We start from the raw sequence: 72,089 nt of genomic DNA, 5'->3' as shown, positions 1-72,089 counted from the left end.
TATGTATGTTTATGATGCAATAATATTTTGTGATCAATTTTTGCTTTTCTGAGCACCTTTTTTCTGCAGGACTCCAAGAAATTATCCATATGGTCTTTTAAGTTTTATAATTATGTATTTTAACAACTTTATAGTGAACTATAAACAGAAGTACCAAAAATGGAGGAAATGTGGCCCTCCTCACCATCGTATCTAAAGCTAGTATCAGGATACCATGGTCTCTCCTTTCTTCAATATTGTATAGGTATAAATTTGTCATAATTGTAGTCAATGCAACCACATATTACTTTTTATTTTAGTTTTAAGCTTTTTAATTAGTATACTTTTATAATATGGTGGGCTTTCTTTGTGATGTTTCCATACATGCACTGAGTGCCTTTGAACAAATTCACTCGTCCTTTATTCCCCTCCCTCTCCTCCTTCCTCTGCTCTTTCCAAGAGTGTTTAGTGGATTTGATTGCATCTGTATGCAATGTCCTTCCATCCTCCTTACCCTTTAGTATTGCCTCCTTTCCCCTTCCTACTCCTTCTGGGTCCTTCCTAAACAATCACAAGCCATACTTTTTACTATAATCATCATCATTATTCAACATTTTAGGTCTGTATTCTACAAAGGAGCAAGAATGCTCACCATTTGGGTTTTTGAGTTTGGTTTACCTCACCATCCAATTTCCATCCAATTTCCTGCAAATGAGATGGCATTTACATATTATATTTTTAAAAAATCCATCCATCTGTTGTTAGACCCCTTGGTTGATTCCACAGTTCACCTACTATGAACAGAGCTGCAGTGCCCCTAGGTATGCAAGTACCTTTCTTGTCCCATTGTACTTGCAATATTTATTTCAGTTACTATATAATCTAGATGTCCTTTGTGTCCCTTAAAACACTAGATTGTTAACAAAATTGCTACCAATTGATCATTCAGTCTTTCACTGAAAGCAAACAAGTCTTAACAGGAATATGATCATGGACTCCCAATATTTTGCTCATTTGGTCCTTCATGGAGCAGAATGGAGAAGAAAGATGAAGCATCCTGAGTCACTGGTATCATCTTCTTGCTGTCACACTGCCTACCTCCTAGCCCCTATATATTCAACTCACCACAGTCAATATTCTGCTCCTTCCAGGTAAAAGCAATCCTCACTGCATACCATGAACATCTATGCATCTGTATCTCCCTCCCGCCTTTGTTCCCATCTCTGAGAAAGAGGAACACCACTCTTGCTTCTGCCAGGCAGTCTAACTCCATTCGGTCTCCTGATTCCTCTGAGACCATGTTCTAAAATTGTGTCCTCTCTTACCTACCTCCTGGATCTTTCCCTCCCATTCTAGATTTTTTTTTTTTGTAATTCTAGATGAAACTATTGAGATCTCTCTGACCTAAAAAGACCTTTTCCTTCAAAATACCTTCTAAAATGTTCAATTTATCCCTTAGGTTAATGCTCCCTTCCTCTGCTTCCTTTCCCCATCAGACTTCCTGACAAAATTTTTGTCTACGCCTACTCACTCCACAGGCTCTGCCAAGCTAGCTTTCACCCCCATAACTGCGGAATCAGCCATAGGTTCAGGAATGACCTCGTAATCAGCAAGTCGCCTGGCCTGAACCCTCCTCCAGCTCGTTACTTCTAGTCACCTTTTTCTTTCTTCTCTTAAACTTTTCTGAAAATGATAAATACATTACAGAAATTTTAGAGACAAATGGTTCAAAACGATAGGGGGGAAATGAGCATTTACCACAACAATCTATTTTTGTTCTTTCCATTAACCCTGCTGAAAGGTAGTAGCGACATTTTTTAAGAATATGCTGCCTCAAAGAAAGCAATGTACCCAAAGGATATAGGGAATAAGAGGGGGGAAAAAAGCACTTGTAACAACCACAGAGAGTTCTCAGCCTCCCATCCCTGAGAGTGCAACTGACCCTACAGCTGGTCTCTGAAATCCAGCCAAAATCCACAGCTGAGTTTAAGCCTAGGTCATGCTTCCATAGGAGCTGCTCCTGACCAACTCCTGAGTATGGCAGTAAAACACAAGCAGGCCCATCCCTAGGGCACACAGAGTTCCTCCACCAGCCAGATTTGGCTCAAGGACTCCTGACAGCCTTGTTGAATTCTCCTTAGACTGCACTGTGGTCTGGGACCTTACCACCAAGGTCTTTCCTTCTCTCCATCATTCTCCTCTCAATCTGAAGTGCTCCCAGCTCTCTCTCTCCACTTTTTCTCACACAGGCGGTTCCCTAACCAAATCCTTGCATGTTTAGGCTAATATACAACAACAGGTGTCTATTTTCACAAATACTTGGAGGATATCAAGCAGATGGAGGAGCAAATGCTGACATAGAGGTGTGACCGGACAGCCCTACAGATAGAGATGCTGATAAGCACTGAGTTTATTGGGCTTGGAGACCCAAATTATTATAGAAGGTAGGGTTACAGCCTGAAGCTGGAAACAAACTTTACTAGTTGAAAACTTGTATACAGAGAGGTTAGGCCACTATATCTAATAGCTACTCTGGAAAAAAGTTCAGTTCTGGAATCATCAGATTAAGGGATATGTGCATACTCTCGGCTCTAGATGGAAATGACTATATTGCTTTCCAAAAGATTTAAATCATTTTAAATGTATAAATGCATTTGTTTTATAATAGTTTCTCTACTACTTGGCGTTTTCTTTCAGTGATTTTTCTTCTCACTAAGGAGTCAAATCTAACATCTTTTAAACTGAGTGCCTTTCATTTCAAAGTAGAATAAACGTGGCCTTTGGTTTCCCCTATCATTTTTGCTATTATTTCTCAAGGGGGAGGTGGGGTCTGTGCCCTAGATTATATCCTCCACCCCACCCTTTTTTGGTCTCTCTGATATTGTTCTTCCTGCCTTCCTCTTGGGCTCCTCCCATCCTCTTCCTCCTCCCCAGGCTGCTATTCCACGCCCCCTTTTTTCATCCATGAGTTTCACCAACTACTCTGGAGAAGTGTTTTACAGAAGATAAAATTGGACCGCTCTCCCTACTCTCTATAAAAGTCACTTAAGCACTTAAGATGTGCATTTCCTGTGCTGATAGCAAAGGTACAACATCGATTCTCCCACCTTGGGCATCTCAAGTCTACCTATTCTTAAGGAACTTTCCAGAAATTATTTTTAAGAGTTTGACAACTGCTGATACAGAATTCTCAAACTCCTTTCTTCCACTTCGGTGTTTCTTTTGCTCAGATGAATGCAGTGCAGCTGCCTCCTTGCTCTCTTGAAGTAATGTCATGTCAGTCCCGTACTTCCAGACAGCATTCCTGATCCTCTGACCCTCTCGGGAACTCTCAGTTCTGTGGAAAAGCAACTTCCGCTAAATTCCCCTGGGCTAAACACAGGGGCATCCTTCTTGCAATCTGTCAGCTCCAGGCCCAGCACAGTTACTCTCTGAAGTAGTTCCCCTTTTGATAAAGGCCTTGTGAGCCCTAGGGTAATGGCTTGCCTCTCTGTGTTTGTATACATGCCACATGATATCCAGACAGCATAATTCAATGTGACAGATGTTATCAGTAGCAGGCAGAGGGACAGTGCACCTCTAATACAGCTGGCACCAAGCAAAGAGGAGAGGGGAATGAGAGAAGAAGGCTACAAGTAACCAGGAGAAACACAGGCCTTTGTAATCTCCCTACTGTATTTGTTCTGAATTCTTCTGAGGGCTAGTCATGGGTACAATCTGTTCCTGATACAGCTGTGAAGGAAGAGACTTACATCAGAGGTACTTCCAGGGGAGACCCATCCTTCCTCCCTGAGGACCCATTTCTAAACTCTACATGCCCAGGTCCTACCACCACAGAACTTCAAAATGTACTCTGTCAATAGATACAGATAAAATTGGCTCAAAATGTTCCTGTGCTGTGCTGTATTTTCAAAAAAAGAGCCTGAAGGAATATATTACTAATGGTGGCATTTCTATATTGAGGGATAGAGGGAAGAAGGATATAAAGAACCTCCCTTTCACCAAAAAGTACATATATTAGCCTGTTTTCAGGATGTTAGAGCATCCAGCTTCTGATCCTGTAGATGAGTTCTTTGTCATAAAAATCCATGCCAGGCCCTGGTGGCTCACACCTGTAATCCTAGCTACTCAGAAGGCTGAGATCTGAGAATCGTGGTTCAAAGCCAGCCCATGAGACTCTTATCTCCAATAAATCACTCAGAAAACCAGAAGTGGTAGAGCGCTAGCCTTCAGCTGAAGAGCTGAGGGATAGCACCCAGGCCCAGAGTTCAAACCCCATGACCAAAAAACAACAACAACAACAACAACAAATCCATGCCCATGTGCCTGAAAATGTATGAATAAACCCATTTTCTCAAAGTGTATTCCCAAATCAATATTCTCACGGTGTCTCAAAGAAATTCCAGTCCTTTGCATATACTGCAGTTCTTAGAGATTTGGGAGGTATATTAAAAGTTCTGAGAAATTTTCTAGTTACAAAACAAAACAAAAAAAAAACATTATTTCACTGTTGAAACTCAATTTCCCCCAAACTTCTCTGGCTTTGACACCTTCTCCCTAAATACCGTCAATCAGCACAATAGGAAACCAGTATCCTATGGTACATACTTTGATTAATTCTACATCAAGGTTTTAAAAATAAAATCCTATTTCCCTGTTGATTTGTATCATTATTTCAGGAAGTTTTCTGTCTTTTGTTGCATTTGCACTATCTAATACTTTAGAATTTGAATTTTCATTTCTACATCACAGTTTACTAGGATGTGAAGAATGTTTGATGAATTATTTAGCAAATTGCAGCTCCCATAGAAAAAGAAATGACATAGTTCTAGATACTATTGTTTTGAGAACTCCCTACACCCTTCCTCATTAATCTAGTCACTCACTTAACCTTTTATTTCCAGAAGCACAATGGGCAGTGCTACTAAAGTAGTGGAGGAAGGGGTACAGGGGTTGGTGTGATGAGTCACATCACAAAGATAAGAAAGGCACAAGTGGTTCACACCTGTAATCCTAGCCACTCAGGAGGCTGAAATCTGAGGATCACAGTTCAAAGCCAGAACTAACAGGAAAGTCTATTAGACTCTTAGCTCCAATTAACCACCAAAAAGTGTGATGTGAAACTATAGTTCATGTTGTGAGTGCCAGCCTTAAGCATAAAATCTAAGGGACCAGCGCCCAGGCCCTAAGTTCAAACTGCAGTGCTGAAGCAAAAATAAATAAATAAATACAAATAAAGCCTTGGTTCCTTACTAGCTAATAAAGGATGGTAGTGAGTCAAACGCAGAGAATGGAGATGAGGAATTTTGATTGCAAGTAACAGACTGAGCTCCAACTAGCTTCAGAAAAAGGGGGGATGATGCATTGGAAGTCTAAGGATGCCCATGACCTCTGTCAGGAGTCAGAGGATGTTACCAAGACTCTGCTTCACCCTCTCATCACTATTTTCCACCCCAGGATTTTGGTCACTACCAGTGAAGTCAGGCTTTCTTTCTGTGAACCCAGAAGTATGGAAGTCCCCAATCCAGTCATATCGTTCCAGCAACATGATCAAAAAGGCATGATCTCTTCGTCAGCCTTGTCTCTGTCCGTCCGAGAAAAACATTCTCAGGTCCTAGACCAGACATCACATCCACATCTCCAACCCATCCAGGGGCCTAGTGTTTGAGCCTGAAGCTTCAATTCCTCTCCTGCCAAAAGATTTCCAAGGTGACAACTGGACATACCTCTGGCTTCACTCTATGGAGATCGTGAGATCGAGATGAAATCTCTAAGCCAGCAACAGAAAGATTATATGGAAGTTCAGGGAATTTGATAAAAATAAACGAAAAGTGTAACTATCAGGGTCATTTTTGGTTGTTACTTTTATTAGGTTTGTTTTTTATTGTTGTGTTGTTCCAGGTAGTAAACAGCTCAGAAGTGTAACTATTTTTCTTTCCCTCACACATTTTTATTTCCTCACCCCTACTATTCTTCTATGGGAACAGTATAACCATGCTTTTAAGAAGAAAGAAATATCAGTTATAGTATTAACTGGGTAAGTATTTAAAATTTTGTCTATTATACTTGGAGTTTTGTTAAATGATAACTTTGCTAACTTCCACCAACTCTAATGTTAATCTGACATCTAATGCCATTGGGTTTTGACCTATTGATGAATACAAAAAATAATTTCATGACTTTATGACGTTCCCAAAATAAGTAAAATTAGAATAAACTGATTGCAACTGAAAAGCAACATGTTAATAATCTTAACCATTCAAATATAACATACTCTATTTGTATGCATATGCTTATTAAACAATGGGTTTCTTTAACAATGCATGAAAATTCTTAGGTTTCATTCAAAATTCCAAATAAAGATTCTTGAGCTTCTTAAGCTGTTGAGTCTTCGTTGTCCCACAAAAGACTGACAGGGTCCGAGGATAGGTAAGTGCAGAGCTCCCCTGCTCCCCAGCCTCCCTCAGCCCAGGAGATAATCAGACCCAGCGGGGAGTCAAGTCAAGCAGGAAGAAAACTCATTTATTAACACGGAGCAGTCCTTTTTAAAGCAAAAAAGGAACGGGTGGCATGGCAGGGGAGGAAGAGGAACCAATCACTGTCAAGGTCACACCCTATCATGCACCTAAGCTTCCATGGGCTGGTTACACTGGTTACACACTGAAAGTAAGGCAAATTGGGCTCTGCCCACTCTACTCCCTCTCAGCGCCATCTTTGCTGCCCATGTGCCCTGCACTAAGCAAATTCAATTGTAGAATTTCCATTTTAGTGATTCTCAAATTGTGCTCTGGGAAGAGGATAGATCAGAATTATATGGAAAGACGGTTAAGATGCATATTTCTGAGTTATTATCTCTTGGAGAAAGTCCAATGAAGTTTTGTAAAAATACTTCAGCATCCTAAAATATGAGAAACTTTGTTCTAAAACTTGGTGAGGGGAAGCCAGGCATGGGTGGATCACAGGATTATACCTATAATCCTAGCTATTCTGGAGGCTGAAATCTGAGAATCGAGGTTCAAAGCCAGCCTAGGCAGAAAAGTCTATGAGCCTCTTACCTCCATTTAGCCAGCAAAAAGGCCAGGAATCAGGGGTGTGGCTCAAGTGGTAGCATCCTTGAGTGAAAAAGCCAAGTGAGAGTCTGAGACCCCAGTACTAGCATAGGCGGGAAAAACCCTGGAGGGAGAGTCCATTGGGATTTCTTGTATAGAGTGTCAGATATTTTTAGTTCTCTAAGGAATAAAACTTCTAGTGAATTTCATAAATTTTATTTTGTCAGTAAAATGTAATTATCAAATGTGTGTGTCATGCTGTTTTGAAGTTATGTGACAAATGTAGCTTTAAATATAGTGATATAGGGCCAAAGTTCCTTGGATTTAAAAATACTCCCTATTAAGTAGGTCACATGTTAATGAGTAGGGAAGATACATTCCCTTGTAACCAATTTTTATGATTAAAACAAACAAGTCAATGTGAATTGAATCGAGGTACATTGCCAGAATTGACTGGTGATAATTAAGATCCAAGTAAAATTAATCATAGCAAAATTTTATGAAAATTCATTATGATTGTGAGCTTTCTTCCACATGAACAATCTCACCTCATATAAGTAAGCTCTTATTTCCAAGAAAAGCTATGTCAATAATATCCTTTAATTCCTCTCCCCTTCCCACAGCAATACTGTCAAAGCTGTTCATAAAGTCTATGTTTTTTAGTGATAGAAGAACCTTAATAATCATGAACCTCAACCCATCCTCCTATGGATGAAGAAGCCAAAAAAAGTCACATGACTGGATGACAGAATCAGAAGAAAATTCCAAGTGTCCTGATTGCCTAGTCCTTCCACTAAAGTACACAATAAAATAAACAATCATTCCACTGGTGTACACAAAAAAGCAAACAATTTGTGTAAAGCCAAGTGCTACCTCAGCTTCTCAACCAAAATCTGGCAAAGCTAAGAAGAGGTGAGACAACTGGCAAAGCTAAAAAGTAGTGAGAAAACATGACCCCCAAAGTGCTCATGGCTAATTACTTAGACAAGTTAGTGGTTGAGAATAAACCAAGAAATGTCGTTAAGGTCTTCCCATAAAATTTACTGAGTCTGAATCTCATTTATTCACTCTATTATTTAGCAGACATATATAAGGAGGACCCACAAGAAAAACTGGAATCTATGACTCAGAATACTTAAATCAATTGATAGGGTAAAACAAAATTATACCAGTAAGTCCCATGTGTTATATTGCAGGCTACTGAATCAGGTGCTATGGTCATGACTACTAAGCTAGTTGAATCAGAACCAGAAGAGATTCACAGTAGAAATTTCACTGGACTAGATCTTGAAGCACACCCAGGAGTTTACCTAATGGAATACTGGAAGGGAAAGATCACTCCAAGCATTAGCACTAGCATATGCAGAAGTATGGAAGTGTAAGGAGTCAATCAGCTTAGGGGCTGGACAGAGAAATTCAGAGAAGACCTTACTACACAGAAAAAGCAGTGGTTTTGTACCATGAAGTATGTTGTGGGAAAAGTCTAACCATTTCTTAAAAATAACAACAATATACCATCTTCTGGCAAGAAACCACAGACCAGTGACTGAAGGAATCTAACCTTAAGAGTTGGCTTTTGAAGGCTTGGAAAAAATGATATTAAGTAAAGTAAGCCAGGCTCAAAGAAACATAGGTCCCATGGTTTCCCTTATTTGCAATATCTAGTATATGTCTGAGTCAAGCAGAAAAGGTCAGATAAGGTGATGTTAGGGAAATGAACCCTAGGATATGTATTCAAATGTTTTTTTTTTCTTTCATGCGATTGTTTCTAACACATTTATATGATTATTTCTTTGTTGCTTTGTATGTCCCTCCCCCACAGTATAACCCCTGCTTTCACTGTATTTGATGTTGGTATAATTTGTGGAGGGGAAGGGAAAAAACAAATCGTTTAAATAGGGATACAGGTGGACCCATTGCAACAATGAGACGTACAAGTTGTTATGTGGAAAACGAACTTTACAACTTTGGTGGGGAGGAGGGGGGACGGGGAGGATTGGGTGTGGGGGTGGGGGGAGAATGGGAAGGGATGGGAAGGGGAAACAAAGGAAGAGGCTACAATGCTTGATAAGAAATGTACTCATTATCTTGCCCATGTAATTGTAACCCCTCTGTACAGTATTTTCACAATAAAAAAAAAAGTGGAGGAAGAGGAGGACAAGGAAGAAGAAGAGAGGGAGGGAGGGACAGATAGATGGACAGGGACGGGGAGACACTTGTTTGATAAAAGGTAGTCTTTAATAATTAACATATCTTTTGTCTCATATTTAAGTTTATCTATTTTGGGGAGGATAAGTGGGAGCACAGAAATGGTGGGACGGGGCTGGGATGTAGCTCAGTGGCAAAGTGCTTGCCTAGCGATGCAACATCCAGTTCGATCCCCAGTACCAAAAAAGAAAAGAAAAAAAAAAAGAAATGGGGTGAACAAATGCAGCAGTGATATTCACTAGACACTATGTTGAAAATGAGCTATATACCTTGTAGGAGAGGGAGATCAGGAGGGAAAAACAGAGAAAACAAGGGAAGAAATGATACTGTCCTAAAAGAAATGTACTCATTACCTGACCTATGTTACTGTACTCCCTAGTGTCTATAACCTTTACAATAAAAATGAATAAATAAAAAATATTTCCTATAAAAAAAGAGTTGGCTTTTGAAAGAAATCTGTTCTCTTCTTCTTGTCTTGTCCATATCTTTCTGTAAAACTGCTTGGATTTCCAGAGTCCAGACAGAATCCTTGGAAGAAACAACGGCTTACTGGTCAGATTAGAGGGGAAATGATTCATCCCCATAAAATACAATCTGGTCTCTTTTTTTTTTCTTTTTTTTAATTGTGAAAATACTGTACAGAGGGGTTACAATTATATGGGCAAGATAATAAGTACATTTCTTATCAAGCATTGTAGCCTCCTCCTTTGTTTCCCCTTCCCATCCTCCTCCTGCCCCCCTACCTTCCTCCCCCCTCCCACTACCAAAGTTGTAAAGTTCTTTTTCAACATATGACTTGTATGTCTCATTGTTGCTATGGGTCCACCTGTATCCCTATTTAAACGATTTGGGTTTTTTCCTTCCCCTCCACAAATTATAACAACATCAAATACAGTGAAAGCAGGGGTTATACTGTGGGGGAGGGACATACAAAGCAACAAAGAAATAATCATATAAATGTGTTAGAAACAATCGCATGAAAGAAAAAAACATTTGAATACATATCTTAGGGTTCATTTCCCTAACATCACCTTATCTGACCTTTTCTGCTTGACTCAGACATATACTAGATATTGCAAATAAGGGAAACCATGGGACCTATGTTTCTTTGGGGATGGCTTACTTCATTTAATATCATTTTTTCCAAGTCTTTCCATTTCCTAACAAATGGGGCAATGTCATTCTTTCTGATGGAGGCATAGAATTCCATTGTGTATATATACCACATTTTCTTGATCCATTCATCTACTGAGGGGCATCTGGGTTGGTTCATATCTTAGCTATAGTAAAGAATGCTGCAATAAACATAGTTGTGCTGGTAGCTTTAGTGTGGTCTTGTTTGTGAACACTGGGTAAATGCCCAAAAGTGGGTTTGCTGGGTCATAAGGGAGCTCTATGTGGAGTCTTTTAAGGAACTTCCATACTACTTTCCAAAGTGGTTGATCAAGTTTACACTCCCACCAACAATGCAGTAAGGTTCCCTTCTGTCCACATCCCCTCCAGAATCTGTTGTTATTAGAGTTCTTGATTATAGCCATTCTAACTGGGGTGAGGTGGTATCTCAGTGTTGTTTTGATTTGCATTTCTTTTATGGCTAGAGAGGTTGAGCATTTCTTCATGTGTCTATTGGCCATCCTTCTTTCCTCTTCAGAGAAGTTTCTCTTTAAGTCTTTAGCCCACTTATTTATTGGGCAGTTGTTTCTTTGGAGATTTGTTGTTGGGGAATTTAATTTTTTGAGTTCCACGTATATTTTAGATATGAGACACTTGTCTGTTGTATGGCTAATGAAGATCTTCTCCCAATCCGTGGGCTTTCTATTGATCTTGCTAGCTGTGTCCTTTGCCATGCAGAAGCTCTGCAGCTTCATGCAATCCCATTTGTCCAACCTTTCTTTGATTTGTTGTGTTTCTGGGTCTCTATTAAGAAAATTTTGGCCTGCGCCAAGGAGACCTAGGGTTTCTCCTATTCCATCCTGAAATGTTTTCAGAGTGTCTGCTTTGACTCCAAGGTCTTTGATCCAATTTGAGTTGATTCTGGTGCAGGGTGATATATAAGGATCTAGCTTTAGTTTTCTACAAGTAGTTAACCATTTTGCCAGCACCATTTACTGAAGAGGCTGTCTTTCTTCCATTCTATTGTTTTAGCTCCCTTATTGAAGATTAGATGGCTATAGGTCTGTAGGTTCATTTCTGGGTTTTCACTTCTATTCCATTGGTCTTGACATCTGTTCTTGTGCCAGTACCAAGCTGTTTTGATTATTATGGCTTTGTAGTAGAATTTGAAATTTGGTATTGATATTCCTCCAGCACTGTTCTTTCTGTTGAGGTTCGTTTTTGCTTTTCGGGGTCTTTTATTGTTCCATATGAATTCAATCTGGTCTCCTTTATAAATCTCTTGCTATGGAGATCACATAGCAGTATTTTTGTCTTGCTGAGAGATGGGTAGGTGATAGACAAAATTTCACACCAGGTCCCTCTACTTAGAATCTGGGTAATTTCAGGGAAATTGTGTACCTCTCAGAGCACGGTTTCCCTTGCTGTAAGTGCCCTGCTGGCTTGAAATGAAGCACCTGTTATGAGGGTCTAACCAAATGGAATCTTCCACTGGAGAAGCTGCTATGCTTAATGTAACAGTTTCATTCATTCATTCAACAAATCTTTGCTGAGTGCCTGCCATGTAAAAACCAGGAGGAATACATACAAAAATCGACCTGAATTGGATTTCGCTCTCCAGGAATTCATAGTATGTAGTGGAGATGCAGGACCGACCCAAATGCCTTTGTTATAAAGAGGAGCACAGTTGCTACCAAGAGATATCACGGGGGCGGAGGGGGTGGGGGGGGAGGGCGGGGATGGGACGTGGGGAGGGGAGAGATAACTGGCAGCAAAGAGTGAAGCCAAAAGAGAGGAGAAGCTTCTGAGCTGGCACTCCGCCCCCGTCTTGTGTGGGCATGGCACGGAGACATGAGCCCCTCTCACTGGGAAGAGGCACGGATAACACAACCCCCCACTCCAGATGTGAGAAGGAGCAATCCGCAACTCCCCAACGCATTCCACTCCCTAAAACGTGGGCCCTCTGCAGGTGCTGAGGACAGGACAGGTCAGGGAAAATAGGGAAAGGACAGGGGTAGCTGGCCACTGTCCCAGGTCGAGGAGGAGGGGCGGGACGGCCGGGGACGCCTGGTGGGAGGGCAAGCCCAGGGGGCGGGCAGAGGGTACCGGGGTACTCCAGCTCTCTGGCCCAGCCTCAGGAGCCCGCACTGGGACTTGGACGCCATGGGGCGGCGCTGGGCGTTGGGGATGCTGCTGGTGTTCGGGATACTGCTGCTGCGGCCACGGCTGTCTGGATCGCTGCGCGGGGCGCTCTGCCCAGAGCCCTGCAAATGTGCGCCCCAGGGCGCCCTGCACTGCCCGGGCCCGCGCCTGGGCCTCACCCGACTGTGAGTACAGAGGCAGCCTGCCACCTCGGCCCCTCCCACGGGAACACCGCTCTGGCTCCCGACTTTGCCACTCTCCTTTCTCCTGTCCCCTTTACTGGAAGCTGGAGACAGACGCTGTGCCCCCAACAAACTTCCCCATCCTTGAACGCAAATGAGACAGATCCAGAGTGAGGGCTCTTTGGCATCCTGAGCCTCCAGAGTAACCCAGATCTCCACCCACCCCCACCCCCAGCCCCTGCGCCAGTTTCCCCATCACTAAGCCCCAGGTTGGGTGGGGGGCTCAGAGCTACTCCCAAAGCCCCAGGAGAAGGCCTAGGACTCTACTGCTGCTAGAAGGGAACGTGGCTATGATGTTCTTCAGCCAAACTGGGTCGGCGGAGGGAGAAGCCTCACTTGATCTTTGAGTCTTGGCCAGCCAGCCCAGCGCAGGTTGCTGAGGCTGTGGCGCCTTGGGGTCCTCTCAGAATGGAACGTGGTGATCTGGTAGTGTTCGGGAAGAGAGATGCTAGCAGGTTCACCTCTGGAAACCTGGGCGCACCTGTCTCTAGGTAAGCCTGCCTGCGTGGAGGTGAACAAACCCAGCCCTGAGCTCCACTTCCACCTCAGCCATCTTAGCTAATTCATAAAAGGAGAGATTCTGAGAATGTATACATCCAACAAGTGGATGGAGAGAGCAGTTGCCCCAACTCATAGGGTAAAGATAAGGCCTTTACTACCGGAGTGTCGCCAAGTCTCATTTGTTACACCTGTTGCATGACTCTGTTTACATTGAATGGCCAGATGGATGGAAATCGCCTGGGGCTTGGGGGAGGGGGAGGAAGATGGGGAGAACACGGGGTGGGGGGAATGCTAATGGGTGTGGGTTTGGGGTGCTACAAAAATGTCTACCATCAGACTGCGGTAATGGTTGCACTAAACCTACGTTTGTTTTGTTTGGGGGTGTTTTTTTTATGCCATGGTATACTTTAAGTGGGTGAATTTTATGTTACATGTTTTGCATCTTGATACAACTATTGAAAGAGGAAAGGAAAGCTGGGGGAAAAAGCACCACGCTGCTGGAGGTCCCTGTCCTGTTCTAACTGCTAGGGATATGGCATTCTGTGCGGAGAACCTCCCCCCACCCACACCCCACACCCCACCCTCCGCCCCTTCACATCCCTTTGGGCCCTCCGCAGCCCGTCAGGGGCCTGCCTATTGGAGGAGTTCGTCTTCCCGGTGGAAGTTAATGGCCCTCTGGGAATAATTGTGGTTGAGAGAAACAGTTTAAGGGTTGAGGGGTTTATATTAATTAGTTTCCATTAATTATCTTGTCAGCTTGGTTCCCCGAAGGTGAGGACCATGCTGCTGGAATTTATTTCAATCAATCAGCAAATCCATGGAACCTGACTTCTGAGTTCCTGCCCTTGTCCTTTGGTGACAAACACTCCCGAGTTGCTCTTGTGAATGAATGATTATACCACTAACAGCCTTTCTCACTTGCCGAGTTCTTACACAGATTAGAAGAAAGTGCGATCCAAACAAATAAAATAACTCGCTCAAGGTCCCTTGCAACATTACAAAGATAGCACTTTATCTTCTTTTTTTTTGTTTTGTATTTGCTTGTCTTTGTAAGAAAATTACGTCTTCTTTAATTAAAAGAATGTAAATACTCCCCAATTCCCCAAATTTGGTAGTGGGTAGAGAGCCCTCTGTTGCTGGGAATGGGTAAGGAATGGGTGAGTCTTAGCTTTTCCCGGAGATGTTTTTTTTTGGTTTTTTTTTCCAATGGCTCCTGACACCACACCTACACCAGGGTCAGGAGGAAACCTCATTCCTCAGGAAACAAACCAGAATACTTTATCTCATCATTCCCTACTACAGTTTTCAGAAGTCTGGAACGCCTCAAAAGATTTTTCAGTGCTAAGGCTAAGGGCGGAAATGGGGATAAGCATAAGCGAACATAGATAGCAAATCTGGATCTCAAAAGGGCAATGGTTCTCCAGGCTCTGAAATCCTTTACCATCCATGGGAGAGTCTAAAATCCTTGACTTCCTCCTCCATAGACCTATCTTAGCAACTACAATGGAGTGTGTCCTCTCCTAAACGTTTGCCCTACATCAAACATGGTAACCCTCACAGGGTGGCACTTCCTGAGGACTAGAAAGTTGGGAGGTAACTGAGACTTTCAGTGAGAACTGTGAGATTAAACCCTCTATGGGCCAAAACAGGGTCACATCACATATCCACATCTAATATCCACATAACAAGAGAGAGGCCTATGAAACCATTAGGAGGACTGTGATTTAAGACAATGCTTCTCAAACTGCAATTGTGGACCAGCAACAGAGGCAGGCAACAACACCCAGGAAATAGAAGATGTAGACTCTCAAACCATGCCCAACATACTAAACAAAACCTCTGGGGGTGTCCCCCAGCAGTCTGCATTGTAACAACTCTCTCAAGAGATCTTGGTAAGTACTATTTGAAAATAAAGCATTATTCTCCATAGAGGTACAGACTTCCTTGAGCCATGTGCCTCCTCTACCCCACCTCAATCCCATATATACAAAGCCCATTTATTGTGAAATAAAGAGGAATAAAATTAAATGATAAACCCCAAATTCAGAGATAGATGACAAATAAGCAGGATAGAGGAAAGAGTTTTTTCTTCAAAGGGGAAAAGAAGAAAGAACATGTATATAATGGGTGAGATAATGGATGAGGGAAGATGAATACTGGTTACAGGAGAGAAGCAAAATCAAGGGAAGAATTAATTTTAGCATAGAGGTACTCTAGGTCCCAAATAAGGAAGGTAGATGGCTAAAGAATAATTCAATATGGCAGCAAAGGGCAGAAGTACACAGGTTCATGCTGATATCTGTTCTTGGTGACAAGTAAATGAAACAGGAAACCATCATTACAAGATAGCAAGATACTATGAATAACAAGGTATCAAGAGTTCACAGAAAGATGAGAGATGGAATTTTAAGGTTAGGCAACCAGAAGAGAGGGGTATACTACTTATCTCCTGGATTTGGCTCTGTAGAGAAAAGAGGAGCACTGTAGGATCTGGGATTTGGAGGAGGCTGAGTGCCACACAGCACATCTTAAAATTCGTCAGCATCCCTCAATTTCTGCTGTAATCTTTTCAGGCCCTGCTGTCTCTACTTCCTAAAGTAGAGACATTGTGTTGTTTCAATAGAAGCAGGGAAAAGGTACATGGGTTATAATTGCTTATCACTGACAAGGCCACCACTTACAAAATTTTGAATATGGCAATGTTCAAAATGTTCTTATCATTCCACCCTTCCCACATTTCATTTAAAAAAATGTAAGTATTTAAAATAAATGATACAAGAAATAGCCTCCAACATTTTCACTCATTTTAATTGGGGCAAAAATAACTGAAAAAAAACATTTATTTAACATTTTTTCTTTTCCTTCTTTTTTATATTAGTTCCAGGCAACTAGAAGGAGGGGAGGGGGGAGAATCTTACCTTGCACACAGTTATATAAAGATCTTTGTCTCTATGACAACAGAAAGGTTGATCTGCTTGATATGGAAGCATTTTCTGAAAAATCTGTTAGAAGGAAAATGCTAATAATAAGTGCGGCAATTTATTTTTTGCATGTTGTGCCTGCTAAATAGAGATTAAACTCTTAGACTTTATTGTAAAATACTATCTGAGACTCTGGAAGGATATAATGTACATAGCTACCGGTCCAGTGTCCCAGGAAGAGTCTAGTCTCCTGACACCTTTCCTGAGTATATCATCCTGTTCCATCTTCAGTGAAAATCAGAACCCAGAACTGTGCTCAATCTTGTAGAGATATAAAACTAGTAGTAAGGCTGCTTCCTCTCCTGGAGGAGCTCATGGTCTAGGTAGAAGCACACCCGGGAGACTGCTATAGGTAAATAGAGAGAGACCATATGGCTCTGTGGAGTTCAAAGAAAGAGTTAGCCCCCAAGAGAAGGCTGCATGGGCAGAGGGTGAAGAAGTTGGACCTTGAAAGAAAAAAAAAACAAAACAGGTGAGTCCAGATAGAAGAGCCATAGGTTAAAGTAGCCTCAAAAAACAAAGGAGAAGATAGAAGTCTCCCCTCTACATGCTTCTCTAGAGGGTTGTACAAACAAAGAGAAATTCAGCCGGGCACCAGTGGCTCACACCTGTAATCCTAGCTTCTCAGGAGGCTGAGATCTGAGGATCGCAATTCAAAACCAGCCTGGGAAAGGAAAATCTGTGAGTCTCTTATCTCCAAGTAACCACCAAAAGCCAGAAGTGGCGCCTTAGCTTCCGTGGTAGAGCATCAGCTCTTAGGGGCAGTGCTCAGAGCTCAGTCTGACCCAAAATAATAATTTAACCATTTGTTCAATATGTGCCTTTTCTGCTAGGGTAAGTTTTTGGATTTTTAGCACCTTAACACTTGAGGCTAGATAACTGTTTGGGGGACAGTTTTACCTATGATAGGCTATTTAGTAACATCCATTGGCCCCCAACCACTCAATGCTAATAGCACTATTCTCTCAAATGGTGACCAAAAATATCTCTAAATAATTGCCAGATAACATCTGGGTTGGGAATTGTTGTTTTTTTTTTTTTTTTTTGCTGTACTGTGAAGAAAAAAACCAATAACACTCAGAAATGTCTTATTTAACTTAAGATTCCCAGAATTTTGTTATGTATAGTGATTAAACTGTTCATTGAACTACACAATAATTACACTGATTAGGCAGCCAAATAAGAACAATAGACCAGTTCAAAAAAAAGAAAACCTGTCTGCCAGTCAGTATGTATCACATTTAAGTGTCAATTTTGAAATCTCTACCTTAGATGATGGGAAGGTAGGAAGGTGCTCTAGGTAGTAAAGGGAACTCTGTGTTTTGTGTTAGGTCAGCATCTAGGTCCCAGAATCTGCAGGCTGCTAGTCTATGACTTGAAAAGGAATTCGTAGGCATATTAGCTTCAGAAAAACACACCTACAGCTTACTCATACAAATATAAACTGTCTAGATTATTATTTTTTTTTTTTTTGTCAGTTGTGGGGCTTGAACTCTGGGCCTGGGCGCTGTCCCTCAGCTCTTCAGCTCAAGGCGAGCGCTCTACCACTTGAGCCACTTCCAGTTTTCTGATGGTTTATTGGAGATAGGAGTCTCACGATCTCTCCTGCCCGGGCTGGCTTTGAACCGCGATCCTCAGATCTCAGCCTCCTGAGTAGCTAGGATTACAGGCGTGAGCCACCAGCGCCCGGCTCTAGATTATTTTAATTCAATGTTTATTTCATATTCAGTAGAAAGGAAAACAAAGTAACCAGAAACAAACAAGCAACAAACAAAAACACCAGAGTAGCTGAGACAGATGGGTTTCAGTGCCAGAAATACCTGACATTCCCCATTCAGGGATCACCAGTAAGGCACCCCAGGAAATATATCTACAAGATAGAGACTGAACCTTCCAAGTTCTAACAAAGACAGCTAGGCCCTACCTTCAGCCACCCTACAGTCAGAACATCCAAAAAGTCATAATAATCACAAATTTCACAAAGTATATTTTCCACTTTCCTTTACCTCTCAAGAAAAAAAAGGCCCAAGATAGAGTTGGATCTTGAAGGTCAGTTCTATCTAGCCTTCCCTCCCAGCCATGCTTTAAAAGGCCATTCTTAAACTGACTATGCTGATGAACAGATTGCTTCTAGGAAACTTTAGAAGGATCCGATTTTATGTAAAGGGTAAACAAAGGAGGAGGCTGCAATGCTTGATAAGAAATGTACGCATTATCCTGCCCATGTAATTGTAACCCCTCTGTACAGTATGTTCACCAAAAAAAATTAAATTAAATTTAAAAAAAGAAGGATCTGATTTTACTACTTAAAAACAAAAAAAATCACACTTTGTAGAAAAGTGAAAGATAGCCCCTAGTAAGACATTGAAAAACAACTGAGCCCTTCAGAGCTCAATGGAAGTACACAGCCAATAAGGTTCTGAGAGAAATCCTCTTCTCCCTTTGAGAGTACTTTGTCTTGTTTGCTTCTTTCCATCCAAACTGGCCAGTTCAAGACTCAGTGCTGCTCCTTTTCCCCACATCTTTTTGCTGCCCAAGCCCTTCAATTTGCCTTTGTTTCTTGTAATGAAACAACAAAAGTCTCTTTCCAAAATTTGATCTCCTAAAGTGGTGACACAGGTAAACCATGAGTCGCGGTGCTAAAGATAGGCCCTGTTGCTCACTTGCCGACAGGAAGAAGCTAGCTCCATTGGACCTAACAGCTCTGCTACTGAAGTTCCCCCTGGGTGTGAGAAAAAAATGCAGATTTTACTAGAGATTTAAGCAAATTTCTCACTCAGACATTTTTTTTAAGAGGAGAATTTTTTTAAAATTCTATCCACCAAGCAGGTGGTCTATCTGCCTTGAAGGGCAACTTCTAGCAGCTTCTCTACAACGATTCTCATTTACTCTCAGCTCCCACCCCACTGGGAGATGACATCGCTCTCAGGTTGCAGGTCACTCACAGCTGCCCCATTGGGCTCTATAATACCATCCATCCGAGCCAAACTCACAGTAATCCAATCTAGAACTGGAACTCAACTTGCAGCCATGGCATTTGTCCTTGACTTGAATGCAGTGTGGTGATTCCTGGATTCCAAACTCCTCATAACCAGAAGCAGACAGCATCTCTGAGCCCACAGAGATCAAAGACTGTGTGTGACATGGTCACAGGGACACACAAAAACTGGTGTGACCGGGGAGGATCCAAAACAGCCCTACATTATCTGAAGTGATCAGCAGAACAAACATGGGCTAACCAGGTCCTAACACCATGCCCTTTTGACTGCAGGTGTGAGTGAGTACTGTCTGGAAGTGGGGTGGGATGATTCCTATCTCTGAGAGGGGATGGCTTTAGTGAGGACAAACAAGACAACCGAGGTGCAAAGTATCAGGAAATCAAGGTTTCACACATGGGCAAAGTACTATTCTGGCAATCTAATGATTCCAAGAAGACCAAAAACTCACAGTCCATACATGAGGTTGGATAATTAATATCTATCATCTGAGAGAGAAGCCTAGTAGATCAGATTTGTTCCTCAGAGGTGTTAATTAGAGAAAATGACTCACTATATCTCTCAATCTGAAAGGTGACTAAGACAGAATCTCAAAATATCACAGCTCATTATTTCCTCAAGTCTGAGATTCTGGCTTTTTCAGTCCAGATTTAGCCATCTCTGAAACATCTCTCTTCATATTGATGGAATGTGTTTAGCTGTATCTGCCCAGTGAAGCATCCAAGAGTCTTTTCCTTTGGAGAGAGACCACCAACTAGTGTGTGCCCTTTAAAATGAGCTAGTTCAAGCCAGGTATCAGGGTCTCAAGCCTGTAATCTTTGCTACTCAGAAGGCTGAGATCTGAGGATCACAGTTCAAAGCCAGAAGTAGAGGTGTGGCGCAAGTGTTCCAGTGCCAACCTTGAGCAAAAAAGCTAAGGGACAGTGCCCAGCACCTGAGTTCAATCACCAGTACTTGCATCAAACAAGGTGAAAGGCAGTTCCAAAGACTTCTCCTCCCTTTCCCTTAAATTCCCAACAAAGAGAATCTGATTAGTCAAAGCACATACTTGTCACTCCTCTTCCACCCAGAGCAAACCTGCTCAGTCAATGAGACTTTTCCACCATCATGCACCCAGAAATAGCATGCTTGTAGAGAAGGGGGCATTCTTGAGCTAAGCAATCACACAAATCTAGCCGGGCAAGGGACTTTGTAAAGAATAAAGGTGCATATGCCAGTAGTTTCAAGTACTTCAAACTGATCCTCAGATTAATTAAAAATATGCAGTATATCAACTGCAAGTGATCATTTACATGCTCCCTCAAAAACAAAAGAACTTTTTAAGTGTCAGGTCTTGTAATGGAAGAACTTCCTGAAGCATAACTGCAGTGTCACTGCCCTGACAACATAATATTCTCTGCTTCTGAAAAATATTTTTGAGAAATCATTACAGATGACACAGACATTCCCCAGGGAGAATTCAACATGTAGTTTTATTTACCAGAGTTATTCTTGTCATGTTATATTATTGCTAGGAGAATTCTAGTTCAGGGGGTAGAATGGGTTATTTTGCTTTGTGTCTTTAGAAACTTTAAATGGATTTTGAGAAAGGGCTTAGAGTGTTTGCCATTTTGCTCTGAGGCTCTATATTTTTAATTGAGTGGTTGCACAAATGATTTGGGAAAACTGTTATCCAGGACTCTTCTTAACATCTTAGTTCATAGGATAATTCGTAAACTTTTCACAGTAGCTTGTTGGATGCTCTGGAAGAAGGTTTTCGAGGAGTCATCAGACTGCACTTTCCAATGGGGGAGTTCCAAACAACTGATTTTTTTTAATTAATGAGCAAATGTTAACCCTATAGAGTGGCCCTCTAGAGTCAAAGCATTTAATGAAAAGTTTTGCTGTTGTTGTTGCTGTTTTCATTTCCCTAAATGGCTATCAGGTAATACCTAGGACGTCTAAGCCCTAAAAAAGACACTAAGACAAGCATCCATAGCACACACCCATAATCCCAACTACTCATAATACAGAGATCAGGAAGATTATGGCTACAAGCCTATCTTAAGACCCATCTCAATAGAAAAACTTGGCTGTTCTGGAGTGTGCCTATGAGTGTATCCAAGCTATAGGAGCATAAATAAACAGGAGAATCATGGTCCAGGCCAACCCTAGGAAAAAGCAAGAACCTATCTGAAAAACAAAAACACAAACAGAGCAAAATGAGCTAGAGAAGTAAGTTCAAATGGTAGAGTATCTGCCAAGCAAGGATGAAACCTTGTGCTATGACTCACAAATAAAATAAATCCCATATATAATCAGTGAAGAATCTACAGAATCAATAGTGAGGGACAAGCATAGATATTACACAGACTTAAGGATGTAACTCATGATAAAGGGAAGAGTCACTTCCAAGGTGACTTACCCAATCTCACCTCCTACCAAAGAAGGAGAGCTGTCATGAGCCTATGTTGCTTATACACAATGAAATTTTATGCTTCCATCAGAAAGAATGACATCACCTCATTCGTAAGGAAATGGAAATAATTGGAAAAAGTCCTATTAAGTGAAGCAAGCCAGACCCAAAGAAACATAGGCTCCATGGTTTCCCTCATTTGTAGTAATTCACTTATGTCTAGGATAGGCTTAGCAGAGGATCACAATAGCTCAATAGCTATGTATAGATGACCATATAAAATGATGCTAATTGAAATGAACTCCAAGATAGGGAAATAAGAGACTTTTTTGTTGTTGAAGTTGTTGTTTTAATGTACTGTATGAAGTTCTTTCTTTATTTCCCTTTGGTTTATCCCCTGTAGCCACTGTTTTTGATTCTGGTACCCTGTGTCTTGTCTGTACATTTATCTGATTTGGGGAAAGGAAGGGGAAGAACAAAATGGTGAAACAAGAACGAGAGTGACCCAATGTAGCAGTGATACTCACAAGATACTAGGTTGGAAATGAACTTTACAATTTGGAGTTAGGGGGAGTCAGGGAGGAGGATAGTAGGAGAAAAATGAGGGAGGGGTAACAATGTTCAACAATGTTCTTATGTACCTGCAACCCCTCTGTATATCACCTTTGCAACAAAATTAAATTAGATTAAAAAACATCTTTGACACAGAGAGCAGCTGTGAATTAACAGCACTCACTGAGTTCCTGTCTTGTGCTAGATGTTATATTAGTGTTATATAAGCATTTTTATCTAATCTCAGAACTCTTCAGACTTTTCAATTACACATATTTCTTTGCCAGGCAGTGTGGCTGTAGAGTCTGCACTCAGCACACTACACTGCTCAACAGAGGAAGCACAAGCTGTCATATCCGGGGTAGAATCTGGACCAAGGGTCGAATCTGATCAGATCTGCAGAAAGGTGGAGATGGGCCAGTCAGTGGGAACAGTGTGAATGAAGCAGGAAATGTGAAGCAAGTTCAAGAAGCATCAATAGTTTGACCATGGGAAGCCCTACCCCGTTAAAAGGAAAAAAAAAGAAGACATGAGTCACAGAAGTTAACACTTCTAGTAACCACATTTTTAAAAAAAAGGTTTATGCCGGGCGCCAGTGGCTCACACCTGTAATCCTAGTTACCCAGGAGACTGAGATCTGAGGATCACGGTTCAAAGCCAACCCAGGCAGGAAAGTCCGTGAGACTCTTATCTCCAATAAGCCACCAGAAAACCAGAAGTGGTGCAGTGGTTCAAGCGGTAGAGAGCTTGCCTTGAGCTGAAGAGCGCAGGGACAGAGTCCAGACCCAGAGTTCAAGCCCCATGACCGACCAAAAACAAAAAAGGTTTATAAGGTGAAATTAATTTTTTTAATATTGTATTTAATCTAATATGTGTGATGTCACTTCAACCTAAAATCTATACAAAAAAAGGTTAATGAGAGATTCCACAACCATTTTCTTACCAAATCTTCAAGGTTTAGTATATATTTATAGTTTCAGCTTTACCAGCTTATCTCACTTCAGACTGATCATAGTTCAACTGCCCAGTGAGTGGCCACACATGACTAGTAGCTACCATATTGGATGTTAAAGTCTAGTAGAGGAGGCTGGCGCCAGTGGCTCATACCTGTAATCCTAGCTACTCAGTGGGGCTGAGATCTGAAGATCCTGGTTCAAAGCCAGCCTGGGCAGGAAAATCCTTGAGACTCTTATCTCCAATTAACTACCAGAAAACTGAAAGTGGCTCAAAGTGATAGAGCACTAGCATTGAGCAAAAAAGCCCAGGGACAGTATCTAGGCCCTGAGCTCAAGCCCCACAACCAAAAAAAAAAGAAAAAGAAAAGAAAAGTCTAGTGTAGAAAGGGAAGAGTAGGTTGGTGGGAGTGTAAACTTGTTCACCACTTTGGAAAGTGGTATGGAGGTTCCTCAAAAGACTTCACATAAGAAGTGGCGCTGTGGCTCAAGTGGTAGAAAGCACTTCCCTAGAGCTGAAGAGCTGAGGGACAGCACCCACACCCAGAGTTCAAGCCCCACGACCGACCAAAAAGAAAAGACTCCACATAAAGCTCCCCTATGACCCAGCAATCCCACTTTTGGGCATTTACCCAAATGTTCACAAACAAGACCATACTAAAGCTACCAGCACAGCTATGTTTATTGCAGCATTATTTACCATAGCTAAGATATGGAACCAACCCAGATGCCCCTCAGTAGATGAATGGATCAAGAAAATGTGGTAAATATACACAATGGAATTCTATGCCTCCATCAGAAAGAATGACATTGCCCCATTTGTTAGGAAATGGAAAGACTTGGAAAAAATTATATGAAGTGAAGTAAGCCAGGCTCAAAGAAACAGAGGTCCCATGGTTTCCCTTGTTTGCAATGACTAGTATATGTCTGGGACAAGCAGAAAAGGTCAAAAGCTATGTACATATGACCAGATAAGATGATGTTAAGCAAAATGAACCCCAAGATAGGGACACAAGTGGTTTTTTCTTTCTTGCTATTGTTTCTAACGTATTTATAATGTACCATGTGATTTTTTTTTGTTGATTTGTATGTTCCTCCCCCACGTATGACCCCTGTTTTTTACTGTATTTGATGTCGGTCTAATTTGGGGAGGGGAAGGGAGAAAACAAAATGTTTAAATAGGGATACAGGTTGACCCATTGTAACAATGAGACGTATAAGACACTATGTTGAAAAATGAACTTTACAATTTAAGCATGGGGGTGGGAGGGTGGGGGAGGTGGGTAATTGTGGAGGTGGGAGAAAAAAGATGATAGGGGAAAAACAAAGGAGGAGGCAAGAATGCTTGATAGGAAATGTACTCATTACCTTGCTCATGTATCTGTAACCCCTCTGTACAGTATTTTTACAATAAAAAAAACTTATTTAAAAAAGAAAGAAATGGAAGAGTAGGTGAATACAACAAGCAAATAAAGACTGAGAGTTGAATGCAAGGGACATTTGTAGAGACAGAGATAAGCCAAGGTCAGGCACAGGAGGAAGGTGAGTGCTAGAATGGCACAGTGGGAGTTGTCAGGAAGAGGCATTTAGTTTGGACAGGACAAAGCCAGAATGGCATGAAGAGACACCAGTTAGGGTACCCTAGTTGAGGCAGAGAAAAGAATAGCCAACAGTGGGGTTGGCTGAAGAATAAAGGGACTGGAAATAAGAGACAGTGTAATCATGTAAGTACTTAGTAAACTCTCAATAGGATAGGAGGGAAAACATAGCAAAATCTGTAGGCACAGAAGAAAATAGAGAAAGATCAAAATCACTGTGCTAGGCTCCAAAGCTTCATGGAAGATCAGGAATTTGAACTGTGTCTCAAAGGTGAAGACTAAGCACATGCCCTCAATAAACCGCTGACTCCACTGAGAAGTCTAGAGTCTCACAGGAAGCACAATGGGTCATCTAGGAGGATGAATCAACAAGTCTCAATTCAATAATACTGTTATGGAGAACACCACACTAGATGAGGAAAGAAGTGACTTATGTTCTAGTCCAAATCTGCCCTTGAACTGCTACATGGTTTCAGGAAAGTCCTTTCACCTTCATCTGTAAAGTGAGGGGTTGTATCAAAAGATCTGTAAGCATTCTCTTCACTCTAATTCATGGACCTAATAAAATAAGTGTTTCTGATAGTCACCAAACAATAAAGTCACTTGGATGTATTTTTAAGAAATATTGTAAGCTTCTCTGATATAAAGTGTGATCTCTTGGGTATCCATCTATACTAACTTCATATTTCAGTTAAAATCACATCACCAGCTCCGTCTAGGTAAAAGACATGAGGCCAAGAAAAGGAAAACAGACTCTCTAATGAAGCTACCAAGTAGATTGAGGCCCTGGAAAAGCTTGAAGTTTAAAATCAAGCAGGCAAGCCAATGTTTGTTTGTTTTCATTCTAAGATGAAAACAAGTTTATTATGATTACTGAGCAATTTGAGAAGAACATAGAAATTCTTAAATCTGTTAAATGTAGAACATAAATAATTAAATAAACCCCTCCCATTTCCGCATGTTTATTAGGCACAAAAGCTTTGCCCTGCTAGGATTTCTCTTTACAGTCCTCTGATTTTATATCATTTTAAAAGTCAGGGTTGTGCTGGTTAATTTGAATTGTCAGAGTGATTGGATTGAGAGATTCCTAGGCTTAGTAAAGCTTGCGTGTGAGGTGTCTGTGATTGTATTTCCAGAGGTGACTGGGGATCCTGAAGGCTCTGATCTGATGAACGGATTAATTCCTAGGTGCATGGTGACATTATGGGAAGGTGATGGAGGGTAGTATGTGGAGAAACACTAGTTAAAGGAAGTAGGTCACTGGAGTTGTGTCTTTAGGAGCTAAAACTTGCCTTGTCTACTCCTTGTTTTCCCATTTCCCTGTTTTCCTGACTATCATGATATGTATTCTTTGCTACATCATGTCCTCCCTGCCATAATGGAATGACACCTCTGGAATCGTGTGCTAAAATAAATCCTTCCTCTGTTAAGTTGTTTGTGTCAGGTATTTTGGTCAAGAAGATGAAGAGCTAACTAATACAGGGTGTACTTCTAACAGTAAACTAATAGCCTGTGGAGAATAGATGGATGTTTGTAGCTTTCTTAAATCAATAATATGGATGGCATTCTTAAACAATTAGAAGGTAGTGAGTAAAAATATTTCACCTCTGCCATTTGTTGGGCAGAAGGAAAGGCAAACGCTTCAGAAAGGTGACCAAATATCACACCCAGGCTTTGGAGACTTCTGATCAATGCTGAATTTCTTCCCTGGCTCTCCTTTCCTTCTGATACTGCTCAGACTATGGGCCTTAGAAAGTGACCCTGCCCAGAGAATCAGCTTTCATTCTAAAAAAAAAAAATACTAGGGAAAGTGAAAGCCCTATAGTTACCACTTGCTTTATGAAATACCAGTCTTTCAAATAAAGAATATTAATAGAATCCTATTTTCCATTCATCTAAAGGATTTGTTATTTAAAGGAATCATGCAGTGAATCCTTCTGCAGGACAAAGAATCTTTTAATAATGCAAATGTCTCTCAGTTGATAAAGTTTTATAAGCAAGAATTTCCAAATCTATCTGTTTCCTTGAAGGGGAATATTAGAGCCCTCCTAGAGATCTCTAGCTAGAGCCAGTGAACTGGACAAACTGGCTCCTTCCAAGGTTGTATACAGTATTAAACTCAAAAGAAAAAGGGAGCGGAGGGGGGGGATGGGGGTGAGGGAGGGGGACCCAAGCCCCATCTGTGAGGATTCAAGAGACATTAGAAATGACTAGGGAAGGCATGATAAGCTGATGTTAGTTTCTTCAAGGTAATTGGATTTATCTGAATGATACAGATTTTCCCATGGCTGGACTCTGACAGAAGGAACAGTAGGAGCTTGGCATTCAGGTTGATTTTAAAAAGGATGGAGAACAGAATTCTGGTAGCTAACTTCTATAATCCTAGCAACTCAGGAGATCTGAGGCTAACTGTTCGTAGACAGCCCAGGCAAGAAAGTCTGTGAGACTCACATCTCCAATAAACTACTGGGGAAAAAAAGAAAAAGAAAAAAGCAGAGCTGTGGCTCAAGTGGTACAGAACTAGCTTTGAGCAGAAGAGCACAGACACAGTGTCCAAACCCTGAGTTCATCCAAAAAAGAAAGCAAGAGAGAGAGGAAAGGTGGTAATGAGGGAGGGAAGAAAAAGAAGAGAAAAAGAAATGGAATCAACAGGAAGAAACATTGATAAGAAAGAGCTCTAAAGGTAGGGCAGTCCTTCCAAGAAGTCCTATTGTGAGACAAGAGATTGTTCCTTTATTCTGTACATTGTCCAGTCAGTGGATAGGGGTGACTCTGGACAGAAGACATGGTCTTTAGTGAGGTAGAAATCTTTGGATGAGAGTGTAGTTCAATTGAGAGATTCCGACACACTCTCTCCTAGAAAGTAGGAAAGTGAACTGATCCAAAGGACAATTTTGGCAGTGCACAAGAGCATGGACTCAAGGAACTAATCTACTGCACGAGACAGCCTTGGCACAGATCTTTCATCTGTGCCAAAGGTCCTAGTCTGAAGGGAGAGATACTAGGTTGATCCTAACGCAACAGCAGTCAGGAACTGACCTGGGACAGCACTGGGACAGCAGAGATGTGGGGATCACAATGGAGCATTTGGAAAGCAGGGAGGACAGGACCCAGCTGGAATCCTACTCTTAGATGGACTCTAGAACTACCAGGTGAGCTACAGGTTAAGGATTCAGGGTGAAACAACCCCTAAAGTGGGGTGGGGAAGGCAGTGCAGAGGCACTACTGGTCTCTAAAGATGGGGTTGGATCCAGTTTAGGCAATGTACAGGGCTTCACCAGACTCATGAGCAATCACAACCTCCCTAGACTAGTATGGATGGCTTCATTCCAACTCTAAGAACAGAGGCTGCATGTACTTCACCTTTAAGCTATGCATGAAGGGGTGGGAGAGTTACAAGCTAGATTCATGAGTAGATGAAGTTTATAAAACTCAGGTGGCCTTTGTCATCTGATCTAAATACTTATTTCAGAACTGGGAAGATGGCTCAGTGGTAGAGTGCTTGCCTTGCATGCATGAGGCCCTGGGTTCGATTCCTTAGCACCACATAAGCAGAAAAAGTTGGAAGTGGCACTGTGGCTCAAGTGGTAGAGTGCTAGCCTTGAACTGAAGAGCTGAAGGACAGTGCCCAGGTCCAGAGTTCAGGCACCATGACTGACCCCTGCCCCCCCAAAAATACTTATTTCAACCTCTATGGCAAAGATTGTGGGCAAGTGGGGTTTGCCCACAATCCAGGTGCTACCCATGCTGCATCACTGATTTATTGTTGTAAAAGGACTGTCCGAGTGGGATAAAGGTAAGTCATGAATGATGCCACAGTCATGTCCTTCCACAGCTGTCTTCACTCACTTTGCAAGGGAGAATTTCCCACCCTGCAAGTTCAAACTCAAGTTGGATCAGGACATTGGCTCTTTACCACTCATCCTTGATGCTTTTCTTTCTTTCCTGTAGCCTGTGTGGTAGCCCTAGAATCCATCTAGGCATGGAGCCATTCTAATTCCTGCCTTTCTTCCTTCCATCCATGTATTTCTGCTTCTTAGAGACAGATGCATCATCTGGATGCTCACCTCCTTGTTTGAAGCATAAAGGAAAGTGCCCTTCCTTCATTTTATTGTTTTTTGCTTTATGCGTAACTGTCTATCTCTTTTGGACTCTGAACAGCAGAAACATCGAACTGTTTTTTGTTTTTGGTTTTTTTGGGGGTCCGGTCATGGGGCCTGAACTCTGGGCCTAGGCGCTGTCCCGCAGCTCTTCAGCTCAAGGCTAGCGCTCTACCACTTGAGCCACAGTGCCACTTCCAGCTTTTTTCTTTTTGCTTATGTGGTGCTGAGGAATCGAACCCAGGGCCTCAGGCATGCAAGGCAAGCACCCTACCACTGAGCCTCCTTCCCAGCCCATAAACTGTTTTTTCTTTGGGCCTCTTTTCCCCCTTTTCTCCCTGACTTCTGCTCTGTGTCAAATGATGCTGACTAGAACTTTTGACAAGAGTGGAAACTCTTTAAAATACAACAAGGAAAAGGAGAGAAAGGCAGGGAGTCAGTTGGCCCAGCAAATGAAACTTGTCCTTCTGTTTCTAAGAGTTAAGTGGATGATAGTTTTTCATTCAAGAAGCATAGTCATCAGCCCACACACAGTCCTCTAGTTTTGCTTTTTAAATCTCCTTCTCCTACTTCTCTTCTTTCTATTCTCCATAGATAACCATCCTAATGTATGTTTATGCATCTGATTTTTAATATCTGTTTTGTGCATACATTTTAGTTTTACAAACAGTGCTTTATATAGCTCCACTCCCTCCTTGTCTCTTTTAGTTCCTTCATTGTCTCTTTTAGCCCCATCATTCTAGAGTCCACCCATGCTTTTTTGTGTGCCTTTAGAGTCTAGCTTCTGATTTGAGTGGTTACCTGCTCAGTTAGGTGTATACTGCTACATTTTCCTTGCTTCCTCACCAAGTCAATGGTCTCCAACTCCCTGATGCCACAAGGCTATGAAGAAGTCTTGTATAGCTCACCCTTACCTATGGGTGTAAGAATTTTGCTGGAATGGATATACACAGAGATGGATTTGTAGGACTATTTATACCACCATTTATATTTGCTAAATGTTTCTGATGTCATGGGAAGAAAAATAAGGACATCCACAGAGAAGGGAGCACGTTCATATGAACGTACACTCAAATCCCAACCAGGTATGGTGGTACACACCTGTAATCCCAGTACATAACAAATCCCAACCAGGTATGGTGGTACACACCTGTAATCCCAGTACATAACAAATCCCAACCAGGTATGGTGGTACACACCTGTAATCCCAGTACATAACAAATCCCAACCAGGTATGGTGGTATATACCTGTAATCCCAGTTTCTTGGGAGATGAAGGTAGAAGGATATTGGTCTGAGAACCTGCACAGGCAATATCAGGAAACACTATGAAAAACAAACGAAAAGCCCAAGAACTAGGGGCTTAGTTCAAGTGACAGATCACTTGCCTAACAAATGAGAGGCCATAAATTCAATCCCTTGTATCTGAAAATGACAAAATAAAAATTTAAAATAAAACAAGTCACAGGTAGATAAGGAAAACCACTCCTAATGCCCTACAGCACAGTAGGTTAACTATGTTTGACAACGGTTAATTGCCTATTTCAAAATAGCTAACAGAGAAGATTTTGAATGTTTACAGCACAAAGAAAATGATACATGTCTGATGTGGTAGATATGTCAATTACCCCAAGCTGATCATTGAGATATCACTCTGCACCCCATAAATGTATATAACTGCTATGTGTTGATAAAAAAAACCTATTAAGACAAACAAAATATATTAAGAAGAAGAAGAACAACAAAAACAAATCCATGGGTCACACCACGAGCAGACAAATTTATACACAGAAAACAAATACTTGAATGCTTAGGAACGGATGCCAACTGACGACAAATGAGAAATGAAAATACATCTTGGAATAAAATTGTAAGTCACTGGGGAAAGTAGTTGTGATTGGTTTGGATGTGCAGATCCACATTCTCCATGGAGCTTCCTGGATCTACCTTTGCTGTAAAAATATAATAAATAAAAGGCACAATACACCTGCCTCCCCTCACTCCTCTGGTCCCAGGAGTCTTGCTTGACCCAGGTCCACAAAGTTGCAGGCTGTTCCTTCCGCGTCTCTTTTATGGTGGGGATTCTATTTTCATTCTCATCTCAGCTGCCTCTCCAGGTCTGTATTCCCGTATTGACATCAACTGCAAAATTTCATCTTGCGCCAGGGCTGTTCTGGAGTCACTGGGGACAGCCGGTGCATGATCTACAACTTCTCTCACTTCTGTCCAACCTTTGCTCCTCATCCTTCATCTCCACCCCCCACCCCACATCCATCAAGAGCTCAGGCAACCTCCCTGGTCAAATCTAAACCAAACTACTCCTCTGGGAGCCACAGCAGGCTCCTATTTGGAAGAGGAGGCTGCCTGCTGCAAGGTCCCTGCTTCTGGGCTCCATTTGCATGAGTAAACAGCTCTGAAGGGTTTGGTTTGAAGCTTTTATGTAAACACTCTCCGAAATATGTTCTGCACTGCATTACCCCTAGCAATAAAGATTCTGGAATCAGAATTTGGCTGTCACTTTTATTGATGTTGCATGGGGTACAGTAGAATACAGCTTTCTCTTCTGGAAATTTATTGGCTTGGCAGTGCAGCGAGTAATAAAACTGTGTTTTTAATCAGTAAGCCAAGCGGACATGATTCCAGAAGAAATATAGTAAGCAAACATGCCATTGCAAGAAGATTTCTCCCTCCACTATCCCTGTTCTTCTCAGAACCCCAGTTAAATAATTTGGGGTGTTGAACAGTGTGCTTGGTGGGACTGTTCTCTGGTATAGATACACAGTTTGGAATACAAAATTCTAGGCTGTGTCATCTGTGGGAAACTGTGGAACAAAAGCTTTTTTCTGAAATTTCTTTTCTTCCTTCCTTCCTTCTTCCCTTCTTCCTTCCTTCTTTCCTCCTCCTGCCTTCATTTATGTATGTAAGTAGTTATTTATTTTGTCAAAGACCCAAACTTGAAGGTAATGTCTGATGCATTATACTCAGTGGTAGGCCCCCTTACCACCTGAACCACGCCTCCAACCCCACTTGCTTTCTTTTGATCAAGGCTGGCACTCTACCACCTCAGGGACAGCTTCACTTATAGTTCTAAGGTTTGTTTTTGTTTATTGATGGTTAATTGGAGATAAGAATCACACAGACTTTCCTGCCCCCAGGCTAGCTTCAAACTCTGTTCCTCAGATCTCAGCCCCTTGAGTCACTAGGATAACAGGCATAAGGTACCAGCACTTGGCTTGAAATAAACTTTCACAAACACCTATACGTTAGTTTCAAGGGAAGAGCTACTGGTAAGTGAGAGGAACAAAAGAGTGAGACATGCTTCCTTCCCAGAGAAGCAGAGCCACCACACCTTCCCTCCACCATTCTTTATTCAAGCCAGGGTTACTCCGTGGAAAGGGCATTCGGAGTCAGTCTGCTAGGTTGTTATGAGTGACTTAATCCTCTGGTGACATAATTTCTTCTGCTATCAAAAGGGAATAAACGCTTCACAACATCATGATGTAGATAAAATAAGGTTGTAAGCAAGTGTCCATATCTCACACAGTAGCTGGCACTCGTAGCAACTCCATTGAACTGACATCTCCATTGAACTCTACTCATCAACAAGGAAGCATTCTTTCCTTGTAATTTCACTCACCCCTGCTTCAGCAAGATGTGATCTCTTGCCTCTCTCTTCATGTTCCTCCCCTCTCCTATTCTCTTGGTTACTATCAGTCATTAAGCCCAAATCTCCAACCACTGCCGAAGTTTAATCAATAGCTGATTGTTCACCCCTACCTTGCAGAAGCTTTCTCCTGAGTTACCTCAACCTTGGGTTCCTTTAAGACTCACATATTATCTTCTCACCGGCTTTGGTATGGCTGTCACTCTTTTCCCAACTATGACATCTTAAACAGCTTTTATCTCCATTTTTAAGAATACTTAGGTTGTTAATGGAGCTGTGCACATTTGAAGGAAGTGCTCTCATAGACATTCTCCCAAATGACTTGAGATGTCCAAGTGAGTTGGGTAACATTGCATAGGCTGCCTGAGGAAGGCACTGTGGGTCAAGGTGGGAACATGTCTCAGTGCATCCTCCCTTCCCTTCCCTGCATGTCTCCCCTCTTGTTCAGCAATAACTCTTCTGTGGATGCTAAGCCGTGCCCTTAACATTAGCTATCATATTTACTCCCTACCACAATTCTGTGAAATAGGAATTATTATTCTAATATTATTGATGAAGGAACTGAAGCAGACTACTTAAGTAGCATGCTGGGGTTACACAGCCAGGGAGTGGGGCAGTGGGGATATGATCCCAACATTGATGATGTTAACCACCAAAAGACACATTCTTTTATAAAGACCAAGAATAAGTCATAGTGTATATCTTAATTGATACAAATTAGAATTCTCAACCTGAATTGCTGTTAACTCTATAGCCAGACAGACAGACACATACACATATTATCATAAATGTACAAGGCACAATGTCTTAAACTTTTAACTCTTTTTGTTGTTGTTGTTGGTTGTGGCGTTTGAACTCTGGGCCTGGGCGCTGTCCCTCAGCTCTTCAGCTCAAGGCTAGTGCTCTACCACTTGAGCCACAGTGCCACTTCTGGCTTTTTTTGCTTCTGTGGTGCTGAGGAATTGAACCCAGGGCCTCATGCATGTGAGGCAAGCACCCTACCACTGAGCCAACTTCCCAGCCCCACCTTGAACTCTTTTTAACAGTTTAAGGATTTTCTTTTTTCTTTTGTAGATCGCTCACCTATCTCCCTGTCAAAGTAATTCCATCTCAAGCTTTCAGAGGACTTAATGAGGTCATAAAAATGTAAGTAAGATACTGCATATCAAAAGACATTCATAATTGAAATAATGAATTTTTCTAAGAGAAAACACAGTTGAAAGGGGATAATTTTTCTAGGAAAGAAATTGTATTTAGGAAACCCAAGTATTTTTATCTTTGTAATACAAAATAATATCTAGCTGCCTTTGAAGAAATGGCATGATTTTCAAGAGTCATTAAAACCCAGATAATTAACCTTGCTTCAAAGAACTGAATGCATTTTGATAAGTGACGATACACTTTTTAAGTAGAAAAGAGATAGATTCCGATCATGAAAATTCCCCTTTGGGTAAAGCAGCTATTATTCCCTTGTGTCACAATTTTGGATGGTTCCCACATAGTAGAAAATGCACTGGAAGTTTACAGTGCATCAGAAGATAATCCTTGTGTCTAAAATGTAATAAATAGATGACAAAAAACACAGTGTTTATAGATGCATTGATGGAAGGCCTTTACCCAAACTGTAAAGCAGCCAGATAATGCAGTGTGATCTCAGATTTGTCAGGTGTAATTTCAATCATTTGGTTTCAGCTTCTAGAGCTCCAAACCCCATATGTGGAGAGAACTTACTCGGGGAAGAACATGCTCCAGCATCCTCCTGAATGTGAGCCTGAGTCAAAGGATCTCAGGAACCACTGCTTTTCCTCAAAGGTGCCTCTAATCTTCACAATCCACAGAACTTGCAACCTAGATTTGTGTCCCACTATCTTAGCTCCTTGGGGCACCTCTGCCCAAACTTAGGGCATTAGCAAATGATAAAACTATTTTAAATAACCCCTCCAGTGTGTATCATAGGGAATTCACTACAGAGTACAGGTATGTCAGTTTGCTGGAGCCTAAACCACACTCTTCTGCTCTCAAGTTAAAATGTTGAGTTTTGACGACTATTAGTACATTTATACCTCCTACTAAGAAAAGCATCCAAAGTTAAACAAGCAAGCCATTAGGAATAAGATGAATCTGCTCTGGAGCAATTCTGCCCAAGGTTCTGCCTTTTTGTGGGCTAAAGCTCTCACCATCAGAAGCTTCGGTGAATAGTTACCTTAGAAACACACAGGATGTACAACTGTAAAGTCAAGACTCTATTCTCAGCTGGTAGGAAGAGGTGGGCTTTTAGAGCAACAGTGATATTACCAGCATACTTGGGGATTGTATTGGACAAAACTAATCCCTTTACTTTTTAAATAATCTGTTCAATCACCAGTCTCTTGATTCATTTATTCATTCACTCCCTTAACTATGTCAGGTGACAGGAAGCCACGAAAGATTCAGAAGGAATAGAACGTATTCCTTGTTGGAAGTAGAGTTGTGGCTCAAATGATAGAGTACCAGCCTTCTGTGAAAAAGCTAAGCAAGAGTGCCCAGGCCCAGAGTTCAAGCCCCAGTACCAACACACACACACACACACACACACACACACACACACACACACACACACACACACACACACACACACACACACACACACACACACACACACACACACACACACACACACACACACACACACACACACACTTTGTTCTTTAATCTGTTCACAGAGTGAGATAGATTGTCAAGGAAAAGGATTATTATTACTATTACTATGTGTAATCACCTTGAAGTGGCCTCGGAAGACAGTTTTGGAAAACCCTTAAGAATTAGGAAACAAGGAGTCATATAGATGGGGAAAATCTGATCAAAGTACATTATATGCATGTTATAAATGTCACAATAAAATCAATCTGTATAATTAATCTATGCTAATAATTTTTTAAAGTATGAAAAATTAGTTCAACCCAGAATACAGCCTCACAAGAGTGATATATCGGGACCCCAGAGATTCCCAACCCCAGTCTTGAACTTTCATACAAATACTACTTGCTTCTCCAGAGCTATAAAACAGGGAGACTGACCACATTTTCTCAAAGGGCCTATCACTACAAAGAATATGTGATTCTAAGTCATAGATAAACAAGTGAAACTGCCTGTCACATAAATAGGGTTACCAAAACTTGCATCTCAACTGCATCTGGGTTGTAGACACCCATCAGTGCTCCTAAAGGGAGATGTTAGTGCTTTGTGATATAAAAACAACTTGCACGTTTCTGTGTGTGGTTTTTTTTTCAGAGACACACAATGCAGTCCCTTGTTGTTGGGTCTCATGCATAACTCGTTATCATGCAGACCTGGTCACGTCTTTCATGTTTCTTCTCTTATTTTCCCTAGTGAAGTCTCTCAGAGTGATTCCCTGGAAAGGATCGAAGCTAATGCCTTTGACAGCCTCCTCAATTTGTCTGAAATGTAAGCATCAGCTAACAGTTAGTTTATTGATATACACGATTACCCTCCCTGGCTAGAGCCCACTCAGTATTTGTATTCAACCATCCACTGCTAGGAATCCAAGAAGAAAAGACTACAGCAATTACTAGGTCTGGGCAGGCACTAATTTCTCTCACTGCAGTGGCCTCCAGGTTGCCATGGTGACAACCGCTTCTCCCCAGGAGCTGTATAAACTCCGAAACATCACAACACAATGTTGGAAATTAAAATTGACATTGTGAAGTCCTGCCAAGTAGATCTTGCCTTATGCAAGGGAGTTTATGGAATATGTGGAACATTTGGAAAATTTGGAAAGAAGCTTATAGATCATGGATTTGTTTGTTGGAAGCTGTTCTAGCATATCCATACTTTCAAGTAAATGTTCCTTGAATACCTATCATAAAAATGCCCTGTGTTGAACTCATTGTGCCTTGTTAGTTTAGTGACTGTCCTGTTTTAGAATGAACTCTTAAATGTAAGCCTTTCTAAATTATCCCCACCAATACTACCACCAATTCACAAAGGTGATTCGAGAAGACTAGCTCTATTCAGCATTTAGCCCAAAGGTTACTGAATTGCCTGATGACATATAGCAAGTTAGTGCTAGACCCAGACTAGAAACCAGGTCACATGATTGGTTGCCCCTTACTGGGTCTCTTACCACTACCCTGAGTGTTTGGAAGCATAGTCAAAACCCCCGAGGGGGGACATCAAGCGTAAGGGAGGGCAGCAATCAGTACCACGTGTTTTTTTAATTCTTGTGCTTGACATTTCATATAGGTTGTATCATTAATCCTTACAACTATCCTGCAGAGTGGGATAATTGCCCTTTTCATCCAAAGCAAGGAATGGGAGAGGTGTGTGACTTGACCAGTGTGACTCTTTAAACAATGACAGGGCAGGGATTCAACTCCTCGCCCATCTTTTTCTTCAAGGCTTGTGCATTTTCCACAAGGCATCCCTCTATAAATGGTCCAATGAGTAATTGTGTAAAGGGAATAATTTATCGATAAGTATGTAACTGTCCACCATGCATCACACATAATGCAGAGGAGCTAAAGTACAAACATTCACTGGGCCATGACAGGGTTGCCAGGGTGGTGAGACTTTTACAGAAAAATCTGAAGCCATGGGGTCTTTAAGCCTAAGAGGTTCAATCTGGACATGCTGTGAGGCAGAATTACTTAGAGCTCATTGCAGTTACAGATAACAGTGTTACTACCCCAGACCTAAAAATGTGCACTTTTAACAGATTTCCCAGGTAATGCTGAAGCACAGCTTCCATTAAGAATCACCACAGATAGCTAATGATAAATAAAATTCTATATGATGCAAAGTCACAATTATCAACAGAAGGAAAAATAAAGTACTCCAAAGGGAAGTTTATGTATTTTCAAAGATGCCTCCTAAGCCTTGAACACTAGATCCCTTTGCTTTGTTCAGTTGCCCCGAATTTAGAATAGTGCTTGACACATATAGGTGCTCAGTTAAACATTTGCTAAATTAATGAATGTGTGGACAACTAGTCTAAGATCAGATCCCAAAGAGATACAAGTCCCTTCCCTCCATTCATATGACATCCTATCTGACCCATGATTGTTTGATGGTAGTTGAAAACATACTGAACAAAAAAAGTATATCACTCACATCCAAAGAATCCAATGCATAGTTTCATATTTTCAGTGAAAATGGGCATCAGTGGTGGGCTATAGTATGGTGGGCTTGGACTCAGAAAAACTGGGTCATGTTCAAGTTCTACTAAGCTTCAACTGTACAGATAAATCATTCAACTTCCTGATTTCAGCTATAATAATTGCTAATGCTGGTTGAGACCATGTTATGAATTAGACAGCCATATTTACTCCACAAAAATTACTCTAAGAGAAAATTGAGACATGGAGTTAAGTGACAGATACAACATCACACAATTAATGAAAATCAAGATATAAAACCAACTCAGGCCTATTGTGCAGATTCCTCACCAATATTCCCACCCAGTACTTTTCTCCACATAACAGAATTGTTGTCATGTCCTCTAGTGAGTCCTGTTCTGGGTTAAATGAGCCATGGGTGTTTACAGGCCTTTCACTGACTCCAAAGTAGATGGTACTCAACAATTGTTGTTACATCTTAAAGAGTCACAGTCACTGCAGAGTCAAGGAAGGACAATTATCCCACTGAGTTGTGATGACTACACTTTCATGCTTTGCCATCCCTGCCTCAGATGATCTCAGTCATTCTATTACATAAAGTTTACCAGCCTGTGAGTCAGGAAACATAGTCAGTATTATTTTTACAATTTTACAGAAAGGAAAGCTACTCAGGGAGTTAGTCTGAGTATCACCTCACAGAAAGCTATCTACGAATGAGCATAAAATTCCAAAAATATAAAGCATCTACCTCTGCCCTGTGCTGTTCTGCATTCGTGGGCACCCATGTGAGTAACTACTCAGTATGGTTGCCAGCTCAATAGGAAGAAGACTAGTTTGCTTTCAAGGGACAGTGGCTAATTTGCCCATCTCTCCTGGGGTGCAGAATCTTCCATCTCTCCCGGAAGAGCGGGCTCCACAGTAGGGCAGGTTCTACTTGGCCTGGAACCTTAGATGTTGATAGGAGTTGGGGTGGGCATAGCAGACTTTCAGTTATGATACCTACACCTGCCTCTTCCAAAGGTTGGAATGGAGCTTCCTGGGAGCAGCCAACAAGCCCCCAGCAAGCCATTTCCACACTCAGTGTTTCAAGAGCTCCTCTTGAGCATATAAAATGCACTTCGCTTTGTTGATACTCTTTTCAGCCAGCAATGCCTGGTGCCCACAGTCTGCCACATTGCAACAATTCACATCTACTAAACTGCTGCTCTTTTCCCTTTTCTCTTTACAGACTGATCCAGAACACCAAAAACCTGGTATACATTGCTCCTGGTGCATTTATAAATCTCCCTCGGTTAAAATACCTGTGAGGAATTTTCCTTTTAGAGCATCTGGGGAGGGAAAAATGGGTATCTGGCAACAAATCAAAACAATTCAAGGATTGAGGGGGAAAAAATAGTTTTTTGTTTTTTTGTGCCACAACTGGGACTTGAACTCAAGGTCTGGGTACAGTCCTTTAACTTTTTCTGCTCAAAGCTGGCATTTAGCCACTTGAGCCATACCTCCATTTCCAGCTTTGTGCTAGTGAGTTTCAGATGAGAGTCTCAGAGACTTTCCTGCCCAAACTGCTCAAACCACATTCCTCAGAGCTCAGTCTCCTGAGTAGCTAGGCATAAGCCATCAGTGCCTGGGCTGAGAATTTTTTTAAACATATGCCTTTTTTTTTTGGCATGTTCCTCCAGTGTCTTTTGATTTAAATTTAATCAGCCTTTCCTGTCAGCCACCATGCTGGCTTCTTTTACCTACATGTAAATAACTGCCAACATTTGCTCCTTCTGGAACATGGGAAAAGAACATCACCTCTTTGCAATGAGCTTCAAAGTTGACAGGGGGTTGTAGAGGGCGGGGAGGGGAGTGGGGAAGCAACAAAATCTCTCAGGTGAGTGGACAGTAAATGAAAGAGAAGCAATTCTGATAGGCCCCTGACAACAGGCTGAGATGTGTCTCCTTTATCTCATTTGTTCACTGATTCAAGTGAAAAAATGTTTAAATACAGTCTTGACATGGCACTCTGCCATGTAATCTAAGCCATTATTTTCTATTTCCCATTAAGTCTTAACTCAGGTTAAGTTAAGAAGGTAAAATTGTGTACCACTGGAGCCCAAACATCAATTGGCTTTGCCAGCGAAGCCCAAAATCTTGAGGTGATCCAGACTGTAAATATATCACCATCGATCTTTCTACATATCAAGTCATTCCTACTCAACCAGAAAGATTTGCATCCTCTGAACACAAAGACCTTCTAACTCTTCTGTTTGATAAAATAAATTTCATAAATTCCCAAAGGATTTAAGGAAGTCCACTTCCAAACCCTCCTCCTGCCCCACCTCAACACCCCCTACCACCAATAAAGGGAAAAAATAAAAGAACAGAGGAGAAAGAAAGGGATAGCTCCCTGGGTTATCCATATCCTCAGCCTTGTTTGCTCCTGGAGCTGGTCCAGCAATCTTATCAGCTCTACAACATCCAAACTCCCACACAAAGTCTGGTTGCACTTAAAATACTGCAGAATCAACCTTGTTGAAAACAAAAGAATGGCCAAGAACCAAATCTGACCACTGTACCCCTTTATTATTGAAAAGTCATTTTCATTATTAAGTAGCATCTTCATTCAAAATTGTGGTATTCCTCTAATCCAAGCCCACACATTGCAGTATAAAGCTACCTTGCCCTGCACAGCCACAGACTGTGGCATTTGCTCAGTCATTCAAAGAACTTCAAGTAATCAGGAGAAGGAAAGGGGCAAAAGAGAAACCTGGCATCATTTCACTGTCACCAGGAATCCTGAGCCCATTCTGGTGAATCAAAACATCAGTTTAGGGAAATCTAGATGCCTATTAACCTCTGAGGGAGGCTCATTCTTATCATAAAATATTCTTTAATGTTGTAAATTACTTAAGTCTCTATCTTCTTTGGAGGTTAAATAAAAAGGCAGGAGGAGGAAAAAAAGAGGAATCTTGAGTGCCTCCAAATACCAAAAACAATGTTCAATGGCTTCAATGAGATATAAGGAAGAACTTTGTAAATTGTAACATAGGCAAAGAAAGGAAGATGTTTTTAACAATGAAGGTATAGATTTCTCAGCAGAGATTAATCTTCCTGAAGTATTTGAGTTAAGACCTGCTCCAAAGGAGAAGGATTCTTTCTAAACCTATCAAGATCATGGACTAAACTAATTACCAGAAGGAAATGGAATACAATACAATAGGAAAGTACACGGAACTTAATAGGGAAAGCCAGGCTGCAAATATACAAATGGAAAAGATCTGAAAGCTTGGTCTCAGCCCTTGATCTCTGAATAGGAGCCATTACAGCAACTTCTCCAAATGGAGTAGGCCTTTAGATTCTGACAGTTCTCATCAACTGGAAGTATTCCTAGTAAAAGCTGAAAGCAATATTAAAAAAAAAAAACCAATGTGAAGATAGTATTTACAAAATGCCTTTCTTTTTTTGAAATCTTTATACCTTAATGACGCTTTTCCCAATTCTGCCACATTACTATCCTGACCCGATTATAGGAGCATCTGCAACACAGGCATCCAAACACTCCCAGATGTTACGAAGATCTTCTCCTCTGAATTTAATTTCATTCTGTAAGTGCTGGGCTGATTGCTATGCATAACACTTTCCTATTTGCAGCTCAAATTTGGAAAGTAAATATTTCTCATTTCTTTCCTCCAGGGAAATTTGCGATAACTTATACATAACCACCATACCAGGAAATGCCTTTCAAGGGATGAATAATGAATCCATCACACTGTGAGTAAACCCCCTGATTCTTGTTCTGCCACACAGCCTCCTGCTAGTCTCGCTTTTAGCTGGAAGTGAGCATTTTCTCTTGTTTTACCACATTCTTCACTCACTGATGACGTTCTTCTTGACCTACCCTGCCAAGGGTGGCTGGCATCACGTGGCATCACAGTGAGTCATGTGTTCACATGACAGCTATCCAACCAGTTCCATTTGCAATTCATCAGATGGGTTCTGAAGGCTTTCAGTACTGACTTTGTAATTGGTTAAAAAATAAAAAAGTTATAGGCCTCCGTGGGAGGCTCTGAAGCTGGGAAGAGACAGCTTATTAAAAGAGAAATTCCAAGATTGTAATTGAGTTTGGAAGGATGTTTTTCAAGCAGGTAGAGTAGCTACCTGCTCTCTCCCTTCTGGTTTTTAACCTTCCCTTTGGAGCTCTCTCACTTTGTTTCTGAAGCAACACCATCTTTACTTCTTCCCTCTGTCCACTGATACTTAAAAATCATATTATTTCATTTGTCAGTAAGTGATTACAAGCTTACATGTCCTATCCTTTTTGTGTGTGTGTGTCGGTTGTGGGGCTTTAACTCTGGGCCTGGGTGCTGTCCCTCAGCTCTTCAGCTCAAGGCAAGTGCTCTACTGCTTGAACCACAGCACCACTTCTGGTTTTCTAATCGTTTATTGGTGATAAGAGTCTCAGGGACTTTCCTGCCTGGGCTGGCTTTGAACCATGGTAGTCAGATCTCAGCCTCCTGAGTAGCTAGGATTACAGGCAGGAGCCACCGGCGCCCGGCTATGTCCCATCCTTCTGTGATGCTGCCAGAGCACTTTTAGTATAAAGTACCATCCATGAAACCAGGTATATGGCTCATGTGTGGAATCCTACCTTGAGTTAAAAAGCTGAAGGGCAATGCCCAGGTCCTTGTGTTCAAGCCCTAGTACTGGCACACAAAAAAACTAAGTATGGACCAGGAACTACAAACTCTCAGACCTAACTCAGATCTACTGGCTCAACTTCTGTATTTTCATGGGATCCTGAAGAGTTTCATATGCTTATCCATTTGAGGGACCCTGCATTAAGACAGCTCAACCCATTCTCTTTACCATGCACCTGTCTGACCTTCTTCCCTCTGGAATCCCTCTGTCTGGTTTCACAGAGGACGTCACCATTCAGAAGCAGCACCTTGAACACCATGTCTCATTTGTTTCTGTCCACAGCCCAGTGACCTACATTTAATACTGCTCCACACATCTACACTCCTCTCTCTCTTTCTCCTTTGGTTACTTGTCCATGGCAAGTCAGTGATGAGCAATAAATGAGCTCACCCTTCAAGAAATAAAGGAAGACAATGATTAGAATGGCCCTGAAATAGAAGCATGAGTGTGAAACGAGACGAGAGAATTTATTAGATAATTTTCTTTAATATCAGTGGACCCTAAAACTTGATACTGAGGGTAAGCTACATTTGTACAGAACTTTTACTTTGCATACAGTTCAATACAGGCAAGTGTCATGTTACAAAGCTGAGGCCAATGTAGACACAGCTCAGAGTACTGCAATCAAAAGATGAAGAACAAAAGCCAAAATGATATCTTTCTTTTTTTCTTTTGGCAGTCATGGGACTTGAACTCATGGCCTGGGCCCTGTCCCTGAGTTTTTGTGCTCAAGACTAGCACTGTACTACCTTAATTCATAGCACTACTTCCAGTTTCCTGATAGCTAATTGGAGATAAGAGTCCCAAGGAATTTCTTGCCTGGGCTGGCTTTGAATCATGATCCTCAGATCTCAGCCTCCTGAATAGCTAGGATTGCAGGCATGAGCCACCAGCACCCAGCAGCCAAAATAATTTCAAAATAACTCAATTGTTTTACTTGCAACTTTTTGGGGGTTGAGGGCAGTATTAGAGCCTTGAACTCAGGGCCTCAGCATTGACCCTTAGCTGTTACAACTTTTTAATGGTTAATTGGCGATAAGAGTCCCACAGACTTTACTGCTTGGGTTGGCTTTGAAATATGATCTGCATATCTCAGCCTCCTGAGCAGCTGAACTCTGGGAAGGAGTTCAAGACTGCAGAATTTAGAAATAGTCCTCTATAGTCTTTCTACCTTCACACACTATGGCTGCTTCTAACCTGCATGCTGTTAATGTTCCCAAGCACCCCTGCATAAGAGGTCTGGAACTATGTGTATACAATATACCCTTGTGCCCATTTTTTCCTACAGGGTATTCATAGCACAAACTCTGAGTAGGGAGACATGACATGCCTTAGGTTTTAGGGTCTTGGTGTGTCTTTGCTTTAAGAAAACATAAAATACTTAAGGCAATATTTATGTCCTCAAGAGGTTCATAATGTCAACATAAGCAGGGGTCATGAAATAATCAAAGAATATTACAAGCCACCAGATATTTGGTGTGAGCTTGTGTGTGGCACATGGGAAGAAGATCTCAGAGAAGGCTTCTTGGGATAGAGAAGTCAAGGGAGGCTGTATACTAGAACTGAGACCTGAGTGGGCTTCACAAAATCAGTAACCTATGTATGGGTAAATATGGTAAGGAAGGGTAGCTGATTTTTATACAGTATTCATTAAATGCTTACACTACTTTTTTTAAAAAAAAAATCTCTTTTTAACCTCATAGACATATTACATGGAGAGGAGTTTCCATTCTACTGTTGGATGAGGACACCAAGACAGCTGGAACTTAAGTATTTATCCAGAGTCAATATGTACACCCTAGGCAGTCTGTCTTCTGAGACATGTTCTCAACCATTATGTGGTATCCCACAGAGAAAGGGGGAGCAGGGGACCCCAGAGAGCAGATATCATGAGCAGAAGGTAACCACGGGAAGAGAAGGACAATTGAAGCTCACTCCTGGGAGTGGACATCCTGTTTAAGGAATGGGGGAAAATTTTTTAAACAAATGGCTAAGGTGGAAGGGACACTGGCCTGGAATGCCAAGATAATATGGAGAATTCTTGGAAGGAACTGCAAAGAGAAGAAGAAATCACCTAACAGACTAGCATTTATTCAAAGATGAAAATATCCAAAATTCTCATTGATTTTGCCCTACTGAACATCCCAGATATTGTGGGCATAGAGTGAAGCAGGAAGGAATGGGCAGAGTTATGAGGGATGTATTGGGATAATTCAGGGAGAACTATGAGATGCCAAGGCAGGGCCACCACACCAAACTCAAGGAGAAATCTAAGAGCCCCTTCACAAGCCACGATTCAGCGCAAGAGCGATGGTATCATTTCTGCAGGGACATTAACTTACGCTGGTTATGATTTAAGAGTACTAGTGCATGCTAGCAGGGGGGTAATTGTCCCACCTCCTAAGTCAATGAGGACATGGGGCCCCCTTCCCCAGGCAGCCTGGGGAGACATTGCGCTTCCCTCCTCATCCTTACTCCTAGCTTAACTTCATCTGGAAGTGAGTGAGTAGTCATTTGCTTGGCACTTGTTCTCAGCTGAATGGATTCTTCTGTACATGAAGGATCACGTGGAGTACCCTGCTGGATAAAGGGTATTACACTTAAAGAGGAAAGTCTTATTTTCCCAGCTATAAAGCTCACCGCCTTAATTAGAAAATAATGAAGGGGAGCCTTCTCTTTTCATTATTGGTAGTGTTTGAGATTGTGCTTTTAAGGGAACCTGTTCTGCCCTCCCCCGCCCAAATTTTTACCAACTGAGAGCTCATTTAATGAGAACAAAACACTTCACTCGATGCAGGAAAAAGCTCCACAGGGCTAATGCTAAAACTATGCATTATACTCTTATGCCTCTTTATAGCCACCGTGGCTTTTCATTAAGTCTCCTTAAGAGGCCACCTTAAAATGTCCCACCCTACATCAACTTTAAAATATTTTGGATGAGTGGTCATACCAGTCTCAAAAAGGAAATAACATTGTGGTACACACCTGTAATCCCAGCTACTCAGAAGGCAGGAAGATTGTGGTATAAGAATTGCCTGGGCAAAAGCATAAGACCCTATGAAACTAGAGCAAACAGGATTTGGGGCACAGCTAAAGTAGCAGGAGTCTGGGAGAGACAGCCTTGACTCACTTGAATACCACAAAGACCAGAAAAGGCCATCGCAATTACTTTCTAAGACCTTTTAAAGACAGTGTCAAAATCGCTCTTGTACCCATGAGACTGCTGGGTGCAAGAGTCTGCCTTTTAGTTTGTTAGAAGAGCCTCAGTCAGGTCAAGTCTAGAAAGTCCAGCCTCTGTCTCTGGGGATTCAATGTGACTACTAATGTTTCCTGGAGCAGATACAATGACGTTTTATCCACCACACAATGACCACAATTAACCATAGCTAGAATTCAATTTTCAGCAATACAGTCAGCTATTAGAATATCCCCCAAACATTATGTTTTATTACCTCCTTTTAAATATTTTTATTCTAATTTTAACTGATATTAATTAATATTTTTGTCTTTCTGCTGACAAATAGAACAGTATGATGAACACATCTATACCCCTTGCCCAGATTCACCAAATATTTATTATTCGCATGCCACATCATTTCTGTCTCTACATGGGAGCATGCACAACTCTTTTTTGTCAAACCATCCCAAACTATAGGCACAGCTGACATTTCGTCCCTAAACACTTCAGCATGCATCTTTCCTACAGCAATAGTCCATATAAATGTAGCACTATGACACCTAATCAAATCAATGGGAATTCAATGACGTCATCCAGCTTACAGTCTGCATTTCAACTAAAATGTTGCATGGAGATTCTTTTAAACTTAGAATCTGATGCATGCTTCTGTATGTGTTTGCTGTTATGCTCCTAGCTCACCTCCTTCATCGATCCCACTCCCTGAATTACCCCCAGTCCTTTGTGTGTTCTGTCTAACACTGAATCCTATGAGCAGTTCTGGCCAGTTGTCTGCATTCATCTTGACTGTCTTGCCATGACTAGATTCAGGACCACAAAAGCTCTGCAAAGGCAATGTTGTGCCAATCTTACTGCATCCAACCAGGAAGTACTTCCTGTCACTTGGTCCTTCTACCCAGTGGCTTGCTTAGAGGGTAGACTATCAGACCTGCTTATTGTAAGGATTGATTTCCCCATTGTTTTTTTATGTTAGCTGTGGTGAGATACTCTGGGTGGCTATAATATGCAGTTAGACAACAACTTTTCAGCATCTGATGATGATTCAGTTTCTAAATGGCCAGTTTCATATTATACCATTCCTCAATATTTATTATCCAGCACGTCTATGTTTTTTGTTAAAGAGGAGGCTTCCTCTGTTGTTGTTTTTTTAATTCTTTTTCCCTCTCTTGTGCTGTCTCTTTTTAAGTATTACTGGAATGTGGATTTCTCAAGCATTTTATTCAGAATATTAGAATCCATTACTGTCATCATTCTTTCTGATGCCTGACACCTTTTTTTTTTTTTTTTTTTTTGCTACATATGGTGATGTCAGAGAAGTTGACACGAACTTGATTGAGATACAGGGGAGCTGCTTACAGGCAGGAGACTTGCCCAGATGGGGGACAGAGAGGCTTTGAGGCCCACAGAAATGGGGCTGCTTATTTGTATTCAAAACTAGCATAATGATGCACATGACTGTAACTAGACAATAAATATCAGGTAGCCACTGCCGATGCATCTACTAGACTTGTCTCCATATCCAAGGAGAAAGTCAGATGTTAAAGAATGTCAGAAAAAGGCTGAATGAGGAAGCAAGCAGTGACTGGAGGAACGTTCTCTTTCGAGTTTCTTCTGTCCTTTGGCTAGAGTTTGCTTACCAGACAGCATATTTTAGCTATGAATTGCCCTTCTAAAACAGGGCCACTTTTTTTCCATACTGGTTGTAGGGCTTGAACTCAGAGCCTCATGTTATTTAGCTTTTTCACTCAAGGCTGATACTCTGCTACTTGAGATACACCTCCCCTTGCAGCATTTTGAGGGGGGGCGTTAATTAGAAATAAGAGTCTCACAGACTTTCCTCCCTGGGCTAGTCTTGAGCCATGATCCTAAGATCTCAACATTCTGAATAGCTATAATCACAGCTATGAGCCACTAGTGCCCAGCTCAAGGTTTGAAGATCTGTAAATATGAATTCATCTTCCTTCTTTGAAATCACCCAAAAATAATAGGTGGCCACATGCTCTAAGAAGAAATTATGACCAAATGTCTAATACTATTAACAGAAGCACTTGCAGAGATCCCAGTAATACTTAAATTTCACCTTAGGCAGCATTGAAGAGTATCGTTTGTGATTAATTTTTAATGCCCCCATCTTATTTTGAACAAAAAGATGTTATTTTTCTCAATTTAACTCACAATCACTGACATCTGACTAAAGAATCTAGACAATATTTGCAAGCACCAGGGTCTGGTCCTGCAGGGGAGTGAGGGGGAATTCTGCATCCTGTGCCTGCAGAAGCCCCTCGGCTAATAGAGCCTCCTTGTGTCACTGGCACCAGGAACGTTTGGAAAACGTAATCTGAAGTGACTCTCCAGATGTTTCTAAAGGACACTGAAGGCATTGTGCAAGCCTGACAGCACAAGGTCTCCCACGAACACTTGCAAATTCTCCAGTCATAAGGAAGCCGCTCTTCTAATCAAAACAAGGTGGCATGTGCCATTGTGTCCAACTGGTAAGAACAGAGGGGAGGAGGGGCTACAATGAACATGGTGAGCTGCAGCCTTCGGAAAATTGGGACCCAGGCTGTTGGCTTAAAAAAATCATAAATGTAAAACACAAAAGTAATAATAAGACAATTATGTCAAGCACTTACTGTTTTACTCCTAAGTGCTTAATATATGTTTACCCATCTAAGTTCACAATACCTTTCTGAGGTTATATGTGATTATCTCCCCCCCCAAAAAAAGAAATAAAACAATACTTATCTTTTCATTCTCTAATAGGTACTCTTTATTATCATCAGTTTCAGATTAGCAAACTTAAGCACAGAGATCTTGAGTAATTGTCCAAAAGACGCTGTTTTTCAATAGATTCGATGTCTATGGGCTGAATCAAAAGGTTGTACTCAGAGGAATGGTAATATGAGTCCAACAACAAAAGGATCAAATCTAATATGTATCTGGGCAGCAGAGAACGGGGAAAAAGGAGAGGCATACAGATGACTACAAGCAGCTTTGTTCTGGTTAAAACAAAAACAAAAATCGACAGGCTACTTTCTCTTCCCTTTTTTATTTAGTTGGCAGCGCCGGGGATGGAATCCAGGCCCTTGACCCACTGGAAATGTAGCTCCACGTTTTAGGAGGTAAAGAAAGCAGTAAGAGGACTAGACTCTAGTGCTGAGCAAGGAAAAGATAACAACACTCTAGCAAGGGCTCCCACACTGTCATGTCTGACCCTCAGTGGCAGAGCTTGTTGTGAAAGTGCTTATTCCTAGAGAGCACTCCTTGGTGGCAGTCCATTCGTTCTGTATTGTGCCTGGTCAGTAGGCCTGAGTTGCACTTTCTAAGTTTTTTTTAATATATTATTTTTTCCTAAATTTTATTTTTGAATGGCCAAACCTTACTGAGGAGCTTTCACTGTGATAATTGCGTAGATGCATTCACTATACTTTGAACAAGTTCACCTCTTCCATTATAGTCCCATACACTTTGCCTTCTCCCTGTTTTTCAGTGTTTGGTAGGTTTCACTATGCAGTCTTCGTGTGTGTGTGTGGGGGGGGGGGGGGTTTCTCTGATCTCTATAACCCTCAGTATCCTTTTCTTTCCCCCTCCCTACTGATTATCCCTTGCTCAGATAGTTCTCTTTTTTCATTTCTTTCCATTGAGCCTGATATCTCTCACAAAACACAACTGTAGTTTCATCCATTTTCCTACAAATAACATCAGTTGTTCTGCATGGCTGACTACTATTACATGGTATGTAATACATATTATTTTCTTTATCCATTGGTCATTGAGCATCATAGCTGATTCCACCACTTGGCCATGGTGAGCAGAGCTTCAATAAACATGTGTACAAAGGTAACTCTCTTGTATATTGATGTATACTCCTTTGAATATGAAGTGCCCAAGAGTGGTGTGGCAGGGTCATAAAGCAGATCTGTTGTTGTTCGGAGTCTGCATTTTTGACAAACCAGTCCAGGTTTGTCAATTCAGATTCAAAGGATAGGGGTGAGTGCTTGAACACATTCTAGCCTAGACTCAAATTTCAAAGAAGTTCTGAGAAAAGTGAGATATGATTCTTACATTTAAGAGTTCCAAAAATTAAATCACCCCTCACTCAAATGACAGAGAGATTGACGAAGAATAATATTCTAACTATAAAACTTTGTAGAAGGCCCCATGGGCTTAAGTTGCTAAGAAGGCAAGGTGATATGTGATTAACCATCCCTCTCCACACAAAAAAAGGTTAAAAAAAAACTTATCTTTTCATATTCTCCAATAGAAAATGATACAGAAAGCATTAAGAAAATGGCACTCCAAAATCCAGTACAAGTCAGAGGTAGGAGTTACTCTGGTAAGCTTAGAATTCCAGAAGAGCAAGGTAAGCCAAGGAAGGCACTCTCTGCCAAGGAAGCTCAGCTCACTTGGCATCGTAGGCCCCAGGTTTTGGGAGGTGGGGGAACGAAGGTTTAAAATGTATTTATTGAACATATAAATTTATAGGGTGGTATGGGATATTTCAAAATACATGTACAATGTATGCTGATCTAATGTTTACTGATTTTAAGTAGGGCAGCTAAAGAAGGCCATTATATAACCCAACCCTACAGTTATAAGGTAGATGGGCATTGAGGGTATTAGGGCAGGGTCCCCAACCAACCATAATACTAAGACACTGGAAATAGCCCACCTAATGTGTGTCTGGGCCTGTTCCAGACTAGTGAGCAAGATTACTTGATCTCTCTGAACCTCTTTCCTTCTTTGTAAAATAAAGCCGAGCTGCTCAAGCATTCCAGGCTCATTTCTGCCTGCCACTTTCCAGCATCTGTGTTCTAAAGAGCCTCTCATGTCTCTGTTTCTGTGTGAGTGTGGTGTGTTTATGTGTGTATGTGTTTATTTTCTATATAAAATGAAGGGACAGGTTTTTTTTAATTTTTATTGTAAAGGTGATATATAGAGAGGGGTTACAGTTACATCACTTCTTCCCTCATTTTCTCTAATTTTCCCCAATCTCCCCCCCCCCAATTTCGTAGTTCATTTCAACATAGTATCTAGTGAATATCACTGCTGCATTTGTTCACTCTTTGTCCCACCATTTCTGTGCTCTCCCTTACCCTTTCCAAGTCAGATAAGTTTACATACAAGACACAAATGTACAGAAATCAAAAATAGTGACAAAGGGGATAAACAAACAAAAAACAAAACATCCATAAAGAGTAAAATAAAAGAACTCTTGTTTCCATTTCTTGGAGTTTATTTCAATACACCTCATTTTATAAGATCATATACACATAGCTATCAAGCTCATGTGATCCTCTCCTAAGAATATCCCCCTTTGGTCTCACTGTGCAAATGTTTGGAGTCCTATTTAATTAATAATATACAAGTGTATTTTTTGTCTTTTACCATTCCGTTGTGTTTACCTATAGGTTTATAGATACATTTTAATTACTACAAATGAGGGAAAACATGCAACCTATGTTTCTTTGGGTCTGGCTTACTTTGCTTAATATATTTTATTTCCAAGTCTTTCCATTTCCTTATAAATGGGGCAATATCCTTCTTTCTAATGGAGTACAGAATTTGATTGTGTACATATACCACATGTTCTTGATTCATTCATCCACTGAGGAGCATGTGGGTTAATTCCATATTTTGTCTATAGTAAACAATGCTGCAATGAACTTAGTTGTGCTGGTAGCTTTAGTGTGGCCTGGTTTGTGGTCTATTGGATAAATGCCCTAGTGTTTCTCCTACCCCTTCCTGTAATATTTTTATGGTATCTGGTATTGCATTGATGTCTTTGATCCATTTAGAATTATTTTTGATACAGGGTGATATAAGGATCTAGCTTCAGTTTTCTGCATGTGTATAGCCAATTCTGCCAGCATCATTTGTTGAAAAGACTCTTCTATTCCTGTGTTTTTGGCACCCTTATCAAATATTAGCTGGCTACAGGTGTGTGGGTTTATTTCTGGGACTTCTGTTCTGTTCCATTGGTCCTCAGGCCAATACCAAGCTGTTTTTATTACTATGGCCTTGTAATAGAGTTTGAAGTTTGGTATTGATATTCCTCCAACACTGTCCTTCCTGCTAAGGATTGTTTTTGCTATTCAGGGCCTTGTTTTCCTAATTTCAGTCTCTATCTTCTTATTGTTGACATACTGAAAAACTACTGATTTTTGTGGGTTAATTTTACACCCTGCTACTTTCCAAAGTTTTGGATCAGCTCAAGTAATTTGGGAGAGAAGTCTGTGGGGTTCTTTAAATACAGGAGTGTGTCATCTTGTTGCTGTTCTTTTTAATGTACTTATAATGTACTATGTGATTTTTTTTGGCTTCTTTGTATGTTCTTCCCCCATGGTAGAACCCCTGTTGTCACTGTATTTGATTCCGGTGTCCTGCATCTTGTATACACATTTTTATAATTTGGGGAGGGGAAGGGAAATAACAAAATGCTTGAAATAAGGATATAGGATGACCCTTTGTAACAATGAGATGTACAAGACAGTATATTGAAAACAAATTTTCCAACTTTTCCGGGGTGAGGGGAAAGGTTGAGGGGAAGGAAAGGGATGGCAGGGGACACAATAAAGGAGGGTGTAATAATGTGCCATAGGAAATGGACTCATTACCTTGCTCATGTAATTGTAATCCCTCTGTACAGTATCTTTACAATAAAAAATATTATATTTAAAAAAAGAGGGAAAGGGGGCTGCATGAGGCCCTGGGTTTGATTCCTCAGCACCACATAAGCAAAAAGAAAAAAGACGGAAATGGCACTGTGGCTAAAGTGGTAGTCTTGAGCTGAAATGCTGAGGGACAGCGCCCAGGCCCAGAGTTCAAGCCCCATGATCAGACCCCCCCCCAAAAAAAAGAGAGGGAGAGTTTTACTTCTTTCCCTCTTTGGATCTCCTTTATGTTCTTCTCTTGCCTTATTGCTCTTGTTAGGAATTTCAGTACTCCAGTACTATATTGAAGAGGAGTGGAAAGAGTGGACATCCTTGCATTTGTTCCTGATTTTAGAGGGATGGTTTTAACTTTTCACTATTAAGTACAACACTGGCTGCAGACTTCTTAGCTTCTCCAGAGCTTTTTATCATAAACAGGTGTTGAGATGGACAAAATTTTATAAGTATTCATTCCTATTTGCACTATACTCATCAACTTCCCACTTGTTCTACTCCACCTTTTAAAAATTCTGATTGCACTCAACTAAATTTATTTCATTGCCCATGAATGGATCTTTCAAGAACTGTTCACAGACATTTACTCTGTAGAAACTTAGCATCAGCTAGTCTACATTCTCATCCAAGAAAAAAAAAAAAAGCTATCTCAGGATCTGTGTGCCTTGCTCTGCCCTAGGTTCTCAGCAGATTAGGAAGCCCTAGAGGGAGAAGACCACAGAGCTGGAGAAGACTGAGCCTTACATCCCAGCTCTCCATTGTTTCCCTGACATCATCAGCAAGCCAAGTAGCAATATCAAAGCTTTGAGGGTTTTTTTTTTCATTTTATAATGGAAATGTTGATGAGAACTGAATCAGAACATAGGCATATGGTAGCACATGATCAAGGAGCTGGCACCTAATAAGTACTTAATGAATTGGTGATGATGGTAGAAGATAAAGTTAACCAGAGCAGAAAACGCAGTGCAGTGTACTAGAGTCTGAAATGTTAGAGAAATGGTGCTAGATATTTTGAATTCTGGTGATTCTCTTGGTAATAAATGCCACGAGAGGAAGAATGTGTGCTTCTAAACTATGTTTCAGTTCCTTTTCCCAATTCCTAACCCATTTCTCCTCTCTCCTTCAGCAAACTATATGGAAATGGATTTGAAGAAATACAAAGCCACGCGTTCAATGGGACGACGCTAATTTCACTGTAAGTATGTGCTTATTTCCCTAGCTCATGAATAAAAATGAAGTATTACTCTGGCTACCAGATCACATTCAATCTTCAACAACCAACTCAGGGCAAAAAAATAAATAAACTTTCAAGTGGCTAGTCCTCAGTGCTTCATGTACGTTACTAGGCAACTGGTTGGCTGGAAGCCCCAGAGTACCCTGATTTCAAAGACAGATGCAGCCTCCATACATTGAAGTTGACAGTTTGTTGAAATATTCAACACACTACTTATTGCCTCCTGCACCTCACAGCTCTCCTCTCTAGCCCCCCTCGCTCGGGTTGATGGTATGTCAGATGCAGCATATTTCAGGAGGAAATTCTTCCCCAGGACCCACTGAAAAGAAGCCTGGTGACACTATTTCCCAGCCTAATCAGCTACCACAGCCCCCTCCTCAGAGACAGAGAGACCCATCTCCTTCTTCCTTATAGGGAGGCAGTTCCTTTCTACAGAGTTAGAAGTACTTTGTTTCTCTGCACTCCTCCCCAAGTCCGGCTGTAATAGCTTTAACTTGGGATGGGGACAGGATGGCCCCCAAGGACTGTTCCCTTCATTGTTCTCACTCTCTTCTCTCTGTGGCTCCTCTTCCAGGGTAATATCACACTCTCAAGCATGGGGCGATACATGATCCATTACAGGTACAGGGTGACATGCCCATCACACTACAGTTGTCTGTAACAAAACCTTAGGGAAATGACGGTGTGGCTCAAGTGGTAGAGTACCAGCCTTGAACAAAAAGCTAATGGTTAGTTCTCAAGCCCTGAGTTCAAGCCCCAGTACCAGCACACACAAAAAAAAAAATTGAGAGGGAAAGAGGAAGGAAGGAAGGAAAGAAGGAATGGAGGGAGGGAGGAAGGAAGGAAGGAAAGAAAGAAGGGAGGGAGGGAGGGAAAGAAAAGGAAAGAAAAGAAAAGGAAAGGAAAGGATGGGAGAGAGAGAGAGAGAGAGAGAGAGAGAGAGAGAGAGAGAGAGAGAGAGAGAGAGAGAGAGAGAGAGAGAGAGAGAGAGAGAGAGAGAGAGAGAGAGAGAGAGAGAGAGAGAGAGAGAGAGAGAGAGAGAGAGAGAGAGAGAGAAAAGATCTTTCAGTTTAAGCCAGGTACAAATGACTCACGCCTATAATCCTAGCTACTCGGGAGATTAAGATCTGAGGATCATGATTCAAAGCGAACCCAGGCAGAAAAGTCCATCAATCACCCTAAAGCTGGAAGTGGCGCTGTGGCTCAAGTGGGAGAGCACTTGCCTTGAACTAAAGAACTCAGGAACAGCACCCAGGCCCAGAGTTCAAGCCCCACAACCAGAAAAAAAAAAAAGTACCACAATGGCTCCAGTCAAACTAGTCAAAAATTCTATGTCCCCAGCACTTCATTGTAGCAAGAAATAGGAACCCAAGAACACAAATGTTTGCCAAGAACACCAATCAACTTCATTCATATATTCATCCAACAAATATTTATTAAGTACTTCTAATATACTAGGAACTGTATTAAATATTGGGTGTGAAGGAATTGTGTGGAAGTCTCTGCCTTCATGTGGCTCCTTTTCTACCAGAAGAGACAAAACAGATAAATTTAATAAATAAATAAATGTAGTAAAAAGCTCGTGAGCCATATTATGAAGGACATAACCCATTACTGAGATCTGAAAGTATGGAAGGAGGGATGGTCAGCTTAGGCAAGGTACTTGAGGATGGACTGATGCAGGATAGGGTATTTAGGCTGAGATTACAGGATGACTAGGAGTGCACCATGCAAGAGTGAGGAGTGCCATATCCAAAGCAAGAGCAGCATGTGCAAAGGTCCTGAGTGAAGAAAGAAAAGTTGGTAAGTCTCAGGAACTGAGAAGAGGTCCCTATAGCTGGAAGATCTTTGATAAGGGGAAGACTGACATGGGATGAAGCTGGAGATGGAGCAGAATCCAGTCCTGCAGGACAGAGAAGAGAGGGAGAGACTGAAGGTTTTAACTGGACAGAGTGAGTGTTCTTCCAAACTGTGAAGCCAAGTTTTCACACAACACATTGAGCCCAGCCCCTGACACCTTCCTCATATGTAAACCTGTCCAAAGTTCTTCAGAATAATGAGAGGGAAGCCTCATATAGCCCTGAAATGGCCAACTTGTTCAGGGTGCCCAGGGAGAGGGGAACTGAACGAGAAGGCTACCTCAGATACCCACAGATACCACAGGGTCTCTACCATCCCCAGAGCTCCCAGTTAGGAGGATTTGTGGGGGTGGGGTGGGGTAGGGGTTGGGAGGTGGTTTCTCCCATTGTGTCTCAAATTAGCCTCCTGTCCAGGCTTCTCGCACCCCAAAGATCCCATGTCTAGAGAGAATTCTCAAAAGTGACATGTAGAAACATAGGCTGAGTTTGCTTTATAATTTTAAACAACGTAATAGTTTAGCTGCCAGTACACAGAAAGATCCGAGTTTTAAGAGGCCATCAGAAATGTTCATGAAATTGACCAATTAATGTGACCTGGCTGACCTGAGACTATTGGTTCAGGGAGCCCATCTTCAGCCGATTTGTAACTAGCACTGAAGGTAAATAAAACAAACCGAATCAGGAGGAAGAGTGATGGCAGTTTAAGAAAGAGAAACGTCTTTTGATTTTGGATTTTAAACAGCAATTGACTCTGACAACCTCATCTCTTTGAAAGTAGAAATACACCCAAGGGATGGGGGCTGGGAGTCTGACAGGTGCATGTGATGACAGAGCTGAGGGTTTCCAAGGAAGAAGCTGGGTAGCAGCAGTTCTACCCAGAGTGAGATGTAGGAGCTTTGGCAGGTTTTAAATGCCTATAATTGCCCAGCCTGCAGGGGTGACATTGGGTAATGGTGCATCTTTGCTTTGTTTTATTTGGCCATGTCACACTGTCATGATGGGGTAGAAGGTTCTTGATCTCATGACTCGAATTGCCACAGGAACAACAGATACATAAACACTGGACCTGCTACCCAAGGCGCTCCAGAATACTCTTTGAGTCACTATCTTTGTCTTATAGAAAGAAAGTGCTCCCCAAAATGCTGGCATCCCAAACCAAGGGTTATCTTTTCTAGATCTTTTGTTCACCCAGAGAAAAGCCTGTGCTTACTGGAACCGGCATCAGAGCCCAGGCAAGGGCTTCTCTTCAGGACCCAACTGAGCTGTTCCTGAGCCCTGTAGACTGAGCCGCTTTGACCTCAAGGCCCAGAGCTCCCATTCCATCTCCCACCAGCTACGGCCCCTGTAGCCTTGGGATCCATCCATAGCCTGAAGAACAGTGGCTATCAACACCTGTCTTTCCATAGCACACATACTTGGCAGTGACCATCCATTCACACACCCAGAGTTTGTAGCAGTGTCCTGCCCTGGCTGGGATTCCTCCCTGCTCTCACACACTGAGAAGGAATATCACAAAGAAAGAATTGCAGATGCATTATGAAAGGGAAAACATAGGAAAGGTTCTCCCCTAACGACTTGGTACTGACTCTGAGACCTCCAAGGTCTCTCCCTGCAGCTGCAGATAGAAGCTGCACTTGAACCATTCAGCCTTGGCCTTGGGGCAGCATTTCCCTCTTCTCTCAGCTGCCTGCTAGCAAATCTTCACATTTCCAATGGGGGAGGGAGGGGGTAAATTCTTTAAGTTGCAAGACAAAGAGCTCCACCAAGTGAGAGGGAAAGTGCAAAGGAAAGGTCAGCCTGAATTCACACAGTTCATCAAGGACTAGCATGTCTTTTTCTACTGTTGCTACAGTTCCTTATCTTTTCTTACCATGCCTCTTCATCCCATACACCCCCAAGTACAGAGCAGAAATCAACTACACACCCGTGAATGCTGGCCCACAAGGTACAAACTCCACTAAGAAAACTGTTCTTCTCCAACAGGGAGCTAAAAGAAAACGGACGCCTGGAGAAGATGCACAACAGAGCCTTCCAAGGGGCCACAGGGCCCAGTATCTTGTGAGTACAGCATTGCCACCTCCTCTCACACCCAGTGCCTCCCAGCAGGCCTGTTTAGTGGCCCTGCCACATCATGCCCAGCCTGGTTTGCAGGGTACCAGCTTCTGCAGCTGAAACGGAAAGACGCAGCATACTAGGGCTGCCAAGACGAAGCACCTGTTGTGTCACAGTTGTAGGGGCCGGTAGTGCAAGGTCAAGATATGTCTTCTGTGGGCTGGATGAAAAGAACATATTCCAGTTTCCAGTAATTCTTCTAGTTGTAGCAGTGTAACTGAATCTACACATGGCATTTTTTTCTGGTAAAGTCAGGGGCTCTACTACCTAAGCCATATCTCCACTTCTAGCTATTCGCTGGTTAATTGGAGGTAAGAGTCTCACAGTCTTTCCTGGCCATGCTGCCCAGGCTGGCTTCAAACTGGGACCCTCAGACATCAGACTTTTGAATAGCTAGGATTATAAGTGTGAGCCACTGGCACTAACCAAGTTTTGATTATCTAACTAGCTAGCTATCTGTCTATCTATTTTTGTGCCAGTCCTGGGACTTGAACTCAGGCACTGGGTATTGTCCCTGAGCAATTTTGCTCAAGGCTAGGGCTCTACCAATCTGAGCCACAGCTCCATTTCGATTTCTAGTGCTTAATTGGAGGAGACTTTCCTGCCTGGGCTAACCTTTAACCACAATCCTCATATCTCAGCCTCCTGAGTAGCTAGGCTTACAGGCATGGACCACCAGAGCCTAGCTAAATTCTCCTTTTTTATAAGAACATGGGTTTACCCTAGTCTCATTTTTACTTGATTGTTTTTATTTTTTAAAAAAAGCCTGTCTCCATGGGCACTGATGGCTCACACCTTTTATCCTAGCTACTCAGGAGGCTGAGATCTAAGGATTGCAGTTCAAAGCCAGCCCAGGCAGGAACGTCCGTGAAACTCTTTTTTTTTTTTTTATTGTGAAAATATTGTACAGAGGGGTTACAATTACATGGGCAAGATAATGAGTACATTTCTTATCAAGCATTGTTTCCCCTTTGTTTCCCCTTCCCATCCCATCCTCCCCCACCCCCCCAACCTTCTCCCCCCCTCTACCAAAGTTGTAAAGTTCGTCTTCGACATAACGACTTGTACATCTCATTGTTGCAATGGGTCCACCTGTATCCCTATTTAAACAATTTGTTTTTTCCCTTCCCCTCCACAAATTATAACAACATCAAATACAGTGAAAGCAGGGGTTATACCGTGGGGAGGGACACATTTATCTCCAATTAAACACCAGAAAACCAGAAGTGGCACTGTGGCTCAAGTGGTAGAGTGTTGGACTTGAACTGAAGAGCTCAGAGACAGCGCTCAAGCCCAGAGTTCAAGCCCCACAACCAACAACAACAATAAAAAAAAAAAAAAAGCCTGATTCCAAATGAGATCATACCTGAAACATTAGGGGTTAGGACTTCATCACGTGAACTTGAAAACCCTAACCCAATTTCTAATAGCAAACTTAGAAGGTAGCTAAGGCCCACTGAGAATCCATTCATGAGATCCAAGGCCAGAGAATTGACTTGTCCCTGGCACTTGGCCGGACTGCTAAATTGTATGTCTGTCTGTCTCACACTGGTATGAGGAGCAAGCCTAGCTCCCTCAGTTAATGGGGACGTAGGATAAGGAAAATTAGAGGGAACAGGAAATCAAATCTGTCCTCCGCTGGTGAAGGTTTAGGACGCCTGAGATCTTACAGAAAGGAACTCAGCTGCAGGAAGAAATGCAGGGAGCAGGGCTCCAGACACTCTTCAGCATTTCCCCAGAGACCACATGACCCCTTGAGGCAGTGGTTCATGACTTCCTATTCTCGATGTCCCCTATTCAGAGTCCACCAGATGCAGAATCTTACAGGTTGGTTGAATTCCCTCCAGCCTGGCACACACTATTGGACGCTGGACAAAGAGCTGTCTCTGGCTTGGCCAGAACGTGACAAGTGAGTGTGGCGATCAGAGTCTGTGTGACAGCCTTGAAAAGCTGCTGGGTCAGCTGCTTAGAATTGACCAGGGCCACTGCGGGCACCTGGCTGACATTTCTACACCAGTGAGGCCAGACCTAGGCCTCTTCCTTCCCAGCTAGTTGCTCTCAGGCCACCAGCAAGACTGGAATGGTGTCTAGAAGCATGCCCTTCCACCCCCGGGTTATTCCCTTCCCCCCATCCTGTAGGGATGGGCCACTGAGACTAGGAATCCATCCTCTCGCAGACAGACACTCCTTTGTAATGAGGAGCTGCCACTTCTAAGATCTAAAATGTGCCCATTCAAAAAAATAAAATAAAAGGCAATCAACTGGGTGCCACAGTAGTGCATGCCTACAACCTTAGCTACTCGGAGGGCTGAGATCTGAGGCTCACAGTTCAAAGCCAGCCTGGTCAGGAAAGTCTGTGAGACTCTTATCTCTAATAAGCTGCTCAGAAAAAGCCAGGTGTAACATTGTAGCTGAAGTGGTAGAGCACTAGCCTTGACCATAAAGAGACTTAGGGACAAGCACGCAGGTCCTAAGTTCAAGCCCCAAGACTGGCAAAAAAAAAATGTTTTTAAAAAGGCAATATTTACCTTGTCTTTAGAGTCCTGAGCTCAATCCTTACCAAATCAGAGAGAGTAACTCTAATACAGGAATGAGTTCACCAGTTACCTAACGCAATAAGGACTCATTCTCCTGCCTCAATTGTTCCTTCAAGGGCCTGCACTTGTCCTCATGCCATGAGGTCAAGTTTGTCTTCCACTCATCACTAGCCACTGATCCTTTCCCCCTTGCTGGACACAGACTACCAGGGCAGATCACAGAGGAAGCAAAGTTCAGGGGCAGCAGCAGCATCCATCTAGAAGATGATCATTAAATACCCATTGACTATTCTTCCTCCTGACATTGTATGCATCCATAGTTTTCTTGGATGTTGCCTCAAGTCCAACCAGGGCATCCGGGACCTGGTTTTCCAGGCCTGAGCTTTCTGCACAGCTGTGCTGGTATGGTGGAGTGTTCCCTTGCTTTGGATAGCATTATCTCACTTGCCATTAGAGAATCTGCAATTCTTTTTTTAATAAAATATTTTATTTACAAATATGTATTATCATATATATTAATGACTTCAGCAAAATATTTCAGTACCTGCTTCTATGATCAAATCCATGCTCCCTTCATCTGCTGTATCTCCTCAACACTTAGGTATCATTGTCCATATAGGTTAACTACTTTGTGTGTGTGTGTGTGTGTGTGTGTGTGTGTGTGTGTGTGTGTGTGTGTGTGTGTGTGTGTGTGTGTTGGGGCTTAAACTTGGGACCTGGGCACTGTCCCTGAGTTCTTCAGCTCAAGGCTAGCACTCTACCACCTGAGCCATAGTGCCACTTCCAGCCTTTATATGGGGCTAAGGAATCAAACCCAGGGCCTCGTGCATGTGAGGCAAGCACTCTACCTCTGGGCCACCTTCCCAGCCCCTCCCTGAGCTTTTTTGCTCAAGGCTAGTGCTCTACCACTTGAGCCACAGCTCCTCCAGCTTTTTTGGTAGCTAATTGGAACCTGCAATTCTGTTTCCTAGGTAGAATAAGGCAAAGGCTGAATGGAACACAGTGGCTCTTAATGTGGTAACCAGCCTGCACTTCATGACAAACTCCTCTGCAGGGTTTGATCAATCAAAGACCGAGGCATCTGAAACCCTATTTCCCCCCCAGGGTAGAAGCACAAAAGCTGATGTCACTTCAGGTGCAGCTGCCTCATAAAGCAAGCAGTTATTTCGAGTCTGCTAAGTGGAAAGAGAAAGAGGGAAGGAGAAGGGAGAGAAATGCTAATGAATGTATGGCAGGTACAAGGAATTATACCCAACCTTGAAAAGAATAATGGGGTGCCTATGAAAAAAACATACAGCGTGGCTTTTTCTTAGATTCAGGTCTTAATGAGAGTCACTGAAATGGAGAATTAGAGGAAAAGCAAAATGGAGAACAGATCTGTCAGAAGCTGAAATGACAGGACTGTGGCGGGGGGAGGGGGGAGGGAAAGGGGGGAGGGTTCATTCTCAGAATCAAATGTGTAAAATAAATAAAAAGCCTCTCTCCCCTGAATGGTTCAGGGATATTTCTTCCACTAACTTGCAGACCCTGCCAAGCCATGGGCTGGAGGCCATTCAGACACTAATTGCCACGTCCTCCTATTCTCTCAAAACACTGCCATCAAGAGAGAAATTTGCCAATCTTCTGGATGCCACATTGACTTACCCTAGCCACTGCTGCGTGTTTAGGAATGTGCCGAAGAAAGAGTAAGTTAAAACAAAATGGGAGAGAAGGCGGGGAGAGGGGGAGCCTGCCCAGCTATGGCAGGAACTCAGATCTGAAAACGTGGTGGACTGGTGGACAGCTCCCTGCCCCTCCCTCAGTGTCCTCCTGCCAACTCTGCCATGGGGTCACTTGCAAATAGACAAGAAAATGTCTTGTCTCATTTCCTTATAAAAACTACTGCCAAGCAGTTGATTTTCCCTGCAGCTAAAAGACCTCAGTAGCCTATTCTGAACTAATTGAATTATACTTATACCCTATTTTAGTAATTGAAAAACACGTCAAAAACTGGCATTAATCAGCTCTAATCCTTAGCAAAGAGCATCACTGTTTTAAAGAAGTGGAGGGAGGCAGATTCAGGAGAATAAATGTTACCCAATATCTTAATCTTCCATTTAAAATGGATACAAAATATGATAGGAAGGGGTTTTGTTTTGTTTTGTTTTGTCAGTCATGGGGCTTGAACTCTGGGCCTGGGCGTTGTCCCTCAGCTCTTCAGCTCAAGGCGAGCACTCTACCACTTAAGCCACAGCACCACTTCCGGTTTTCTGGTTGTTAATTGGAATAAGAGTCTCATGGCCTTTCCTGCCCAGCCTGGCTTTGAACCACAATCCTCAGATCTCAGTCTCTTGAATTGATAGAATTACAGGCATGAGCCACCGGTGCCCAAGCAGAAGGTGTTTTATTTTTAAAGCTATTTCTCTCCCAATAGAAAACATCCTTTACTTCATTTGCTTAATATGCAAATGAAAAGGCACAACCTCCTGGGTGCTTTGTCCCCAGTAGAGGGCAACTTACTGAATCACAGACCTCCATATTGGGTGGCAGAGGTGGGCAAGATTTCATTCTTTCTTACAGTGTTGTTTTTCTGTTTTGATGAAGATGCACAGTTAAAAAGTACCTTTAGTAGCACTGTAACTTAAAACAAAGTAATAGTTAACTTAAAATGAGATATATCCTGATAATGTCTATCCTCCTCTATTCTACAGCATGTTTGTTTGTTTTCACTGCCAATCTTCACATGCTCTATTGTTTCCATAATCCACTAATGTGTCACAACTCACAGCAGGGGGAGAGGGGAGGGAATACTGCCCTGAAGAGTTATTATTGTAGCCTGCAGAGATATTCTCAATCAATTAATTAGACAAAACACTGAGGAAGTAACACTTGGCTTCTGCTGTCTTTGTTTGGAATTAATCTATTTATAGCTAGTCAAGCACCTCCAATCATTTGTGCCTGTGTAGATCGACTTGATTCTACCTGAAAATTTAAAGCAAACTGAGAAGACATAACATTTATAGTGTCCAAGTCACACACTGGTAACTGAGCTTCAACTGTGAACTCAACATGTTCCAACTACTGTGCCAACTCTGAGAGGAAAAAAAAAGAAAAAGACTAAGAGCTAGCTCACTATCACCCAAACCGCCTATGAGGCACACACACACACACACACACACACACACACACACACACACACACACACACACACACACACACACACACACACACACACACACACACACACACACACACACACAACCCAAACAGGCAACATACCTAGATTAGCAGGTGTAATAGCAGAGTTGGGAGTGGAGAAGAATGCACTGGCCATCCAGGACTGTATAAATATTCAGGGTTTATGGAAGGCCTTCAAAAGAAAGTGAATACTGAGTCTTGGGGAAACAGTGTGAAGAAAATAAGGCCAAAAGGACTCATTCATATGAGAACACATAGGTAAGAGACACTAGATGGATGTCATTCAGAAAAACTAGAGCAAGAAGACTTATGGATAGATGGAGAGAGATGAGCCAGGGAGAAGTGGACCATGGGAGGGCTTTGAGTGCTAGCTGAAGTTGTTTAGGGATAAGGAGCAATGAAGAATTTAAAGCAAGATTGGCCAAATGTACTTTTATAAAATCTCACTGCAGCAGCAATGTCAAGAGAGGGCGGATGGTGAGCAAGAGAATGAGAGAAGGATTTGAACAACATAGATGCGGGTTGATGATAAAGCTGAGTACAGACACCTACACTTTTGTGGCAAAGAGGTTCCATTTTTGTTGACATTACTAACTTTCAGTTGACTTTTCTTCCCCTTGAAAGATATTACCCATTGGTATTTAAAAAACAAAAACAAAAGCAAAACTAAAAAAAAAAAAAAGGGCTTGTATAATTATGGGCCTGTATGTGAGGGAGATTGGAATGCTTGTACACACAGGTTGTCTTGACTGAAATTACTAAGCTGACTCCCTAAAGCTTTTTGCTAGTGAGGATAGGGAGCCTGAAGTTAGGTCCATAGGATGTCTGTACAAACTCTCAGTTATCCTCTGCTTAGATAATACATGCTGCCCGGGCAGATGAACCCCTAGAATGCCTTCTTATCCATGATTCACATTTCAAAACTGACAGAGTAGATATTTCCTGTTCACTATGAATTTGTCTATATACAATATCTCCTGTCAGTCAGATACAGAGTCAAAGCCAGCATATCACACACACACACACACACACACACACACACACACACACACACACACACACATGTACACACGCATACACATACACGCACTATCTGACCAAGTTTAAGAACTTATGATTCTAACCCAAAATAACAAGCTGGTTAATTTTTGAGAGCCTCATAGGTCAGATAATTCTGCCATAATGGCTACCTTTCTGTTTTTATATAAAGTTATTCCTATAAGGAAATGTCTCACTGTCAAGGGAGAAGTTGAATGACCTCAGTTTTTCCTTCCTCCTCAGTTGAAGCTCAGACTCTCACAGTGGCGTTCTTTGCTTCTAATTCTTTATTCACTTTTTAACATGCCCTAGGTTTTATACCTACAAACATACTCCCATAGGAGAGGGCAAGCCTTGTTTCATTTTCTTGTCCTTTCCAAAGTAGTTTCTGCACATAAGCAAAAGGTCTAAACTTCACACTGTATAATGTCATGTCCAGCACAAAGTCCTTACACAAAGATTCACAAATAAAATTCAAAGCCATGAACTCTGAGTGGTTTAATCAAGGCCAATAAGGAGAAGAGAGTTGGTAAGGAGCAAACTGAATACACCATAAAGGTAGCTTTTAATACGCTCTGGAAAAAAAAATCCATGATTCAATACAACATATTTACGTCTTTCATCTCTAGAGCCCACACAAAACACTTAGCATTCAGAAGCATTTTATCTAAGCTGGAGGCAGCTGAATAACAATTCAGAAAGCTCTACTCTCTCATCAGGAAAAAATTTCAGTTAGGACAATGGCACAGATCACGCAAGTGGGGGGAATAGGTAAAGAATTGGGACGAACAAAGCATAAATAGACATGATCGGGTTTAAAGATGAAAAGCTCAACTGCTTTTTTTTAACATCTCTTTCAGACAGAATTTTTCATTTTCCATTTTTGAAAACTTTTCCAAACAATGTGAAAGCACAGTGAGAAAACCAAATAATGAAACCCTGTAAGTATTTTACCTGCAATGAGACTCAGGGAGTCATATCTTGTTCTGTGTGTACCGTATTATTATTAGTGCAACTATTTTCTTTTGCTAAATGTCTTGGTTAGAGAAAATGTTTGTAAGGATACCTTTTAAATAGTTTAAAATGGGAATTTTATTCTTTGTGACAGCTAGTTGGCCAGGTGTCTCAACTGCTTAAAAAAAAAAACAGAGCAAAACAAAAGCCTCTTTTAAAAAGTACTTGTGTTCACTCTATAATTGCATTAAATTCTCAAAAAATGCAGTTTAATTTGCAGGCACATGGAAGTCACCAAACACTGGTCTAAATGATGCCTTCATCTGTAGGAATGTTCACTAGCCAACTGTCCACAAAGATTAAATTATTACAGACATAGCTTCCAAAAGTAGCTATTTCAATTCAAAAAGACTTAGGCCTCCCTGACCACTGTGTTCCCAAGCCTAAAGGTAATCTTAATACCATCACTACCATCGACTGCATTGAAGCTACATTTCTATTCTACTGACTGATTTTTAACATTTTTCCTACTTTAAATGCTGACTACCTTGGCATTTCACTTACTTTCCACTGGAAAAGAGCACGCCTCAAAAGACAAGCCCAGAGTCCCTGTGCCACAGTTACTGAGACTGAGAAATTTTATTATTCCTCCCAGGTGTCCTTAAGACTACAAAAGCAGATTCCAGTCTAACATACCTTGTCAGTGTCTGTCTATCTCTCTCTCTCTTTCTCTCTATCTCTCTACTATACAGAGGTAATGGGGTTATAGGAGAAGGACCCAGGACTTTGGGGTTCCTCAGAGTGAGATAGGAATCCTTGGCACACTGCAACACAGGGTGCAATATTTACTCTTTTTGAGGGATAATAGTTCTTGATGAGCATTATCCTTTTTAAGGCTCCACTCCTCATCAGTAAAGAATAGCAGAAATTTCCCCTGGCTTTCAGAGCCATGGGAGTGGAAGGAGTTGCTAATGTACAGTAACACACAGGGTGGTATTCTGCTTTTTGTCTGCCTTTTCTTTCATTTAGGTCTGCCCCTATCTACCCCCCAGTATTCCTTTTCCCACTCTTCCTTCTGTTCCGTATCAGTTCCCTTCCATAGAACTCTTTTACAATCATGCGGCTTTCTGCTCATCCATAGGAAACCACTTCAGGGTAGAGTCAATGGCAGCACCCAGGGTGGTTTGAGTTTCTTCTCCTGTAATCCAGCCTTCCAAGTGAGTGGACAACTTTGAGTGTTACAATAACACTGCTTTAAGACAAAGTCTCCTAGCATCCAGTATCCCCCTAAATTAATACATGATTTAAGTGAGATGGATCCTTGTGAAAATATACTTATGATAAAGCCCCTACCTCCTACTTCCCACCCTTTTGAGCCATTTTGATTCCCTGGAGTTCAGAACTTCTCAAGCTAGCCAAGCCTGACTTGTTCTTCCCACGGTAATACAATATTCTCATGGCTTTGGCTGATCTCAGAGGCCTCCTAAAATTCCCATGTCTTCTCTTTCCTTTGTAATTGTCACTGGAGTGTGGAGCTGCTGCTTCTGTTTTCTCTGACTCCACATTAGTGAGCCCAGTGAGTCCATTCACACTCCCTGTCTCAGCCTCCAGCACTAAAGACAGCTGTGCCGGGCTTTGTCAATGGGCATGATACTGCCCTCAGGAACAGCCGGAGACACAAATGTAAGTAGCAGCAGGTGGGTTTTTGGTCTATAGACAAAGCACCAAGGAAAACAATTGCCAAACATGGGCCTGGTAGGGTAAAAGACGCAAGGGCAAAAAAACAAGGAAGGACAGGAGGGGGAACATGGTTGGCCTCTTACTTAAATTTATTCAAAAATACTGGTAGAGATTTTAGAAGTTTAAATGAGTGCCCCAAGAAGCTGAAGTAGCTTTCATAAGGAAAAAGGAGTAAAAGAAGTCAGAGCCGCAAGAGTTAGAACGTTTTTAACTTGGTTTTTTGCCTATTATTTTATATGAGTCATCCAGACAGACCACTCTAGAATGCAGGTTCCTGAGCTCCGTCCCTAGAGATTTGGATTCCAGAGTTGAAGTCAGGGATCTGCAGCCGTTAGGCAAACACCCTGGTGATTCTGATATAGGTAGTTCAAGGATCAACCTTGGAAAAACACTGCCTGAATGATGATAAAGGAAAATAAGGATCTCTGGGATATGGATATGCTGCTATAGTCTGGCTAAGAGACCTCGGACAAGTCACTTTCTTCTTGCATCTTGGTTTCCTGTCTAATAAAATGAGGGGTCAATCAGATGCTGAAAGCATGTATTTTCTTTATTAGATCTTTATAACTATCTTCTCTCTTTGGAAATAAAAAATGCATAATTATATTGATGTCTGTGAATAAGAAGACCAACAATGTTCTTCTGCAAGGAGATCCAATAATAAAACAGTGGGATTTCTTTTTTTTTTTTTTTTGTGGTCCACTCGTGGGGCCTGAATTCTGGGCCTGGGCACTGTTCCTCAGCTCTTCAGCTCAAGGCTAGCACTCTACCACTTGAGCCACAGCGCCACTTCTGGCTTTTTTCTTTTTGCTTATGTGGTGCTGAGGAATCAAACCCAGGGCCTCAGGCATGCAAAGCAAGCGCTCTACCACTGAGCCACCTTCCCAGCAAAACAGTGGGATTCCTATACCACCCTCTGCATATAATAGCAGATTTTCTTCAAATCCAAACCAGTTTCTATGCTACTATCACATCATTTTGAAGGATCGGTCACAGACTTCTGAGGGGGGAAGGGGAGGTGGTTCTGTTTTGTTTTTTAATCTGTGCTTTCCTCTCAGTATGGTAATCCTCAAATGTATTATTGCATCTCCTCAATGAATTATATACACACTTACTATTACAGTAAGGAGACCTTATGGTGAAATACATATTTACAATGGCCTTGACAGAAAATTATGCCATTTCCTCAGCTCTCAATGTTCTATTAGCAGAGTGTAAGCAAAGAAAAACAAATTGTTGAGACAACTGTATTGGGTGTTAACGCTCCTTGTCTCTGAATCCTATGAGTTCATTCCAGAGCAAGAATCATCTTGGTTTATATTTATTTACCCCATAAATATTCGTTGAATCAATACTCTGAGGCAAAACTGGCTAAGCACTATAGTTTCAGAAATAAGGCCTTGCCCTTTTCTTCACGAACTAAGAGACTACTAAACAGACAGACATTCATCATCGCTTAATTGCACATGCTTTGATAACTGCACTAATACTAAGGCAGCTCTAGCTGAGAAAATAATAAATCCCTTGAGGAGTAACATCAAGACAGGCTTCATGAGAGACTCCTCTCAAGATGATGGAGAAGTCGCAGGAGAGATGAGCAGAAGGAGAAACTTTCCAGAGAAGCAGGCAAAGCCAAGGTCAAGGAGGGCCTCTGAGGTTCATTTTTTAAACTGTGGATTTTATCGTATTGTCAGTGAGCCCTGAGTAAGCCAGAATTGGGGGGAGGACTAACACTGGAAAAAGGATGTCAAAGAAAACTAATGGCGCCACACAAAAGACACAAAGGTCAACTCATAAAGTAGTAGTGGAAGTGATCAAATGAAGTGACTGTTCACTAGAAACAGTCTCTGTCTACTATGACAAGAGTATTTTTGCCACTTCTTCCTGTTATCCTTGAGCTCTCTTCCCTTACCCCTAGGTTTCTAGTAATATGCTCTGGGTTTCTGGTTAGCACTTGGGTTATTCTATTTTCTAGGTGCAAACAAGTCCATCAGTAGCTGCTGATCCTACAATACTTCCAATTGCATTTCTGTGCTATGACAAACAGCTTGGTAGCAATTTGGTTATAACTAAATGAGATAAATTGCTAAGAAAATGCCAAGAAGGATTCTTTTTAGCCAGTATATATTATGACTTTGAATTTGTTTGCCAGACAAACCATCCTCTGGAAAAAGTTTGGTTAAGTCTTTGAATCAATGTAGTAGATATTCATTAGAGAGTCTAAATAGCTTTCATTTCCTTCCTTAAGGAACTCCACCAAATCAGATAATTTGACAAATAAATGTAAAGCTGGGGCGACAGTGGCTTTGTTCTTTCTCTCGCTCTCCCTACCTAAAAGCACACTGAGAAGTTGGATGCTGATGGTTCATGCCTGTAATCCTAACGACTCAGGAGACTGCTATCTGACAGCAAGTTAAAGCCAGCTGGGGCAAAAAGTTCAGGAGACTCTTATCTCCAGTTAACCAGCAAAAAGCCAGAAGTGGAGGTGTGTGCTTTAAGTGTTGGAGGACCAGCCTTGAGTAGAAAAGCCAAAGGAGAGCTATAATCCTGAGTTCAAGATCGGTACTAGCACAAAAAAGAAAAACCACTAAGCTTGTTCTTGAATTAGATTCTCAGAATCTTAGGCAATCTCTTAAGTTTACATCAAGCCAATGTTCTTCTTCCAGTTACTCTGCCATCTTTGCTGAAAGTGAACTCAGTGGCTGGGACTATGACTATCGTTTCTGCTCTCCCAAGATCCTCCGCTGTGCACCCGAACCAGATGCTTTCAATCCCTGTGAAGATATCATGGGCTATGATTTCCTCAGGGTCTTGATCTGGCTGATTAATATCCTCGCCATCATGGGAAACGTGACTGTCCTCTTTGTCCTCCTCACGAGTCGTTATAAACTGACCGTGCCCCGCTTCCTTATGTGCAACCTGTCCTTTGCAGACTTTTGTATGGGGCTCTACCTGCTGCTCATTGCCTGGGTTGATTCCCAGACCAAAGGCCAGTACTATAACCATGCCATCGACTGGCAGACGGGAAGTGGGTGCAGTGCCGCTGGCTTTTTCACTGTCTTTGCGAGTGAACTTTCTGTCTACACCCTTACGATCATCACCCTGGAGAGATGGCACACCATCACCTATGCTGTTCAGCTGGACCAGAAGCTGCGACTGAGACACGCCATCCCCATCATGCTGGGAGGATGGCTCTTTTCCACTCTGATTGCCGTGTTGCCCCTTGTAGGCGTCAGCAGTTACACGAAGGTCAGCATTTGCCTCCCCATGGATGTGGAGACCACGGTCTCCCAAGTCTACATCCTAACCATCCTCATACTCAACGTGGTGGCCTTCGTTGTCATTTGTGCTTGCTACATCAAAATTTATTTTGCAGTTCAAAATCCAGAGCTGATGGCCACCCACAAAGACACAAAGATCGCTAAGAAAATGGCGGTACTTATCTTCACTGACTTCACCTGCATGGCCCCTATCTCCTTTTTTGCCATCTCGGCTGCTTTCAAAGTGCCCCTTATCACAGTCACCAACTCCAAAGTTCTCCTGGTTCTTTTTTACCCTGTCAATTCTTGTGCCAACCCATTTCTGTATGCAATTTTCACAAAGGCGTTCCGAAGAGATTTCTTTCTGTTGCTGAGCAAATTTGGTTGCTGTAAACGTCGGGCTGAACTTTATAGAAGGAAAGAATGTTTTGCTTATACCTCCAACTGCAAGAATGGCCCCAAAGGATCAAAGAAGACTCCAGCCACCTTAAAATTGTCCCCATTACACTGTCAATATTCAGCCGTCCTAGACAAGACTTGTTGTCAACAGTGTTAACTATTAATAGAAGTAACTGCATTATTGAATTCTAAATTTATTGAAGCTACAAAACAAACTACCTGAACCAGTAACTTTAACATAAATACTTGGTTTTAGAAAATTGTTTATTCTTTGGCACCTGAGGCAAGAAACTTTTTACCTCGTTCAATGTGAGGTTCATAACCAGTGCCAGTAAGAACCTTCTGTCATTGATGCATGATGACACAAATTTCAGAAGACAAGATTGCTTAGAAATTTTTGTAACAATTTTGAGAGTACTTTTTTTTGTCAGTTGTGGACCCTGAACTCTGGGCCTGAACGCTGTCCTTAGCTCTTCAGTTCAAGGCTAGCACTCTACCACTTGAGCCACAGCGCCACTTCCAGCATTTCCTGCTTATGTGGTGCTGAGGAATCAAAGCCAGGGCCTCATACATGCAAGGCAAGCACTCTACCACTAAGCCACCTTCTTAGGCCCCTTGAGAGTACTTTTTGTTTAATCTAATGTGATGCTTTTCAAGTCTTGGAACTCTTTCCTTTTCCTAATTTTTATTGCACTCATTAGCTCATCACAGACTGGGATTTTTTTTGTCAGTCATGCGACTTGAACTCAGGGCCTTGGACCTCCCTGAACTCTTTTGTTTAAGGCTAGCACTCTACCACTTTAAGCCACAGCTCCACTTCTGGTTTTCTGATGTTTAATTGGAGATAAAAGTCTCATGGGGACTTTCTTGCTCAGGTTGGTTTTGAACTTCGATCCTCCAATCTCAGCCTCCTGAGTAGTTAGGATTACTGGCATGAGCCACCAGCATCTGGCTCAGATTGGAAATTTTAAGTACTTTTTTTCCCTCAGATAGCTTGAGAAATACACTCAAGATATGTGCTGTGTAATCTGGTAGCCACTGGCCATGTGTGGTCAAATTGAATAAAACAAAACCTTGTAGCTTCTTAGTTGCACTAGTTTATACATGTGACTAGTACAAACACTTCCATTGCTATAGAGTTCTATTTGCCAGCACTATTCTAAACACGTGTCTATCTCCCACATGATCTCCATGGACCTGAACAAGCTGCATTCTTCAAAATCCAAACTTCTAACAGCACATTTCAGCCTGTTTGGTGTTTCTTCTCTAAAGAGCAATGAAATATTAAATTGTAGAGGGTACACTCATGCGTAGGAACCCTGTCTCTGTCCATTTCATTTCCCCATTTCCTACCTCAGGATCCTGGCAATAATACACATCAAATGTACTGACCTATTTGAAGTTATGAACTCTATAAAAAAAAATTCTAGGGCCCTATATTTTCAAGTCAAAGAAAATGGTCAAATATTGTAAAGAATTATTTCTATCCATTTCACATTATTGAAAAGTGCATTTAATCTTTTCTAGGAAATATTTTTGTGTATGAGTGCCAGTACTGGGGCTTGAACTTTGCTCTAGGTTGGTAGTCTATCGCTTGAGTAACAGCTCCATTGCCAGCTTTTTGCTGGTTAATTGGAGATAAAAGT

At 41.8% G+C, this 72,089-nt stretch overlaps 1 protein-coding gene across 1 annotated transcript; it reads left to right on the top strand.

Moving 5' to 3' along the window:
• Positions 1-12,512: 12,512 nt before the first annotated feature.
• Lhcgr (luteinizing hormone/choriogonadotropin receptor) lies at positions 12,513-71,867 on the top strand. Its single transcript, XM_070025013.1, has 11 exons — positions 12,513-12,676; positions 33,547-33,618; positions 35,842-35,916; positions 38,815-38,889; positions 41,102-41,176; positions 41,265-41,342; positions 53,260-53,328; positions 57,210-57,284; positions 61,375-61,560; positions 64,951-65,031; positions 69,451-71,867. The coding sequence occupies exons 1-11, from the start codon at positions 12,513-12,515 to the stop codon at positions 70,598-70,600; spliced, it is 2,100 nt and encodes a 699-aa protein (XP_069881114.1). The 3' UTR covers positions 70,601-71,867.
• The last annotated feature ends 222 nt before the right edge of the window (positions 71,868-72,089 follow it).

This window comes from Dipodomys merriami, unplaced genomic scaffold (assembly GCF_024711535.1).
Source record: "Dipodomys merriami isolate MVZ:Mamm:240054 unplaced genomic scaffold, mDipMer1.0.p SCAF_17, whole genome shotgun sequence".
Taxonomy (NCBI): domain Eukaryota; kingdom Metazoa; phylum Chordata; class Mammalia; order Rodentia; family Heteromyidae; genus Dipodomys; species Dipodomys merriami.
The sequence above is the reverse complement of the archived record's forward strand: the minus strand, read 5'-3'. Positions and strand labels throughout refer to the sequence as shown.

Excerpts from the sequence above, each read along its gene's own strand:
- Lhcgr (XM_070025013.1), top strand. The coding sequence starts at position 12,513 with ATGGGGCGGCGCTGGGCGTTGGGGATGCTGCTGGTGTTCGGGATACTG. Across the intron at positions 53,329-57,209 it reads GGGACGACGCTAATTTCACT|GGAGCTAAAAGAAAACGGAC; the intron begins GTAAGTATGTGC and ends CTTCTCCAACAG. Across the intron at positions 57,285-61,374 it reads GCCACAGGGCCCAGTATCTT|GGATATTTCTTCCACTAACT; the intron begins GTGAGTACAGCA and ends TGAATGGTTCAG.